Below are 72,089 nucleotides of genomic sequence, written 5' to 3'. Positions count from 1 at the left end.
AGGAGGGCAATGGCAGGATGAGACAGTTTCTGGGTCCCAAAGGAAAGGAGACAGTATAGCTTAGGGCGTGTATTCACTTCCTAGGGGGTGCCATAAAAAAGGGTCACCGACTGGGTAGCTTAAGATAACAGAAGTTTATTGTCCACTGTGAAATCACGGTGTCAGCAGGGCTGTCTCCCTTCCTTGCCTCTTCCTAGCTTATGGTAGCTAAGCAATCCTTGCTTATGGTAGCCATGGCAGCCAGACGCTCCTCGGCTTATAGAGGCATTATTCCAATTCTCTATCCTCACATGGCTTTCTTCCCTCTGCACATGCCTGTCTCTGTGTCCAAATTTCTTCTTTTTATACAAACATGAATCCTATTGGATTAGGGCTCATCCTAGTATACCTCATTTTATAACATATTTTATATAATAACCTCATTTTAACTTGATTACCTCTCTAAAGACCCCATTCCCAAATGAGATCACGTTCTAATACAGAGGGTTGTGATATTCATATACTTTTTTGAGGGGACGCAATTCAACCCATAACAGGGATGTCAATGTCTACCAAATAAAAATCCGAATTGCAAAAAAAAAGAGAGAGAGAGAGAGTGAGAGAGAGGAAGGAAGGGAGGAAGGAGGGAGAGAGGGAGGGAAGGAAGAAAAAAAAGGAAAGAAAAAAAAGAAAAGGAAAAAGAAAAAGAAATCAAAGTATAGCCACACTACAGCAATAAACACTACTAAGGGAAGAAAATAAAAGTAGAAAATGTCTCAATGAATATGGATGGCAAGATTAAAAACATGCAATACAGTTCTGAAAAGCTGCCGGTAGATTCATACAGTGTAGAATAGGGAAGGTGTGCTGCTAAAAAGGAAATAGGATAACAAGAAAAGGCAGTGGCAGAGGCAGACTGCCTGCTCACACATTTACGAAGGGCTCGATTGGGATGAATGTTTAGTATGTGTAGTGAAAAGTCAGGTTAAGTCGGGGTACCTGGGTGGCTCAGTCAGTTGCACATCTGACTCTTGATTTTGGTGTGGGTCATGATCTCACAGTTAGTGGGTTCGGGCCCCATGTCAGGCTCTGCACTGGCAGTGTGGAGCCTGCTTGGGATTCTCTCTCTCTCTCTCTCTCTCTCTCTCTCTCTCTCTCTCTCTCCCTCCCCTGCTTGTGCTCTCTCTCTCTCTCTCTCAAAATGAATAAATAAATAAACTTAAAAAAAAAAGAAAAGTCAGCTTAAGTTTACCCAAGTTGCTCAAACATCAAATTGTATTTGTACCCTGTGGTTTAGATTAATATTTCCTTTAAAAAGTAGGTTTTTGAAATACTGATATCTAACTGGAAATCATGGACTTAGTAAGCTTAACTATGAATCAGAAACACTGAACACAAATTTTAGTTTTATTATCTATAGTGAACCCCTAAAAAGGTATGTCCATATCTTAATTCCCAGAACCTATGAATATTGCCTTAATGGAATAATTCTTTACGGTTTTCATTAAATTTAGGGTTTTGAGACGAGGTGATTACCCTGGTTTATCCAGGTGGGCCCTAAATCCCAAAACAAATGTCCTTATAGCAGTAAGACACAGACACAGAGGAGAAGATGATGTGAAGACAGAGACAGACATTGGAGTCAAGGAATGCCAACAGACACGAGAAGCCGGAAGAAACAAAGAAGGCATCCTCCTACAGCCCCTGAGGAACATGGCCCTGTCAACACCTTGATTTGGGAATTCTAGTCTCCAAAACTGTGAGGAAATAAATTTTTGTTGTTTTAAGCCACCGAGTTTGTGGTAATTTGGCAGCCGTCGGAAGCTAATACTTAATTGTTTGTGTAGTTTTGAATAAAGCCACTACAATCGACTTTAGGAGCATCAATTCCGATGGTCCCAGGTTGGTTTGAAGACTTTCTCACAATGTAGCTTGTAATTCACACTATTAGACTTCTGTGCCTATGAGATACATCACCGGATACAAACAAAAATGAAAAGCAAGCAGAATAATACTCATTAATTTAAGAATATTTATGGAGAACCTACTAAGCGTTCAAGGTGCTGGGGAAAAGCCATAAAGTCCCAGCCCCGATCAAGTCGGGGCCCCCAGAAAGTGAGAAAATAGACAGATAAAAGTTAATATCTCAGGCAGGAATCTGTGCACTGAAATGCAGAAGTAGAATCGATTCATTGAAGTGGATGGGATGAGGATGCCGGGAGCTACTTTAAGTAGGATGGTCAGGAAAGGTCTCTTCGAGGACTCAGTATTAGAGCAGAGACCTGATAAAAGTGAGAGAGTGAGCCAGACACACATCTTGGGAAAACGGTTTCCAGGTAGAGAGGCCATCGAGTGGTCCAGCCGAGGCAGATATGAATTGTCTTGTTTGTGTAACACCAGGTAGGTCAGAGAGGCCCTAACTAGAAAGAGGGGTCAGAGGTGACAGGGATATGGACTTTTAGGCACAGTAGGGGCTTGGAATCCATTCTCAGTGTGGTGGGGTAGGGACCAGCCTCCGTCTCCAGCAGGAAAGTCATTTGCAGGTAATTCTTCCTCTTTACCCAGCAGCTCACCTCATCCCAACTGTGGAGCCGCCAGTCAGTTACCACTCCCAGTTCCAAAACCTGCTGCACGCAGACCAGACGTGGTGTCCCTAGATCCCATGCCTCAGAACCCTTCCAATGGCCTGATTTCTTTCCAGTAGGGGTCTGAAGAAGCCTGATTACTAAGTGAAACGTCCCTTTTACCAACTGATTGGAGGGTTATTTAGCAGCCGGGAGCCAGAACAAAAAGAAAAAAAATGGTGAGTCAGGCTTTGAATCCATTTTTCTCAGAGCCTAAAATGCTCTGCTGAATGAATTACAGAATTTAGAGGAAAGTAAGATAAAGAGAGTTAGTTCTGGAACAGGAAGGTCTGATTTTTTTTTCCCACAATTTGAGCACCATTTGTTCTAGAGACTAGGCTTAGAAAATGCTATAACAGCCTTTAGTCCCTGGTACTGATCTCAAGGAAGGTAACCCAGACCCCTTCTGACAGGACAACCTGACCCAATCCGAAAGATCTATGGAAAAATTCCCATCTTCCATAATAACCACTTCATCAAATTGTGTCTACAAATAGGAAATGCATATGAGCACATTTATTCAGCATTCCATCAATATTTAGGAAGCACCTACAGATGCAAACACAAATCAATGAATTAGCCAGGCTTTTGTTGTCACTCCAGTTGTGCAAAAAAACAAAAACAAAAACAAAAACAAAAACAACAAAACTACTCAAGGGGATGATTTATATCTCATCTAGATTGAAGATCCAAGCCAACAGATGTCACAGCACCAAGTAAGGCAGGAAACCGCTGTGCAAGGTTTGAGTAAAGGATTTGTGAAAATACAGTGTTTTGAACCCAAACTGATCTCCCACCTTCAGCCTAGAGATTGGAGAGGCCAGGAAGGGTTGGAAACAGAAAATTTGAGGATTTTGTGGTTAATGTGCTGTATGACCCACCCCTAAAGAAGGAAAACTGGGGAGTTTGACAAATGTCCCCTGCACACGGAGTGTCGCTCAAGATCTGGTGTATCAGTGAATGCAAAGGGAAGAAGTGGGCTGGCCAGCTGCTCTGATACTGGAGCCAAGAGGTCAGTGCACTGGAAGTTAGCTGTGTTCTCAAATATTTTCTGGGAAATGGTTACACGAGTGCGTCCTTGCATGCAGGCCATGAGAGGGAGCCTGTCCAAAGTGACCCTAGCAGGGACACAGACCACCATACTCCCCGAGGCTAAAGAAGAAACCACAGGTGAGCAGCTGGCAGAGATAAAATGTCCCACAACAGACACTGTGGTAGAGATGTCCCCAGTGATGGGGGAAGATCGTCCTGGGAGAGATACAGCTTCAAATACCTCCCAAGCTCAGGGAAAGTTCATGTTAAGTAAGGCTTTTCCTCCCCCTTTCTCCCTTTTTTTCTACACAACTCTGATCTGGGAGGGGTCAGAAATGGAGGCAGCAAGTTGGGGATGAGTAGAAGGCCAGCCAGGGGAGAGTGGAACAGCCACCCTCCTACTGTTCGCAGCCAGCCTGCAGGAACCCTGATGTGGGAAAAGAGAGAAGCTGCTACTGGGGTTCAAGCACCACATATCTCTATCACGGAATTGAGATTGTCGTTGTTACCCGAATATGATTAGAGAAGCCTGTGACTTTCTTTAAGGTAAGACTTACCCTAAATTTCTGTCAGACAGGGGAAGATGCAAATCCATGGAATTTAATAATAAAGTTACTTTTAACTAAACCCATGGTTATATTACTGGTCAGCTATAAAAAAACTTTTAAATTTTTCTGATTGTCCATTTCCAACAGGAAAAAAAGAGCTAATATCTTATTAATCTATATGATTTGCATACACTTCTCATTATTAGTAGGGACCCACTTTATTTCAGTATTGCCAGAGTATGGTCATTTGGAGGAGAGTATGTGATCATCTAAATCAGCAAAGTATTTTGTAACACAGTAGAACTTAAAAAAAAAAAGACTCTTCATAAAATGTAGCTGTTTCTGTTTAAGGACTTGAATTCAAATTCTGTATTAATGACTAATAACAATAGCTATTATTTAGTCTATGTTTTCTAAGTCATTTAGATATATCATCTAATTTGATTCTCAGAACCACCCTATGAAGTAATAATTATTAGGTTATGTCTATCATGCACTTAATTGTATGTTCATGTGGGTACACACATCTTCTCAATGGACAGTACATAATGTTGGGTACACACTAAAATGTTATTTCTCAATGACCTTCCTTATTCATTGTGCAGTCTGTTTATTTTTCTTCTCTAATGACTCACCTTTATTGAGGAAGTGTTCAAACTTTTCACAGAAACCTTTCTTTTTTTGCACTCCAATGTCATTAGTTTATATAATACTTAACCAAATCTTGAATTATTAAAGGAACAAGTACAATCGGTTTAGTTTCAGGTTTCATAGCAAACACAACTGACTTGTAATCACACACTCTAATGAAGGGAAGACATGTTAAGCTTACTAGCAGAGGGTTCAACATTCTGTGGGCATCCATCAGGAGAGCTAATGGAGGGAGTGGTGTATGTCAGTTAATTCAACAAGTCAGATCAGAGGAAGTCATTTAAGACTCTAACATTGAAAATATTAGTATCTATTTTTTTCTTGGCTTTTACCCTGCATGAAGGAGTTCAGCTTTATGAAATACTCCATCTGAAGGAGTTCAGCTTTATGAAATACTCCATCTCTCCAAAAATTTCAGCTTCTCTGTGAGGGTATTTCATATGTCTTAATGAATGAGTCTCGTCAGTTAATGCACATACATAACAGAATATAAATCACACATATGCCACTTGAAAGATTATGAAATGAGCACATTCATTTAACTGGATAAAAGAAGAGAATATAACTTAAATCCCAGAAGACCGCCTGTACTCCACATCTCTACCTCCTTTCGATTCTCCAGAGGTAGGCACTATCCCCTTCAACTTGTCTAAAACACTATCAAATCTCCATACTGAGCCCTTTATTTCAGTTATTAAAATTTTCAATTTCACAGTTTACTTTTGATGTTTTTATTTATTTATTTTGAGAGTGACAGAGACAGCGTGAGCAAGGGAGGGGCAGAGAGAGGGGGAGAGAGAGAGAACCCCACACAGACTCTACACTGTCAGTGCAGAGCCCGATGTGGGGTTTGAACTCACAAAACTGTGAGATCATGACCTGAGCCAGAACCAAGAATTAGACTCTTAACCGACTGAGCCACCCAGGCATCCCTGCCTTTGATTTTTTTAACATAGCCTCCTGGTCCTCTCCTGAAACTCTCCATTACATCATGTCATTCCTTGAACTTATTAATCACAGATATTTAAAATTCTGCATCTGAAGACTCCAAAAATACAGATCTTTTATGGGTCAGTTTGTATTTTCTGTTTTTTCTCTTGGCACTTAGTCATTTCATGTTATTTCCTATTATTCCTGATAATTTTCTTTAACTGAATGTCAGATATTGGATATGAAAAAATCTAAATAAAATTTAAGGTTTGTAATGGTGATTTTCCTTCTGTCAAACGATTAGAGTAAGGACAGCTCACCTTAATTGGGGCTTCTCCGTCACCAGCTTCTCCTGTTCCCAACATATAGCATTTTCTGGGTCCCAGCTGAAAGCTAGGGGCTGTCCGCATTGGTAGATTTGGAATTCATATTTTTTACTTCCAGTATCATAAGACTGTTAGAAGTTCCCAATTTTCAGGTTCTCAGGGATGCTCATAAATTGGTAAATGCTGTAAAATGTAAAGCTGGGCGAATGTTGGCCTCATATTATTGTGCCTTTCTTCTCTCTGAGAGTTTGGCCTCCTAAGCCACAGCCACCTTGGTAGGTCTCTCACCCTTTCAGGTAGATATTTTATAATATTTTATCCAGCATTTCTAGTTGTTCTTGACAGGAGTGTTCGTGAGCAAAAAGCTAACGGAATAAAAAAATATGCCTGCTGTTATTTGTGATTTCTCATCATTTTTCTCAAAATACAAGTTTTCTAGTGTTTAAAAACACTTTTTCTGCAGTGAGTTGTACTTACATTGAATCCCGATTCATCATCTCATGGTTCTGTTCTCATTGGAGTTGAGGGGGGAAAAAAAGTAAAAATCCTATTCTTAACAGCACAAACACTTATTTGGGAATTTCTGTTTATTTCTCAAGGTGGAATTCATTTCCAAATGTCTTGCTCCAGTGCATTGCCTGCAAAGTGATTAGGTTTAAGTGTCAAAAAAAAATAGCAGACTTAAGGATCCAGTCAGTCTCCTGACAGGCAGGTGAAGCCCAGTCATTCCTCGTGTTTCTGCCATTCTTGATTAGTGGGTTTACTAGTACACTCTCTGGTGGGAGCCTTCAAGCATTTTATTAGCTATGCCAGAACTTTTAAACCAAGCATTAGGAATGGCCTTGAATTTATCAAGTTCAAAGCAAGAAATAGTACCTCATTCGAAACTAACAAAGTGCCAAAAAAGCGCCTCACTGATACTTTCCTGTGCTTTGCTGTTTTCCTTTTCTGTGCTTTTTATCTCTGTCAACCAACTTTCTTTTAATTATTTGTTCCCACAAAAGTGACAGAATTGGGTCATTCCAAATTCTATGCAGCAGATAAAACAGCTCTTGTGCAAGCCAGAGAAGGAAAAGCCTTTGAATCCCAGGTGCTTTCAATAGAACAAAATTAACATTCAAGGCCGCACTTGGCTAGATAGTGTGCCTCTTTCAGTGAGCAGAAAAATTAGGGTGTTTATTTATAGCTCTTTGAAAAGAGCAGTGTCCATTTTTGATCCAAAAAAAAAAAAAAGGTTCTCTTTCCAGCTTGACATATTTTTCTTTTAGACCCGTACTCTTTCCTAAATTAGTATTGATTGCCAATTACAGCACAGGTGTAAACTCAAATGTCTAGTGATATGACAACCTTATTTAATATAGCAATAAAGCATAAGGATAATCTATTTTATTTAATTCAGCATACTTTTGTGGAGTCCTTATAATGTTCAAAGTCACTTTTCTAGAAGGTTTTGAAGGATGAAAAGGTAATAAAACAATTCTTCATCTTAAAGAACTTACAATAATAAGAGGCTTAATGTAATTGAAATAACATGTAGAAACAAAGGGCTATAATACAGAGCGGAAGGTGATTATTTTTGTTTGGTAACAGAAATGAAGGATGTAGGAAGCAAAATTTCAGCTGGATCTTAAAAAGGTAGGTAGGATTTCGCCAAACTCATCCTCACGGTCACTTTTCCATGAAGCATTTCTTGATACTTCCCTGAAGTACCATGTACCTCCCCTACCACACACACACACGCATACTCATGCACACACACACGCATACTCATGCACACATGTATGCAAGCACACACACACACACACACACACACACACACACACACACTTCTTTTATAACCTACTCATCCCCTACATCTACCCTAGGACCTATAACTTACGTGTTTAAGGGTATACCTCATCTAACTAAACTGTAAGTGCCTTAAGGGGCCCTCAGAAACTGACATGGGCTAGGACTGTTCTGGCCCAGAATAAACATTTATAAAACATTAATCAATGGAAAGATTAAAAAGAAAAGAGACCAGGGACGCCTGGGTGGCTCAGTCGGTTAAGCGTCCGACTTCGGCTCAGGTCATGATTCATGATCCGTGGGTTTGAGCCCCGCGTCAGGCTCTGTGCTGACCGCTCAGAGCCTGGAGCCTGTTTCAGATTCTGTGTCTCCCTCTCTCTCTGCCCCTCCCCTCCCCTGTTCATGCTCTGACTCTCTCTGTCTCAAAAAATAAATAAACGTTAAAAAAAATTTTAAAAAGAAAAGAGACTGAAGAGTCCAATTTCATTGTTCCTATTATAGATTGGGATCCTTAGGATGTGGACTGATTGCACATTAAAATCACCTTGGACACTTTTGTAAAAAAAAACCTTTTTATTATGGAAAATTTCAAACATTTGCAAAAGTAGACTGAATAGTATAATGAACTCTTTTGTACTCACCACCCAATTTCAATAGTTATTAAGGTTAAACTTCTTGCATCTGTGCCTTCACACCACCCCACCCTCTCCTCCATATCATGTTAGCATTTTGAAGCAACTTGGAAAGCTTTTTATTTATTTATTTTTTTTATATGAAATTTATTGACAAATTGGTTTCCATACAACACCCAGTGCTCATCCCAAAAGGTGCCCTCCTCAATACCCATCACCCACCCTCTCCTCCCTCCCACCCCCCATCAACCCTCAGTTTGTTCTCAGTTTTTAAGAGTCTCTTATGCTTTGGCTCTCTCCCACTCTAACCTGTTTTTTTTTTTCCCTTCCCCTCCCCCATGGGTTCCTGTTAAGTTTCTCAGGATCCACTTAAGAGTGAAACCATATGGTATCTGTCTTTCTCTGTATGGCTTATTTCACTTAGCATCACACTCTCCAGTTCCATCCACGTTGCTACAAAAGGCCATATTTCATTTTTTCTCATTGCCACGTAATATTCCATTGTATATATAAACCACAATTTCTTTATCCATTCATCAGAGCCTAAACTGCACACCAAACCATTTAAGGTAGAGTCGCTAAGCATCGGTGTTTATTTAAAAAGCTTTCCGCTAAACACCGATGCTTAGCGACTCTACCTTAAATGGTTTGGTGTGCAGTTTAGGCTCCTTGGGTGATTCTATGTGCACCCAGGGTTGAGAATCTCTGGTCCAGAAGAGCATGAACAAGGGTAGGTAGAGTACCAGAGTTAAGAAATTTCAGGGTGAACTCAAGGGTTGGTGAATTTTCCTGTCGCAGAGCCTATTTTATGTCTGAGATAATAAGAGAAGTGGCAAAAAAAAGTCCAGGTGAGTGAGGGAGGAGGGGAAAGTGGTGTCATATGTTGTACAGATTTGGATTTTACACTAGAGCTTATCAGCATCATCTTCACCACCATCATCACCATCTTGAACTGATTGTTAATATCACAGATAGGAAAGCTAGATACTAAGTAATTGAATGACTTAGCTAAGCATGTGTATGGAATTAACACTGAGCGTCAAACAATTAACCTAAGACCTCCCATTTCCAGGAAATCTCAGATTTTTCATGGTTTTCACAATGATTTTTAGTAAAGGAATTATTTCACTAAAATAAGTTACAGGGTGTAAGTTTAGTATATATAAGTGGATAGGTATCATGGGCTTAAAAAGCAGAGGCTCGGAAAAGACCCAGCAACCAAAGGAAAATAGCAACTACCATACAGACATTGAACTCTTTTGGGCTCTTATCTTACCTCTTTTACCTACTAAGTTCTATTTAGTACTAGCACTTTATTTACTTTCTCCACTCAGAGTTCTTTTTTTTTTTTTTAATTTTTTTCAACGTTTTTTATTTATTTTTGGGACAGAGAGAGACAGAGCATGAACGGGGGAGGGGCAGAGAGAGAGGGAGACACAGAATCGGGAACAGGCTCCAGGCTCCGAGCCATCAGCCCAGAGCCTGACGCGGGGCTCGAACTCACGGACCGCGAGATCGTGACCTGGCTGAAGTCGGACGCTTAACCGACTGCGCCACCCAGGCGCCCCTCTCCACTCAGAGTTCTTAAGCAAATTTTTTTGTATTCTTCATACTTTTTTTACTTATTTCACAGTTAATATGGGCTATTATGTATGTATTCGATACTTCTTTGAAAAATGCATGACAACAAATTGGTGAATTAAAGTTAATTGTAAATTTGTAATCGTAACATTTCAGCCATGATAAAGTTCCGTGTTTAAGAAAATTTAGTCATAATAGACTTAAAACTTATAATCAGAATAGAAGGAATAAATTTATATACCACTAGATATTGTTAAATCGAGATATTTTTGAGGTACTGTTAATTTCAAAATAGCCAAAAAAGAGAATGTTTCCTTCACATCTGTTTCTATATGTAACCTCGTATCAAGAAACACGACAAAAAGAAATAAAACAAAAGTCTGTTCTTCAAAAGCAGTTTTACTCTTAGAATATAAATCAACAAATATTTATTGACCATGTATTATGTACGAATTTAAATTTTCTTGTTTCTTCTCAGTATTTTCAAAAGTCATTCAAGTTATGCGTTTTGCATGACCAATTAAGTGTTTGAGCGATATTATGGCTTTGCCATTTTGTCAGACTCAAGGATAAAATAATTCCGTTTTCATACTGTTACTTCATTCATGCTTTCAGACACCAAAAAGAAAAAAAGCAGGGCAACATGACAAGCCAAACAAAAACAGATTGCTTACAACTTGCAGTGGTGTCTTAGACTTGCATGAAGCTTTACTTCCTTCAGGTTTTAACCAGTAGGGTGTTCCCAGAAATGTCCTTTTACATGGCATATTTTATCAGCCTGGACGTCATTTGATAATCCGTGCTTTAAGTGTTTTGAAACCTTTGGATGAAAACAACGTGATGACAGATTTTTTGTTAATGTGCAAAGGAGTATTTTGTTGCAAGTGCCCTTGTTTTGAAATGCTCCCAACAGTACTATTACTGCTTCACGTGATGGTGGTTTTAGATCCAGATAAACAATTCAGAGAGCGGCAGATGCACTACCTTTATCTGCTTTTTCAAAGCTTAAAGCAGATGAAAATATCAATTAAAACTCATCCTCCTTTAGAATCTACCGTTAACTGGAGGAAATAATGATTGCAATAAGAATCGGCAATCTTTATGTCACCATCAGCTATAGAGTAGGATTCTATATAAAGGAGTCTGTCTGGGATCACATCTTATAAGCTTAGTGCAGTATTTCCTCTGTGCATTAGAAGAAATGAGATTGTGTGAGTGCAGAGGCAGATTCACCTGGAGGTTAATGAAGCTTAAGATATAGCATTCTTCATGTCCACTAGCCCTTTCTAAGGTTCCCGGAAGGCCTTAGCAATGTATTCAATTAATTCTATGTTTTGTAACATTTGTAAAATTAAGCTATTGTAACTACAATTGCTTAAGATTACACTCTCTTCCCATTTGACATCCCTTTCCCTTTTGAAACGCTCCAATAGTACTATTCAGGTATCATTTACAAGTTCAAGGGACTAGGACTTGATATCTTTAGATGGCCATTATTCAACCTACCATGTTTTTTCACCTGGATAAAATGCTTTGAGAATCAACATCCATTATTTGAGGTGTCAGTGAGACCTAAAGAGGCTGAAAAGGGAAATGAATTAAAATACATAAGGCATGGACGTGTCGTCATTGTTGAAGAATATTGTGTACCTGTGTAACGTAGTTGCGTCCTATCCTGACTCGGTGACTGACTCCTTCCAGGATGCAGATTTGTCTCTGTCCTCTGACTTCCATTTAGTGGCCCTGGAAACATTTTGCCCAATATGAAGTTCAAGATCTTCTCAGAAGTAACGGTCTTTAATTGCTATGACACCACATTGTTATAACACCACTCAAAAGAATGCAGATTCCAAGTCATGTGTTATTCTCTTTGGTCATAATTGTAGGATTTCATTATCAGTATCAAATATAAAACAAACAAATGTACACATGTGTTATTTATTGTATGTTTCTGATAGAGCATTTGTTTATAAAGCCGTGGCTCAGTGTTCACTGAAAGAAGGGTACAGTTTACAAAACCTTTCAGCAGCCAAAATGGTATATTGTAAATTTATAATAGGTTGAGAGATCATATCAACAGATGGATAACACAATATTACAGTTATATTTAAGTCTCTCTTGGAAAAAAATGTTAGGAATTGCCTGTTTATATGACATTATCACAATTTAAAATCATATAAGCATTTCAGAAGTGTCTTGTGAGTGTCAGTATATAGTCACTATTGAGTATTTACTTTGTGTAGTTCATGAAGAGAATGTTTAAAACTCTGCCAATTTCTTTTGGCACAGAATTTTATTCAATCATTTCCACCAAGAGATAAAGATGCTAAGGATAATTTTGGTATTAGCCTAAGAAAGTATAATTTAGTTGTAAATAATTTAGATGCAAATACATCACAAAATAGTCTTTCAGTGCTTTAAAGTTCAACATAACTCATTTGAAAGCAATAAACTGATACTCATGCAACATTTCCCAAAATGTCTCTTGAAAAACTAATTTTATGGTTGGTAATAAGTAGAATGTAAAAACAGTTCTTTATTACAGCATTACTCATAATAGCCAAGATATAGAAGCAACCTAAATGTCCATTGATAAATGGATAAAGCAGATGTGGTATCTATCTATATCTATATCTATCTATATCTATATATCTGGTATATATATATGTGGTATATATATGTATGTATATATAGATAGATACATATATATATACATATATATATATACCACATATATATACATATATATACACATATATATGTATGTGTATATATAATGGGTTATTACTCATCCATAAAAAAGAATGAGATCTTGCCATTTGCAACAACACGGATGGACCTAGAGGGTACTCTGCAAAATGAAATAAGTAAGACAGAAAAAGACAAATACCATATGATTTCACTTGTTTGTGGAATGTAAAAACTAAGGCAAACAAGTCCAAAGAAGCAGAAACAGACCCATGAATACAGAGAACCAACTGATTGCCAGTAGGTTGCCAGAAGGGATGGGGTTTCAGGGATGGGCAAAATGCGTAAAGGGAAGTGGGAGATCCAGGCTTCCAGTTATGGAATGAATAAGCCAAGGGGATGAAAGGTACAGCATAGGGAATACAGTCAATGGTATTTTAGTAGCACTGAATGGTAATAGGCGGGAGCTACACTTGTGGTGAGCATAGCATATGGCATAGAGATGCCAAATCACTGCTACAGACCTGGTAACATTGTGGGTCAACTATACATCAATGAAAAAATAATAATAATTTATTTATTTTATTTTTTTTTAATTTTTTTTCAACGTTTTTTATTTATTTTTGGGACAGAGAGAGACAGAGCATGAACGGGGGAGGGGCAGAGAGAGAGGGAGACACAGAATCGGAAACAGGCTCCAGGCTCCGAGCCATCAGCCCAGAGCCTGATGCGGGGCTCGAACTCACGGACCGCGAGATCGTGACCTGGCTGAAGTCGGACGCTTAACCGACTGCGCAACCCAGGCGCCCCAAAATAATAATAATGAAAAAAAACAGTTCTGTGACCAAGAACAACGGAAAACACTAAAACAAATGTCTTAGTGACAGCGTCCTCTGAAACTTTAAAATAAAAATATATGTTTTGAGTCTCAAGAAAGCGATGGGAAAAAATGTGGTATTTCTTGAAACTGTATAAGAACGAGCACCTCACTGAATTACTGTTCTACAATACACACTGGGAAATGCTGGCAAAAGGAAGAGCATTTTTACCAATTGATCAAGATTCACCCATGGAGGCAGGAGACGGTTCACTTCCTGAGCTTGCGGTCCTGTGCTCCGCTAGCAAGGTGGAAGCGAGGGAACAGCCTGCTGTGGCCACCCTCTGAGACATAGACCCCAATTTCCGTTTTGCAGATAGCGAACTGAAGCTTTATACAAGTATATTCAGCTCCTAAATGAAGAGTCCATTCCACGTACACCAGCTGGCTTTTTTTTAAATTCTTTTTTAATGTTTTATTTATTTTTGAGAGAGCGAGAGAGACAGAGGCGAGTGGGGGAGGGGCAGAGAGAGAGGGAGACAGAGTCCGAGGCAGGCTCCAGGCTCTGAGCTGTCAGCACAGGGCCAGATGCGGGGCTCGAACTCACAAACTGTGAGATAATGACCTGAGCCTAAGTCGGACACTTAACCGACTGCGCCACCCAGTAGCCTTTGAAACTCTTAATTATCCTATAGTGAACTGCTTTTTGGTATGGTAACGATGGTACCATTAGTCTTTGCTGTCCTGAAAGACTGTGCTAGGTTTTTTTTGTTTGTTTTTGTTTGTTTGGTTTTTTTTAGAGGGGAATTTTAAGTGAGTTCTTCAACCTGGAGACTGAAGAAGGAGGTTTTGCCATTCTAATGGATTTTGATTGCTTTAATAGAGAACACTTTTTCTTAATATTCAAAGAAGTTGGGGCTCCTGGGTGGCTCAGTTGGCTAAGCGACTGAGTCTCATTTTTGGCTCAGGTCACGATCTCACAGTTGGGTTCGTGGTTTTGAGCCGCACATCAGGCTCTGCACTGACACTGCGGAGCCTGCTTGGGATTCTCTCTCTCTCTCTCTCTCTCTCTCTCTCTCTCTCTCTCTCTCTGTGTCTCTCCTGCGTGCGCGTGTGCACGTGCGCACACATACACGCGCTCTCTCTCGCTCTCTCAAAATAAATAAATAGACTTAAGAAAACAAAGAAAGAAACTATTTCCTTTTTTATTAACATTTAGAAATAAATGAATTTTTTAAATCAATCTCATTTTCTTTCCTTCCCTTTCTGTAAGTTACATTAGTGTTGGTCTTAAGCTTCAACCACTTGTGGTGACCGAGCCAGATGCTACAGCACAAATGGCAGAGTAGGGGGGAACAGGATATTTGAATGAAGTAGACCTGTTCCTAGCAAGAATAATAATAAAAATAAAGATATAGTGTTAAACACACAACTATAACCACTAAAGAGCTGAGAAAATCCAAATGGTGATCATTCAGATTGACCAGCATAGTGGGTACGAATCTCATAGGCTACAAACTGAGGTTATTAAGAAATGTAGCTATCTGTAATTTTCTGCAGTTGGAGTTAACTCATATCTTGGCCACCATTTCCACTAGATAGTGGAAAACAACCTGGTCACTTTGACAATAGTCGGTATCCAGAATTTCATAATGATGTGATGTTTTCCCCTTTCCTTTGTTTTTATAGCAAATGGATAGGACCCTGGCTAAATGCATTCAAACTCAACTTTTAAAAAAGCTCCATGCTGGCCAAATGTGACCCATCTTGGTTTTCATTCGGCCTCTTGGCAAGTTTGCCATCCTGGTCATCATTTCTGAGACAAGAAACAGACATATGGCTTCCACTATAGTCACACACACACAAATCAAAAACCAACAGAGGTGTATCTGACTCCAGATTCCAAGCCCTTTTCTATGACACTTTGCAAGTCTTATCAACTACATCTCTTCTATTCCTTTTTCTCCCATCAAAATGTACCTGTCTATGCCTAGTTTCTTCCTTAGATTTCTGTGCATTGTCGCAGACATAGTAGACTGGTTTCTTTGTTTCAAGTAAAATGTGTGAATCCACAAGAAACAAGCTTATTCTGAGTCCCTCGTGTACTTAACTAAGTTCTATGGGAATTTGTGTAAGATGTGGTTCTTGCTTTAGATAGAACAGCCTATGTGAAAAGTCTTTACAAATTGTAAAGCAGCCAAAAACACTTTTTGTCTTCACTGAGTCTTGGCCATATTTTTCAAGGAATGAATAGTCTATTCCAATATGTGTCAGAATTAAATTATATGCAGCCAGTTTCTTCCAGACATGCGTCTCACTCTTCAGTCAGGGGAAAGGCAGTCTCACCCTCTGTTAGCATCCCAGCTCTGACCCCCTGCTGCCTCCTCCTAATGTGGATTTCTTCCACTCTCCTGCATTAATCTTGCTGAATTCTTTGATCTGCTGTAAACATCCCCTTCCTTTTTTGGCAGGAGTGGGGGTACCATTTCACTCACTTCACTTTCTTGCCTTAAGTGAACCCTCACCACCTTCATCCATCAATCTTTTCACTCGCCCTAGGTTAGTTTGTCCATTCCCTTTAATAACTTTTCTAGATCTTTGCCACTCTCTTTAAGCTCCTTGTTCAACTCTGCCCCAGTTTACTCTCAACATATGATCATTGAGGCTATTAGGCATGAACTGTGTCAACGTCCTGCCCTCTTTACCTACAATCTTATCTACATCCATTCCCATCCTACCTTTTTTTCTCAGAGGATGAGATACCTTTTCTCAAGATCAATCCCTCTGTTAGGGTTGTGGTTTTTTTCAAGATCAACTCCTTTGTTAGGGGTTGAATGGTGTTCTCCAAAAAGATAGGTTGGTGTCCTAACCTCTGGTACTTGTGAATGTGACCTTGCTGGAAATAGGGTCTTTGTGAATGGAATCAAGCGCAAATGAGGTCATTAAGAAGGAAATTTGGACACACACGCACACACACACACACACAGTGACAGGTGAAGACCAATGGCCACCATCAGAAGCTAGGAAGAGGCAAGGAAAGTTTCTACCCAGAGTCTGAGAGAGCATGATCCACCTTGACTTCAGGCTTCTAGACTCCAGAACTGTAAGATACTACATTTCTGTTGTTTTAGGCCATTCAGTTGTGGCATTTGCTTCAGTGGCCTTAGGAAACTGATATATTCTCCATCTTTTCTTTTGAGTCCATCCTTTCCTGCTACTTCATGGTCCTTATTCAGTCATCCCCTCTTCTCTCTGTCCAGTAGCTCTTTCTCCACAGCCTATAAACACATCAAGTATTGTTCATCATAAAAATATCCTCCTCTGACCCAGTGTTTTGCTTGGATTACCATTAGTCTGCCCCTTCCCCTTCCTCCCCGAACATCTCAAAAGAGCAGAATAGACTCTAGCTTAGCTCACATCTCCTGTTCAATGCATGCTTTATTGGTACTCGGGCTTTTTCTTCCATCAGTCTGCTGGAACCACTTTAGTTAAGGTCACAAATAATCACTTCATTATCAAACCCAGTGGACATTTCTCAATTTTTTTCATATTGAATTAGCATGCTATTTTGGCAATATTGATTGCTCTCTCTACTTTGAAACTCTCTACTTTCTTGGCTTTCATTACATTTGACTTTCCTGGTTCTTTTCTTTCTCATATTTAGTTCCTTCCCTGTTTCCTCTTTGGCCTTATCTTCTTCTGCCTACCCTTTAAATAGTAGATTTCCTCAGATCCCATCCTTGCTCACTGAATTATTCTACACAATAATTTTGAAAGGCTGACCTCATCTACTTTCATGATTCCAAATGGTACCAGGGTGCTAACAACTTCCAAACCTTTACCTGTACTGAAGTTTCTTCTCTCGATCTTCTCCTAGGTGTAAGCCTCACTACTCACAGGTATCACCCTATTATCACAAACTCACCCAGTCCCAGACTGAAAAGATCAACCTTGTCCCAAACCTTCCTGTGTTCTCTTAGTGCTGCTATCATTCATGAAGTTATCCTAGCTAGCATTTGGAGACTCGACTTTGGTTATTCCATCACCTTTACGTTTGCTCACTTACAAATCCTGCCAATTTTACGAATCTGTCCCCATCGCTGTCCCCTGAGTCCAGACTCTCATTATCTCTCCCAACTGGCCACTCTGCCTTCTGTTTACTCCTTCAAGTCCATTCTTCATACAGCAGCCAGATTAATACATCTAAAAGCAATATGACATCATCACTCTTAACATAAATAAAAGTTCCTTTCTCTCTCACCTCTCCAACCACATTTTCTATCTTTGCCTTTAGAAGATAGAAATGACCATAGTTCTACACCCTGAGATGGCTAAGGGCTCTGTAACATTTTAATGTGAATCCATCTCTTTGGGACAGTGTCACCTGACTTGTAACCTAATTAACTTTTAATCAATCCTCCTTTGCATTTAAGGACTTCTGGGAAGAATTCCCTGGACCTCCAAACTTCCTTGAGCATTCCCTTCTATTTCTATATTCCCCGGTATAGACTTCTATTATCACTTCACTGCGTTGTGTTATAATTAACAGTTTACCTGTCTGATTCTCGCACTAGTCAGAGAGCTCCAGAAGGGCAGGAATGTGTCTGTTTCATCTTGTATTCCATTCCCTGGCACATTGCTGGAGGATGAACAGAGAAGTAACTGGAATGTTGGGAATCTCTTATTCTAAGTTTTTCTGGTACCTTTCAAGTTACACTACACAACCTAATTTGTGACCTTTCCTACTAAGCACAGAAAATGCAAAATCCAATTACATTTCAGGTTATCTCAGCCACACAATGGGAATGATAAACTTCTGCTTTGTGATGAACACCCTCTTTCCTAGGAGAACATGGAAAACAAAACACCTCTCTCCCTTCTGAATTGTAATATGCAGCTGTTTTTAGAAATGCTGTTCTTTTAATACAGCAACTTCATTACCAGAGCCATCAGTTTCACAAGGTCATCTGTAGCCCAGTGGACGGTTCAAAGCATAATGCATAGTAGGGCAGCCTGTCTTGTGCCTGCAGATTTAGGGGAGTGGAGATTATACAGACACAGCTTATACAGTTTGTATTAAGTACATACACACATACACAGTTTTAATATTCAAAAGAGGTCAAAAATAAAATCAAGTAAAATGTTTATGTTCCAGGCATGCTAAATAAGTATCCTGAAATACTTCACACTGTAACATTCTTAAGGAAGAAAAACAGTGCCAAGAAGATGAATTGCCTTGCCCGAGCACATACCTTATTTTTGACAATCTTCTTGGAAATAAATGTTATTAGGCTATTATGGAGTCTGAAAGGGTGGCCCCAAACTCTTCTTTCAGCCAGCACGGTATGCTGATTAGTTTAACTCTTAAAAGTTGTGAGATATAATGTAAAAATCATAACGATGCCTAGCACCTGAATATATAGCTTAAAAAATAAAACACATTTAATACCTCTGAAACCATCCCCCAAGTCAAGAAATAGAATATCAGCACCTGTTAAGAGCTGAATTGTGTTGAAGCCCTAACCCCCAACACCTCAGAATGTGACTGTATTTGGAGGCAGCGTTTTTAAAGGGATTACTAAGGTTAAATGAGGTTGTTAAGGTGGGCCCTGATCCAGTATGACTGGTGTCCTTATACGAGGAGAAAATTTGAATGCACAGAGATACCACACATGTGCCTGCACAGAGGAAAGACCATGTGAGGACACAGTGAGAAGACAGCCAGAAGAAATCAAACTTGCCAACAACCTTCATCTTGGATTTCCAGCCTCCGGAAATGTCAGAAAGGAAATTTCTGTTGTTTAAGCCACCCAGTCTGTGGCATTTTGTTATGGCAGTCCTGGCACGCTATTACAGCACCCCAGAAGGACCCTCCCACCTCAGACACAGTCGCTTGACTTACAGTCATTGATAAATACATCATCGCTTTTTACTGCAGCTTAACTTGCATCCAAAAGATGACACCTGTTCTTGCATCCAGAAGATTACAGCTTAGTTGTGCTAGTTTTGCAAGATTTAAAAAAAAAAACTAATTTGAATTTGAATGCCCTTAGGCAAAGCATCCATTCTCTAATTCACAATATTCAATATGTTCTATTGTCTTCGCCTGCCTCGTCCTTGAGCATGTGTGTTTGCCACTCCTTGGCCCCATGCCCAGCCTCCTGGAATGTACCTCTTTTAATGGCCAATTATCAACTCAAGAATGACTGAGCCAGTGACTTTAACGATCACACTCCTTCACTCCCACCTGTTACAAGGTGCTAAATGTCAAGTTTTTGGTTCAAATTACAATTGAAACTGTTTTGAGAATTCCATGACACCTATTGAAATAAACAGCGTCACCAGAACTGTCACAACCAAAGATAAAAATTGCTAGTTTAGCCAGGGTGAGCTTTATTTAAAGAAGTAGCAATATCAAAACCATTTTCTCGCCTGTATAATTCAAGGTCCCAACAGAAAATAGATGGACAGTCAAGTTAAACTAACTCAGGAAGAATTTATTTACAAAGGAACTCATTACAAAAGTGGAAGAACCATAAGGAATTGTGCAGGAACCTGGGTCTAGTAATAGAATGGGAGATACTAAAAGCCAGAAACAGAGAGAATCGTCTAGAAAAGAACTCCCTGAGAGTGACTTAAAAAAATGTTTTTTTAATGTTTACTTATTTTTGAAAGAGAGAGAGAGAGAGAGATAGCATGAGCAGGGGAGGGGCAGAGAGAGAGAGACACACACAGAATGGGAAGCAGGCTCCAGGCTCCAAGCTGTCAGCACAGAGCTCGAAACAGGGCTTGAACTAACGAGCTGTGATATCATGACCTGATCATAAGTTGGGTGCTCAACAGACTGAGCCACCCAGGTGCCCTGGAGAGTGACTTTTGATGAAGGTACTAGCCAGCCTGAGGCAAACTGCCTAAGTAGGGAGCTGACAAGTGCCCTCACTCTTCTCTCTCTGATGTCCATGATGACTCCCCCTTTTCCTCCTTGACCTAACCTAATCAGAAGCCAGAAGTTTGGGAACCTACAGACAGTAGGAACCTACATAGCGTACAGAGGTTGAGAACAGGCAGAGAACAGGAGGAAGGTAAATCGGGAGGGAGAAATGGAAGATTTCTGACACTTTGCCTTTGGAATGGCCGTGTGAGAGAATGTGGATGCGGATTTCTTCCAGGCAATTCAGTGTTTGAAATGTCACAATTCTCCAGAGAAGCCAGTGCATGAGAAACATGAAGCTTACCAGTATCCTTCCTAAAAGCTCACAAAACCAGGATGACCAGATAGTAATAACCAAGAAAATAAAGAGCAGGTATCTTCAGTATTTAGATATGGCATGCTTCTTAGACATCCAGTTAAGATTGTATGGCATTTGAGTTTACTAAATTCAACGCTTGAGACATTCCACTGCCAAATGCCCGTAACAATTAAGGGTAAAATAGAGAGCTACCATCTGGAAGGATCAGTATGCTTTTTAAGAAAGTGGGTATATATGACCTGTACTTCCATTTGGAACCAAGGTTAGGTCATCTTAAAGCATAAATCTTTCCAAATAATTGAGCAATTAATTCAATTGATTAATTAATTAAATATATGTATTGGATCAAAGTGGGAATTTTTTTCCACATTTTTCACCCAAAAGAATGACATAACAATATCTCATTACATATGATATAAAAGTCACCTTTATTTCTAGGCTACTTTTATTATAATGTAATATAATAAAATTATATACTATATAACAGCATATAATTATAAAATATATTAATTATATTAAATATGTAATTATTTAATATAATAGTATAATTTATGATATATTAAATATATATCATATATTTATATGATATAATTACATATCATATATTTATGATATAATTACATAGTATATAATAATACATATAATTACACAATATATATCACTGTAATCTTATTTGTAAATTTTGAATTAAGCATGAGGAAGGTCCATCTTGACATCCAGCCAAAAGATTCTAGCTATTCAAACACCAGAGTAATTACTCAAAGTGTAATATACAAGCATAGATGTGAAGGCAAGTGATTAACTAATCTCTTTATCTGTCCTCAGAAATGGTTGACATTGGTAATTCAATAGAAGAAAGAGAAAAAAAACAGCATATCATAGAATAAGGCATGCCACGAGCGAGCATTAGGTTTAACAATAAACCACATCCTTTAGAAGAGTTGGGATTGAAAATCAGGTTCCAAATTTACCTCCACCTCTAAATTAGAACCCCAATAAAATGCTGATAAAATAAGAAATGGTGCAGCCACTGTGGGAAACAGTGTGGCAGCTCCACAAAAAGTTAAGCATAGAATTACCATCTGATTCCCTCAAGCCCACTCATCGAAATATATCCAAAAGAATTGAAAACAGGGATTCAAACAGATGCGTGTACACCAATGCTCAGAGAAGCATTTTTCACAATAGCCAAAAGGTGGAAACAACCCATGTGTCTGTCAACAGATGAATGGATAAAATGAAGTATATACATACAATGGAATATTATTTAACACTAAAAAGGAATGAAGCAGTGACGAACCTTGAGAACATAATGCTGCGTGAAATAAGCCAGGCATAAACAGGCAATTAAAATAGGCAAATGCACAGAGACAGCAGGTAGATTCGAGGTTACCACGGGTTAAGAGGGAAGGAGAGATGAAAGGTCTTGCTACATGGGGACAGAGTTTCTGTTTGGGATGCTAAAAGAGTTTTGGAGGGGCACCTGGCTGACTCAGTCAGTTAAGCATCTAACTTGATTTCGGCTCATGTCGTGAGCTCCCCGTTCATGGGATCAAGCCCTGAGTCAGGCTCTGCACTGCCAATGTGAAGCCTGCTTGGGATTCTGTCTCTCCCTCTCTCTCTGCCCCTCCCCTGCTTGCTCTCACTCTCTCAAAATAAATAATAGAAAAATAAACTTAAAAAAAAATTTTGGAAACACATAGCTGTGATGGTTACCCAACAGTGTGATGGCAATTAGTGACACTAAATTATACACTTAAAAAATGATTTAAGTGGAAAATTTTATGTCCTATATATCCTAGCACAATTTTTGAAATTTTTCCTTTAACCTCTTCCTCCACATAGCATTTCATTTCAACTGAGGATCTCAAAAGACCCTCAGAAACACTGCACAGTGCCAGAAGATGGACTTGAATAAAGCCACACAATGAGTGAGACTGACAAGAGAACTTCTAGAAATGTTCATTTCTGGTGTGTGTTCAAAAGAGTAGAATGACATCTCTTAGGCCTTAGTCATCAGACGGGATGTTACTAAATCTTTAGAACATTAAGGGAAGTTGAAGAACCTGACTGTACCTCAGTATTCCTAAATTAAAGACTTGCTAAGTCCCTAACATAAACCGTGCTCCCCAAAAGTCAAGACAAAACCATAGCTTCCAGATTACTAGAGGCCAAAAAGGAAAGAGGCCAAATTAGCTGGCCAGAGCTGATGGAGATTACTACTTCCACCATTTTATTGGAAGAAGCACCACTTCTTTCTCCCCACTATGGCCACGCTCTGAACTTGTCATTTCAGTCTCACACACCGCCATGTAAATATCAAGGCACATAGATTTCATTTTGTTAATAAGCAGAACTTTTGTCAAAGATTTTGCAATAGGAATTATGATGTATTTATTTAAAACATAGCATGCTTATATTATAATGATTTTAGAGAAAAAAGAAAACAGAGAAGCTCAAGGAAGGAAAAACAAATTGCCCATAATTTTACCATCCAAATATAATTATGATTAGTATTGTGATGTGTTTGTGTGAGACTCATGTGATTAATTTTAGTCAACTTGGTGTCTAACTTTTCCACATTACGACAGAAATAGTTTTTCATTGAGAAATATGTGGAAAAGTATAACATACATAGAACAATCCTATCACATGAAGACAGTCCCCATTACCATGTTGATGTTTTCTAGCCCAATTAGCCAAGAGCATCAGCAGACAAAGCTACGGTTTGAAAAATCACGCTTGTTGACTTTTTTGTAATAAGACCACAAACCTGAGGAACCATGGGCTGTCTCATGGAAGAAAGAAAGAATGGGGGTTATTGCAGGATTTAAGAGAAGCAGTCTTTGACAGGCTCAGGGCAAAGCAGGACTGGGGATAAAAGAGTCAACATGAAGTCTGGACTGCGAAAGGGACCCAGAATCCTTTTTCCTGGGAAACCACAAAGTTGAGCTAGATGTGAAATGATGTGTCCAGAAGTCCCTTGCCTGAATTTCTGTACATGGGTTGGAAATCAAGGCTGCTTCTCTGTGCCAAAGGACTGGAAATCCTCCCAACCAAAAGGGTGGTGTACTTCACTCTTATTCTTATGATTCCAAAGAGCAAACTTTTGACAGTCTAGATATTAGAAAACAAGATTTCTCAGTGAGTAAGAGACAGAGTCCCTTAAATAAGGAGATGTTTATGACACTTTATATAGCCATAGCATGGCCTTGGGAGAAATATCATTTCCTGTTAACTTAGCAGCTGGCTTGATCTTGATCTGTGCCTGTTAGCCCAGCCTGATAACTGGCAGGGCACATATTTCACCTTCTCAGTGCTAGCTTATTTTGTTTTAACATGTTTTCTTCCATTGTTTTTTCTATGCCTAACTTTTTATGCCTTTTGATCTAAATTGTAGCAATTTTATCTATCCAGACGTAGATATAATTTTTTCACTTTATATTACTTTAGTATTATGTTTAATTAATTACCTAGTTTTCAATAGGTATCATTTTAATGGCTACATAGACCATTCTAGGGGCCAAGATCAGGCTGCCCCAAAGTGTGCCACTTTGGCATATTGATTTTTTTTTAATTGTAGCCTGTGCAAGAAGGACACTCAGACAGACCCTCCTTTGTCCCCTTGAAAGCAGGAAATAACTCTTCCATGTGAAAGTTGCTCTTGTACCAGGAGGCAAAGAGACATTCTTATCACCAGAGATGGGAAATTGAGGGCAAAGGAGGCTGTATAAACAGCCCTTGTTACTTTCTACTAATTCACTACCTCAGCCCAAATTCTGTTTAGAATTCCTTATTAATTAAAGCTCCCAAAGTTAAGTTTTCTTTGTCCTGTCAATTTCCTCATAGATTTATTGTCATTTTGTCTCAAAAGATATAAAAACTGACTGCCTTGGTCATTTCTTCAGGTCTGTTTCATTATTGGTCCTCCATGTGCACATAATAAAACTTTGAGTTTGTTTTCTCCTATTAATCTGTTTCATGTAAATTTAATTCCCAGTCTAGCTGGAAGAATCTTGAAGAGTAGAGAAAGAATTTTTCCTTCCCTTCACCATATTATTAGTGTGCCAAAGATTATTTAACAAATCCAAATTGTTTATTACCAATTTTTAATTATATGAATTCTTAATTTTTACCATATGGGGAGTTATATTATGATAAACATCTACACAAATATGGCTTAATGCAAATTAATTACTGGGCCCAAAGTTATGAGTATTTTTGAGGCTCTAAATATTTATTTGCAAAATTGCTATCCCAAAGTTTCGAGTAAACTAGGAAAATGGTAATTTTGTGGCACCCACCTAAACACAGAGAATTATCTTTTAACCTTTTTTTTAAGTTGGTTTATTTACTTTTGAAAGAGAGAAAGTTAAACTGGGGGAGAGGGAGGGAAAGAGAGAGAATCCCAAGCAGGTTCCACATTGTCAGTGTGGAGCTAGATATGGGGCTCGAAGGCACTAACTGTGAGATCATGACCTGAGCCAAAGTCAAACATTTAACTGACTGAGCCACCTGGACGTCTCTCTTTTAACTCTTTTTTTAAATTGTTAATTTCAAGGCTGTAAATGGGGTAGCTCCTTGTTATTTTCATTGCAGTTTTTGAACTATTAACAAGGTTAAAGTTTTCCCATACTGTTTACTAATTCTAGTTCATCCTATGTCCTCTCACAAATGTTTTCCAGATCATGTGTTAAGAAGCTTAGTGTGTTTCTCATCAAACCATCTTAGTTCTTTACCTGATTTTTAAAATTATTTTAGTAGCTACATTTTCTTTCTAGAATGTAGTTGCAAACAAGTCTTTGTAAGATGATTCTTACTCTTTTGAAATTTCCCTTACTTGCTTCAAAACCTGAGGCTGGCAATCAGAAATCTAAAGCAAGTTTTACTAATCTCTTATTGATGGAAACTGGCTTTTAATGATCAGTTCTGATGTGTGACACCAGTAATGGGTTACAAGTTATAAACTACCAGCTTTGGACAATGATTTCTTTCAGAAACAAATTCTAAAAAATTCTAACAAATTCAAGTTATCCAATAATATTGTAGCACACATTCCAGTTTTCATTCCTAAGAGCAATGAGCATAATTGCAACTGGTATGCTACAGATGCAATTAATAAAATTCAAACCATTGATACCAATGTGAATGGCAACTGTGAAATAGCATTTTTACATATGAAATTCATTTTTTGTGAGTATCTCAGACAAATAAGGGGAAAATGCTGAGTTGAATCATAATGTACCCCAAGACTGAATCAATGAGTAACTCAAAAAACGAAGGCTTAATGCAGAAACCATTACTACAATTATGAATATTTATTCTGATTATTATTATTTTTTAATCTCTTATCTGTTTCTTTATAGGTCAAGGATATTTCTTTCCAAAATGTCCCTTTGGGCCACAGCTAATTTGGATCATTAGTTCAGTGATTTCTGGGAAGTCTGGAAGCCTGCATCATTTTACTTGTCATGGTGACTTTAGTTTGTTTTCTCCCCAGACTCCTCCAGTCCCTTAATATCACTCCTAACTGAAAATAGAAAGCTCAAGAACTTAAAATGCCTCAAAATATCTCACCTTACTCTTTTTTAGTGCTCTTTCCTTGATCTATTTAATTTTTTCAATATAATTTATTGTCAAGTTGGCTAACATACAGTGTATACAGTGTGCTCTTGGTTTAGGGGTAGAGTCCCGTGATTCATCACATACATACAACACCCAGTGCTCATCCCAACAAGTGTCCTTCTCAATGTCCATCACCCATTTTCCCCTCTCCCCTGCCCCCCCCCCATCAACCCTGATTTTGTTCTCTGTGTTTAAGAGTCTCTTATGGTTTGCCTCCCTTCCTCTCTGTTTCTAACTATTTTTCCCCCTTCCCTTCCCCCATGGTCTTCTGTTAATTTTCTCAAATTCCACATATGAATGAAAACATATGATATCTATCTTTCCCTGACTGACTTATTTCACTTAGCATAATAACCTCCAGTTCCATCCACATTGCTGCATGCAAGCATTCCCAGGCAAGTGCAAGAGGTTTCCTATTTCTCCACATCCTCACCAGCATCTGTTGTTTCCTGAGTTTTAATTTTAGCCACTGTGACTGGTGTGAGGTGGTTTCTCAATGTGGCTTTGATTTGTATTTCCCTGATAATGCGTGATGTTGAGCACCTTCTCATGTGTCTCTTGGCCACCTGGATGTCTGCTTTGGAGAAGTGTCTATTCATGTCTTCTGCCCATTTCTTCACTGGATTATTTGTTTTTTGGGTGTTGACCTTGATAAGTTCTTTATAGATTTTGGATACTAACCCTTTATCTGATATGTCATTTGCAAATATCTTCTCCCATTCCGTCAGTTGCTTTTTAGTTTTTTTGATTGTTTCCTTTGCAGTGCAAAAGTTTTTATCTTGATGAGGTCCCAGTAGTTCACTTTTGCTTTTAATTCCCTTGCCTTTGGAAACGTGTCAAGCAAGAAATTGCTGCAGCTAAGGTCAAAGAGGTTGTTGCCTGTTTTCTTCTCTAGGGTTTTGATGGTTTGCTGACTCACATTTAGGTCTTTCATCCATTTTGAGTTTATTTTTGTGTATGGTGTAAGAAAGTGGTCCAGTTTCATTTTTCTGCATGTTGCTGTCCAGTTCTCCCAGCACCATTTGCTAAAGAGACTGTCTTTTTTCCATTGGATACTCTTTCCTCCTTTGTCAAAGATTAGTTGGCCATACACTCATGGGTCCAATTCTGGGTTCTCTATTATATTCCATTGGTCTATGTGTCTGTTTTTGTGCTAATACCATACTGTCTTGATGATTATAGCTTGGCAGTAGAAGCTAAAGTCTGGGATTGCGATGCCTCACGCTTTGGTTTTCTTTTTCAACATTACTTTGGCTATTCAGGGTCTTTTGTGGTTCCGTACAAATTTTAGGATTGTTTGTTCTAGCTTTGAGAAGAATGCTTGTGTAATTTTGGTTGGGATTGCATTGAATGTTCTTCATTCCAATCCACAAGAATGGATTTGTTCTTCCAATCCATGAGAATGGAATGTTTTTCCATTTCTTTGTGTCTTCAATTTCTTTCATAAGTTTTCTACAGTTTTCAGCATACAGACCTTTCACATTTTTGGTTAGGTTTATTCTTAGGTATTTTATGGTTCTTGGTGCAATTGTAAATGGGATCAATTTCTTGATTTCTCTTTCTGTCGCTTCATAATTGGTATATAGAAATGCAACCAATTTCCATGCACTGATTATGTATCCTGCAACTTTGCTGAATTCATGTATCAGTTCTATCAGTGTTTTGGTGGAGTCTTTCAGGTTTTAGATGTAGAGTATCATGTCATCTGTGAAAGGTGAATGTTTGACTTCTTTGCCATTTTGGGTGCCTTTGATTTCATTTTGTTGTCTGATTGCTAAGACTAGGACTTCCAACACTATGTTAAACAACAGTGGTCAGGGGGTGCCTGTGCATGGTATGATCTAGCTCAGTTGGTTAAGCATCTGACTTCAGCTCTGGTCATGATCTCAGGATTCATGAGTTCAAGCCCCGTGTCCGGCTCTGTGCTGACAACTTAGAGCCTGGAACATGCTTCAGATTTTGTGTCTCCCTCTCTCTGCCCCTCCTCCACTTGTGCCTTTGCTCACTCGCTCTCTCTCTCTTTTAAATAAATAAACATTTTTAAAAATTTAAACAATAGTGGTGAGGGTAGACATCCTTGTCATGTTCCTGATCTCAGGGGGAAAGCTCTCAGTTTTTCCCCATTGAGGATGATATTAGCTGTGGGATTTTCATATATGGCTTTTATAATATTAAGATATGTTCCTTCTAGTCAGAATTTCTTGAGGGTTTTTATTAAGAAAGCATGCTACATTTTGTCAAATTCTTTTTCTGCATGTATTGACAGTATCATATGGTTCTTATCCTTTCTTCTATTAATGTGATGTATCACACTGATTGATTTGCAAATATTGAACCTGCCCTGCAGCTCACGAATGAATCCCACTTGATTGTGGTGAGTAATTCTTTTGACATACTGTTGAAGTCAATTTGCTAGTATCTTGTTGAGAATTTTCACATCCATGTTCATCAAGGATATTGGTCTATGGTTCTCCTTTTTTGTGGGGTCTCTGTCTGGTTTGGGAATCAAGGTAGTGCTGCCTTCATAGAATGAGTCCAGAAGCTTTCCTTCCATTTCGATTTTTTGGAACTTGAGAAGGATAGGTATTAACTCTGCCTTGAATGTCTGATAGAATTCCCCTGGGAAGCCATCTGGCCCAGGACTCTTATTTGTTGGGAGATTTTTGATAACTGATTCAACTTTTTTGCTAGTTATGGGTCTGTTCAAATTTTCTACTTCTTTCCCTTTGAATTTTGGTAGTATGTAGGTGTGTAGGAATTTGTCCATTTCTTCCAGGTTGTCCAGTTTGCTGGCATATAATTTTTCATAGTATTCTCTGATAATTATTTGTATTTCTGTGGTGTTAGTTGTGATCTGTCCTCTTTCATTTGTGACTTTATCTATTGGGCCCTCTCTCTTTTCTTTTTGAGAAGTCTGGCTAGGAGTTTATCAATTTTGTTTATTTTTTCAAAAACCAGCTCTTAGATTCATTGATCTGTTCCACTGTTTTTTTTGGATTCTATATTATTTATTTCTGCTCTACTCTTTATTATTTCTCTTCTGCTTCTGGCCTTAAGGTTTCTTTACCATTCTTCTTCTAGTTCCTTTAGGTGTGCTATTAGATTTTGTATTTGGGATTTTTCTTGTTTCTTGAGATTGGCCTGGATTGCAATGTATTTTCCTCTTAGGACTGCATCCCACAGGGTTTGGACTGTCATGCTTTCATTTTCATTCACTTCCATATATTTTTTAATTTCTTCTTTAATTGCCTGGTTGACCCATTCATTCTTTAGTAGGATGTGCTTTAACCTCCATGCATTTGGAGGTTTCCTGTGGTTGATTTCAAGTTTCATAGCATTGTGATCTGAAAATGTGCATGGTATAATCTAAATTCTTTTAGATTTATTGAGGGTGTGATCTGTCTTGGAGAATGTTCTATGTGCACTCAAGAAGAATGTGTATTCTGCTGCTTTTGGATGGAAAGTTCTGAATATATCTGTCAAGTCCATCGGGTCCATGTATCATTCAGGGCAATTGTTTCTTTATTGACTTTATGCCTAGATGATCTGTCCATTGCTATAAGTGGAGTATTAAAGTCATCTGGAATTACTATATTCTTATCAACAAGATTGTGTATGTTTGTGATTAACTGATGTATGTATCTAGGTTCTTTCAAATTGGAGGCATAAACATTTACAATTGTTAGCTCTTCTTGATGGATAGACCCTATAATTATGACATAATGCCCTTCTTCATCTCTTGTTACAGCCTTTAGTTTAAAATCTAATTTTCTGATAGAAGTATGGCTACTCTAGCTTTCTTTTGACTTCCAGTAGCATGATAGATGGTTCTCAATCCCTGTACTTTCAATCTGAAGGTGTCCTCAGGTCTAAAAATGGGTGTCTTATAGACAGCATAACGTTGGATCTTGGTTTTTTATCCAGTCTGATATGCTATGTCTTTTGATTAGAGCACTTAGTCCATTTAAATTCAGCATTATTATTGAAAGATATGGATTTAGTGTCATTGTGTTATCTGTATATTTCATGCTTGTGGTGATGTCTCTGGTCCTTTGTAGTCTTTGCAGCATTCCACTCACAGAGTCCCCCTTAGGCTCTCTTGCAGGGCTGGTTTAGTGGTCATGAACTCTTTCAGTTTCTGTTTTTCTGTGAAAGCCTTTATCTCTCCTTCTATTCTGAATGACAGCCTTGCTGGATAAAGGAGTCTTGGCTGCATATTTTTCCTATTCAGCACATTGAATATCTACTGCCACTCCCTTCTGGCCTGCCAAGTGCCAGTGGACAGGTCTGCTACTACCCTTATGTGTTTACCCTTGTAGGTTAAGGCCTGTTTGTCTCTAGCTGCTTTCAGAATTCTCTGTCTTTGTATTTTTCCAGTTTCACTATGATATGCCGTGGAGAAGACTCATTCCTGTCACGTCTCAAGGTAGTTCTCTGTGCCTTCTTGGATTTGGATGTCTGCTTCCTTCCCCAGATTAGGGAAGTTTTCAGTTACAATTTATTCAAGTAAGCCTTCTGCCCCTTTCTCTCTCTTCTTCTTCTGGAACACCTATGATACAGATATTATTATTTTCATTGAATCACTTAGTTCTCTAATTCTCCCCTCCTAGGCTAGTATTTTTTTTATCTCTCTTTTTCTAGGCTTCATCATTTTCCATAATTTTATCTTCTGTTTCACTTATTCTTCCCTCTGCCTCTTCCATCCTCACTGTCACCACATCTAGTTTATTTTGCACCTCATTTACATTTCTTAATTCGTCACTATTTTTTAGTTCTTTGACCTCTGCAGTAATAGATTCTTTGCTGTCTTCTATGGTTTTTTTCAAGCCCAGCAATTAATCTTATGACTATTATACTAAATTCTTGATCAGATATATTTTTATATCTATTTTGAGCAATTCTTTAGCTGTCATTTCTTCCTGGAAATTCTTTTGAGGAGAATTCTTTCATTTCATCATTTTGGCTAGTTTTCTGTCCCTTATGTGTTTTAAAAGCTTGTTATGTGTCCTGCACCTGTGAGCAATACTATATTAAAAAGAGGTCATAGACTGTCCCAGGCCTGGCCCTTCAGGAGTTGTTTTTGGAGTGTGTAACATGCTCTCTGTTGTTTTGTCTCTGGTGGCTTTGTCTCCCTACTCATAGTGGTAGTTTGGACCCTCCATCAGGTGTACTTTGATTTATTTGTTGAAGCAACCCTGGGGGGAAAAAAAATTAAAGGCGGGGAGGTGGTGGTGGTGGTGTAAGAAGCCTTATCCCATACAAAGAGAGAAATAACAGGGGCAGGGAAAAACAAAAGAAAAGAATATTGACCTGTCAGAGATACCATGTGGCTTAATCCAGAGAGAGAGAAAGAGAGAGAGGAAAATAAAGAAGAAGGAGATACAGAACAGGGGTAAAGAGAATAGATTAAATATGTTTGCTTAAACAAACCAACAACCAGAATAACCAGACTAGAGAAGGGAAGAAATAAGAGGAAAAAGAGCATATATATTATATTTGCATATATATATTATATTTGCATATATATATTATATTTGCATATATATATTATATTTGCATATATATATTATATTTGCATATATATATATATATATATATATATGCAAAGCCTTGGAACCGGTGGCTGCTCTGAGCTGCAGGAGGGGCTGTATGGTTGGTCAGTGTCAATCTAGTTCCTGTAGATACACAATTACCAGGCTCAGAAGGGCTTGGTTTGGTGTAGGCGCGTCCTACCTCCACTGCGGGCCCCTTGTCCTTTCCCTGAAATCCACCTTGTTGGTGATTGGGAGAAAAATGGTGACACCTCAGTCTCTCCTCCCCAGACGGGGTGTCCCAACCCACTCTGTTCAGGCTGTCCTCACAGTGCTGCACAGGAGCGAGCAGGCTTTTTTTTTTTTTTTTTCTCTCTCTCATTCCAGTCTCCCATGTTTCCCAGGCACTCAGCTGGGATTCAAACCCCTGTGTCTTATAGGGTCCCTCTCCGTGCGCCCTGGTTCTGGGGAAGTGCTGCTCTGCCCCACGATAAAGGGCCTCTGGCTGGCGGGTGCAAGCAGGGTCCTTTGTCCTTGGAAGGGCCATATGCCTTCATCCCACAGCACTCAAGGGAGGGGGTTGCTTTTTCCCACTGCGGACTGCACCTCTGAACTAATTACGGAGCCCGGGGCTGGTTCCCCTCCTTCCCAGGCACACGAACAGGGCTGCCTGCCCCAATCCAGAGAAAGCCCCGCAGTTAGAAATTGGATCTTTCTCCTTACTTTCCGATCCCCCGTCCGTGGTTTTTCTCTTCTCCAAATTCAATGCTACACTCTACAGCCTCTCTTTCTCTTCCTTTCATCTCTCTGCAGAAGGGCATCCCTCCTCTCTGTGCCTACGCCACCCGTTTTATCTCTCCCAGCTCGCAATCACGCACCCATGGCCTGCCAAGTCGTCTCCGTGGGCCCCAGGACACGTCTCTGTCACTCTGCAGCCCAGACTCTTGGAATTCCAAGGCCTCTGTCCTCAACACTGCTGTTTGAGGGACGAGGAAACTTCAGGTCCACCTACTCCTCTGGAATGTTGATCTCTCTCCTTTCCTTGATCTACTTAATAATTGATGGACTAAAAGACAGCTTTGACCATGGGTGCCTCGTGGCTCAGTCAGTTAAGCATCTGACTCTTGACTTCGGCTCAGGTTATGATCTCACAGTTAAGCATTTGACTCTTAATTTCAGCTCACAGGTCAGGGTCTCATGGTTCCTGAGGTGGAGCTCTGCATCAGGCTCTGCCCCTGCCCTGCTTGTACTCTCTCTCAAAATAAATAAATAAACATGTTTTTAAAAAGACAGCTCTGGTTGAAAATTCACTTTGGAAAGCCCCATGGCCTAATAAAGGTGATGACTGACCTATTGAAATTGCTGTTTTTCTTTTATGCTTAGCCTCAATATTTCTCTCATTTAATAACAAATCCTTGAGTGATGCCATTCAAACTCTGCAGAATGGCTGACAAATATGTAAACTAGGGAGTACTGCAAGCTTATTTCGTAAGAAAATAAATATGAGGTTTGTTTAGAGGGGTGGCAGAGTAGATGGTTTTTCAGTCTATATCCAGTGATGTGTGGGGTGCAAAGCCAATCTGGGCCCCCCCCAACTCAGCATCTTTATCCAGATAAGGTCACTTTAATGTGATCATCCAAAGTGGTCTTGAAAGAGAAAGGAGCGCTAAAAGACATCACAAAGGAATAGAATGAGCAGTTTTAAGTCTGTAAAAGAAGCATGGGGGGAGGTTGGGCCTGTGCTCTTTGTGACGTCATCGTGGGGAACGGCCAGCGCCCCCACCTGTTCCTGTGCCTTCCTTCTTGTTTCTCCTTCCTGAAAATCTGCCAGTGGGAAGCCTGTGAGATTGAATTTATGTTGCTTCTATAAATTAATTACATAAATGCGGGGTTCATTTGAATTATTTTTCTTTGATTTCATAAATCTGTTCGAAGTCATAATAATGACTACTAAGTATGAGTCAAGAATAATGATAATCTTTATTTTAAGAAAATTAAAAATGTGGCCAAGTACAGAATTGGGAACTGTTAACATATGCTCGTGTTTGCTTTTCTTTCTTATCAAAGGAAGAAAACATTATAATATACTTGAAATCTGCTTTATCCCCATTTCCAGTCTCTTTACCCTCTTTCTCCCCAGAGCCAACCAGTACCATTATCGTTTCATTTGTATATATGTATTCTCAGTCCGTTTTTCAGCTGTGTGTGTGTATCTGTGTGTACATGTATATATGTTTTAGTTTATACACATATATGTATATATATATATATCCATTAATAGTATAAATAATATATAGTATTGTTTTGTAAGAAATAGTATTTCTAACTTACGTAAATAGTACTTTATGCCTATAGTTGGACAATAACTCTAGGTTTTTAAAATTTATCCGTGTTGGGGGCACCTGGGTGGCTCGGTTGTGTAAGTATCCGACTTCGGCTCAGGTCATGATCTCGCAGTTTGTGGGTTCAAGCCCCACTTTGGGCTCTGGGCTGAAAGTGCAGATCCTGCTTGGGATTCTTTCTCCTTCCCTCTTTCTGCTCCCACTTGTGCTTTCTCTCTCTCTCAAAACTACATTTTAAAAAATACTTAAAAAAATTTATCCATGTCAAAGTACATTATTTTATAGATACTGTATATAATCGCATTCATTCCTTCTACCTGCTGTGTAGTATTTAGTTATATGAATATTTATCTCTCCTCCTTTCCATATATTTGGAGTTTCCAATTTTTGTTATTATGAGAAGTATTCAAATGAATATCCTCATACAGGTTTCTTTGTATTTGTACATAAAAGATATTTCTAGAATACACATGAAGTAGAATTTTTAGGTTGTAAGAGGATACATTTTTTAATTTCCTAAATATAAACAAATTTATTCCCATGGGAATCATGTCAATGAAACTCTATAACAGTGACTATGAATTCCTATCTCCTCATTTATTGACCAGTATTCAATATAGTCATACTTCAAAATCTTTGCAATTGGAATCATACCTTGTTGTTTTACTGTGTATTTCCATACTTATTAGTGCAGTTGGTTATTGTCCGACATGTTCATTCACCATTCAGGTGATCGGGGGGGGTTGAGGGGGTTGTTTTATTGTGTTTTTGTTTGTTTTTGTTTTGTTTTGTTTTCTGTCTATTCCCTTGCAACGATCTTCCCAGGAAGAGCAGGGTTACTGTTTGCACTTCGGAACTAGAGCTCAGGGAGGCCATGTGACTTGCTCTAGCTCAAAGCACTGGTGAGAACCCTGGAAGGAGGTTGTCCTCCATATCCCAATTCAAATCTTCTCCCTTTCCCAACTCATGCTTCTCAGGACACTGATCAACTGATTTTAAACCTTTTCATCTCACCATACTCGACTTCCTGATCAGGGAAGATTATTTAAGAAACTCATAAAGCATGGGTGCCTGGGTGGCTCAGTCGGTTGAGCGCCGGACTTTGGCTCAGGTCATGATCTCACAGTTCATGGGTTTGAGCCCTGTGTCTGGCTCTGTGCTTACAGCTCAGAGCCTGGAGCCTGCTTCAGATTCTGTGTCTCCCTCTGTCTCTGCCCCTTCTCAGCTCTCTCTCTCTCTCAAAAATAAATAAACATTATAAAAGTTAAAAAAAAAAAAAAAACATAGAGCAAGCAAAGTGAGGAACTCCTACAAGGTCTGGTTTGGGGATTCTAGCAAGAAACCCTGCCCGAACAGTCCTGGGACCATTGGTGTCTGGAGTCCCTCTGGGATTTTAAAGGCTTTTCTATTTCTGTTCAAACCTTCACATCAACCTTTGCCATACACACTATTATAATCATCGTTTTACACTTGAGGGGTTAAATAACTCCCTTAATGCGACAGGACTGGGAAGAAAAACTGAGAAAAGCATTTAAAGTTCTTCCAAGTTAGATGAAGGTTGACCAGATTCATTCAGAAAAAAAAAAAAGAACTGTGGAGAAGATGAAAGTGAGAATTGAAAGACGATTTTCTCCTTTCTCCCACTTTCCCCCAGATTCAGCCTTTGTAGGATCACAAAGCAATGTAGCTATAAAGATCTTTCAGAGCATATTTTTGAATCTTTTGTCTCTCTTCAGTGAGGAAGCTGAGGTCATTATCTAATCTACAGGAGTCAAGTAATTGCAACAAAACACTGGCAGAAAGCCTAGCCAAGACTGATGTGAAGCGGTCTCAGAAGAAGAAATGCACATTTCAAAGCACTGAGAAGCTTCACCTTATGCTATTTTTATTGAATTTCTTATAACAAAGACTCTAGTTAACAAGGAGCACAGCCATATTTCAAATCTAAATAAAGCAGAGCTAGTGATCTAAAGGGTCTTGGAGTGTGTGTGTGTGTGTGTGTGTGTGTGTCTTTACAGATCTACAATAATCTTCTGGATACTGTTGTGTATCCTGGTAACTCAGTCTTTTGGTTCTCCAGCAATAAGAACTCATTTCATTCATTCTTATATATATCTTTTGATCCTGATACTTCCTTTATCAGGAGACTGATTTCTCCTTCACCTCAGGTCCCATCAGCTCCCATAGTCCCAGGGAAGGGAAGAGGTTGATTAGGACCAGTAGAAGGCATAGTATATGATATAAAAGGATGTTGGAAAGAAGGAAGGGCAGATAGCCCACGCTTTCTGATTCTGGTAACTTGTGAGAAGAAGAAGAAAGGAAAAGGAAAGCAAGTCCGTGGTGAGACATACTGTTATGCTTCCTCCATGGCCAAAGTCTTAGGAGGAGGAGCCAGGAGAGAGGACTCGAGGGCAGGGACCATTGCCCACTTTCCATTTGGGAGTATAGGAGAGGTCATCTCACAGGTGACCCCCATCACCTACTGAGATAAGTAGAGTGGGCCTGCATTTGGCTCTCTCAAGCCATCCTCAGTTTCTATGTGGTATAGAATGGGATCCCACAATTTCTCCCGAATGCACCCAAAGGCTATTCAGAAATGAGCCAGCAGTTGGTTAGATGTTTGGTGGAAGACATCACCATCTTTAGAAAAAGAGACCCTGAAACTGAGGAATGTACCACTAGAATAGGAGACACAAATATCAGAGGACCACAGCAAGAACAAAGCTGAAGAAGATATGGATTGGTAGGTAGGGCTTACCAGGTTAACTAAACCAGACAGAACAGACGGAGCTAAATTAGCTTCATGTTTCAGCAGTGGATGCCAGCAGGACCCTGAATTGCCATAAGCCCTCTAAATTCTCAGACAGCATTTTGGAGAAAACAGTGAGTGGGAGCTAATCCAAAATATAAAATACTAAGTCATCCATAGTTTATGAGTTATCTGCAGAGACTCTTTAAATCATTTTGAAAGAGGACTTCGGCTGCCTCCATTTTGACCTCAAACTTTTTAGTTGGGTTCTTCTTTTCTGCCGTCACTTCCCTCAGGCAGAAGACTCTGAGGGCAAAGCATCCCCTGATGGGAACAGAAACTGCCCCCTTAGGCAATAAGGACTGCCCAGAGCCAGCAAGACCCTGCCCATGATTTACTCCAAGACAATGATGGAGTAAACGTTCACTGTCTACCTGCACGCACCCACCCACCTTCGTCCCACATTTTCCTTATACGAACCTGGTAGTATTTTTGGCACTTTGGAGAAAGTCTGAGACACTAGTCCGCTGTCATCCTGGTGTTGGCCTCACTGAAATAAACTTTTTCCTTGTGTTACCACCACTCATCTGTCTGCCTTTGGACTTTGTCAGATGCGAGTGGCCCAACCTGGTCTGTTTGGGACACCTGGAGCCAGGTGTTCTTGCACCCCTGTGCGCCAGCTATAATTGGATTACACTGCATTTACTGGGTATGCCTAAAATACAGTTTTCCCAATACCCAACGGAGCTTATAAGGAATATGAGGTCTATTTTCAAGATGAAATGTATACATTTTCTTTACTTATCTAATTGTATGTAATGTGAGTAATTTTTCAAGGCAAAGACATCAGCCTAAATGGAAATCTAAAGAACTGAAGTGGTACCAGTAAGGGCCCAGATACAGCACCTGAACCTATGAGGAATCCAGGCTTCTACTAGTGTCTTTGTCTCTGTCTCTGTCTCTCTCTTATTCTCTCTCTCTACCTCCATGTGCACATTGCTACATTTGTGACCAGCAGAGAAGAGTATTTTTCTATCTCAACCCTAATCCTAAATTCAATGGATAATAATGAGTCATAGCCACAGAAAATAAATATAGCTGCTCAGCTCAGGTGGGAGGGGGGCATGGTTATTACAGAATTGAGATCATTATCATTGTTGTCTGGTAGTCCTTATCTTTTCTTCTTAACTGAACATTTTCCATATTATTATTTCATGAAAACATTTTGTATGCCTACCTAATAGTCCATTCTTCTCTTGATGGTTATTTTGGTTTTATCCCAAAGTTTGTGGGGTTTTTTTTAGTAATATATAAATAATACTATGTTGAACATGCTTATACTTAATTTTTTTGTTCCCATATTTGATTTTCTCCTTAGGACAGTTTCATACAAAAGTAAATGCTGATTGGTAAGGATCTGAAATTTCTAACTGTGTAATAGTAAAAATCCATATACCTGTCCTATTTGTAAAATGTCACTTGTAAATTATTCTAGTAATTCTTGAGACAAAAATATCTGTTCACTTTCTCGCACATACAGTGAAATTATTACATCAGTTTAGATTTGTAATTTGGTACAAATTGATCTGTTTTAATGTAATATTTTGGATTTGTGGTTGTCTCTTGGTCATATAGTGTTAAGCATTGCAACTATCAAAAGCTGATGCTTTTTTAATTCCTAGAATAAATTCTTTTCATTTCTAGACTTTGCTATAAATATCTGTAAATATGATGCCACATTAGTCAGGTCTGAGAAGATGATTAGTTTTGGAGAAAGCATTTTCTGGAGTAAAGCATCACCTTGCTTAAACATGAAGAGGTTTATAGCATCTCAGAGAGTAAGAGGTGCACACACTTGAAAATGTAAACACCAAGATCTATCACAAGGCGTATATGAACCCCAAATGAACACTAAGCATGTTTAGGAAGGAGAAAGCACTGCACCACCAATAGATTGTGTTTAAATGTACCACTTACCTTACTAGGTATGTAGTATCTCCCAAGTACACAGGCATCCTGCCTTGTTTATCTATTGATCCTTCACTGAGAGTGGGAATCCAATGTGCTGAATTGTTTGGTAGACAAACGGCTAGAAAAACAAAGGAATGGTAATGACCGATGAGGATCTAAATAGAGCTGCGTAAGGAGCTGGGTGTTAACTGCTCATGGTCAGACATACATGGGAAATCTGGAAGAAAAAAAAAAAAAGAATGTGTCAATTCTTCCAAACCACTCCTTTGACCTTTGATCTCCTTCAAAGGAGTCAACTATGCTTCCACAGGACTGATAAAAGATAAATTTCTCCACGTCTCCCATATATCTATCATCTTGCTCAGATGTACATTTTACATTTGTTCATTGATAGAATTGGTGAAAATGCCAGGCTCTGGATTCAGGAGTGAAATATTCAAATTCTAAGGCTCTCAACTTTAAAGTAAGGCTAACAATAGCCCTGACCACACAGTGATTTGAGGATTGAATGACAAAAGTGTGCAAGGTGTTCAGCCTGGTGCCGGCCCTGTGGACAGTAAGTGCCAGCCTTCATGATGTTGAGAATAAACATGGCCCTTGCTGCCACTTGTCATACATCCAAAGCTTATAAAATATTTTCAGCTCTTTTTCAGGTCAAAATTCCAGGCTGACTCAACTGAGGGAGGTTGAATTCAAATGGAAATGATATTTGATGAGTCTGTTTATTGTCTAACAGTCATGAAATGCTGAAAAATGTTTTTAAATATCTAAGGTTTCCTTCTGACTAAATTCAGAAATTCTCCCAAGTTGGTAGGGCAACCTCTAGAAAAATTAAGTGCCCAGGAAGCATTTTCTGCCTCCAGACCTTTTTAAGAACATACATCTAAGGGCACCTGGATGGCTCAATCAGTTAAGCGTCCAACTCTTGGTTTTGGCTCAGGTCATGATCTCAGGATTCCTTAGATCAAACCCCATGTCAGGCTCTGCACTGTCAGATTTGTTGCTTGGGATTTTCTCTCTCCCTCTCTTTCTGCCCCTTCCCCACTCACTCATGCTTGCGTTCTCTCTCTCTCTCAAAATGAATAAATAAACATTCTTTAAAAAAGAACATAATCTACTCTCTAACAATACCATTATTTGCTTGGACATAGTACAATCTAGGCTGCTTTAAAAAAATAAGTAAACCTCTACGCCCCCATATTTTAACTTAATTTTAATTTAATTTTAATTAAATTTTAATTTAATAGCACATTGGGCATTCAAGGTAAAGTTTGCATCAATTTCCTTCTTAATAAATTGTACATCTGGGCTTAAACTAATAGCTGTGGCTATTCTGTTAGGAGCACCTCATAGAAACTCTGCTAAAGGAGCAAGTTTGTTCATTTTTGCTGATCTTTACTCAGCCTTTGATGCCATGGCCTGGTATTAAGTACTGTTATGAACTAAGCTCTTTGAATTCAAATATAACCCTAGTTATTGATTTTAATAGAGAACTAGCTCCTTATCAGTATGGGACCTGTGGGAACATTCTTCACCTGTGTCTGATAACAATGTTTACTGGGATTATAAGGAGTGTTCCTTGGCCCCCTGAACCCAAAGCACTTGAAATCACTTTCTGATGAGCTGAATGCATAAAGAGCAAAACAATAAGCATTCTTCCATGTGCAGGCAACATGATTCATTGTCACACAACAGTAATTATCTTAACAGAGCCTGGCCCTGCTATTTATAGAACTATTAGAAATAAGAGCTAAAGCTCAATGTTTCCAAAGTAAAAGCTATAATGTTTGGAAAATGACTTTTATTGTTTTGAGAATACAACTCTTTCAGTTAACTAAGGGTACATTTTACAAGTACCAAAAATATCTAACAAAAAGGTACATTAATTAAATTTTAGCCTCTGAGAGTAATTTGTTGGGGATTTCTTTAGTGACATGAGACAGACCTGCTAATATTGATTTTGAATTTTTCTTTCTTTCTTTTTTAAAGTTTATCTATTTATTTTGAGAAAGAGAGTACAAGTGGGGGAGGGGCAGAAAGACAGAGAGAGAGAGAGAGAGAGAGAGAGAGAGAGAGAGAGAGAATCCCAAGCAGGCTCTGCACGGCCAATGCCAGCACAGAGCCCAATGCAGGGTTTGATGTAGGGCTCAGTGTGGTGTTACATGCAGGGCTCGAACCCAAGAACTGTGAGATCGTGACCTGAGCCAAAATCAAGAGTTGGACACCAACCAACTGAATCACCCAGATGCCCTCTTCTCTTCACTTTTTAATTGGATTTTTGTTTTCTTTTTATCGAGTTTTAAGAATTCCTTGTATATTATCAGATATGTTTTGTAAAGACTTTCTTCTAGTCTGAAGCTTTTCATTCCATTCTCTTAGCTAGCCTTTCACAGAACAGAACCTTTTAATCTTAATAAAATCTGACTTATTAATTTTTTCTTTCATGGATTATGCTTTTTGGTGGTGTATCTAAAACATTATTGCCAAGCCCAAGATCACCTAGATTATCTCCTATGTTGCCTCTTAGAAGTTTTATAGTTTTGCATTTTACATTTCAATCTATAATTCATTTCAGTTAATTGCTTTTTTTAGAACAATTCAGAAAAATAAAATTCTAGTTTATCGTTGGACAACACTGTTTCACACATATATGAAACAGGCCGGAAAAATAAATAAATAAACAGCAACTTCACTGACAAAAAAAGGAAAAAAAAAACACCTTTATCTTTGGCCTTTGTAACCATCTCATACAAAGCAACTACTTAAAGTATAGCTAAGTACACACAAAAAAAGTTACCAAAATGCTCAGAGTAAGATTGGTTTCTTGTTGTCATTTTTGCTTTTTTTTTTTTTTACAAAGTTTTATTTCTCCTTTGAGATTATAATGAACATGGACACACCACAAGTAGAGTCAGAAGGAGGACAGAGAATGTTCCAAAGGCTGGTTTGGTCATCAGAGGTCATTAAAAATGACCCCTAAAAACATGTGGGAGGGGTAGAGAGAGAGGGAGAGAATTCCAAGCAAGTTCTGCACTGTCAGCACAGAGCCTGACTTGGGGTTTGATTTCATGAACCACGAGATCATGACCTGAGCTGAAATCAAGAGTCAGATGCTTAATCAACTGAGCCACCCACACGCCCCCCCCACACACACACCTTTTCTTTTTCCTTTTTTTAATTCCTGAGAACTACGAATTCCTTGCAAGTGCATCTTGTTTCTGCAGATTATTTTCCAAACATGTACAAAATGGAACCAAAATGGAGAATCCCTTAAGAACCCGAAGAGGTGAAACATTTAAAGCTACATTATCTGGTAGCAAGTGTTCCAGCCTTCAGTTGCCAGCCACTTCCTCATCCTGTTCCCAAGAGTTAGCTGGATGAAAACATCTTCCCAGTGATTGTTTTCACTTCTTTTTTCTTGGCACCTGGGCATGCATGATTTAGCACCTTGAGGAATGTGTTTGCCTGCATACTTGTGTGAATATGGGCCTGAAAGTCCTTGATGTGGTAGTGCAAATAGTCCCAGAACGTGGGAATCACCCAGAACATGGTGTTGTCTTAAGACTGGCATTGGTGTAGTGAGGGAACAGCATGAAGCTAAGATAGCCAGTGTTGTCACCCATGATAGCATCTGTCTTTCAGCTCGAGAGGAGGTTCCCTGTGGCTAAAGAGGACCTGTAGGGCTGTATGGCTGGCTCTGCCTCCTTCTTCGAAGTTCTGCATGAACACTTTTCCAATGGCCACATCATCAACATCCTTAAGCACTATGCTGAAGACGACTGTGACTCTGTCTTTTTAAGACTCGGCATACATGGTCTCATCATCCCTACATGGATAACTGCCCTGTTCTCTCCTTCTTTATCCTCTTCTTGGAACTGCAAGTATTTCTCAAAGACAGAGGCAAAACAATTTCATTTCAACATGCCAACCTGATGCACAGTGGAATCTTGGATGCCGGCAGATTTCCAAAGTCACAATAGCAAAAAAGATATTGTATCCTGACTCAGGATTTACCAAGAAGCTCCCATACACTCTCTTTAATAACTCATCAGCACTATGTGCCTCGATTCCTTGCTGAATTTCAAAGAAATACTGACCATCACTTTTGTTTTGTCTCCATTAGGATTTGAAATACGATAGCGGACTCCATCGAAATCTGCACATGTGACTGCTGCTTCTGGTCTGCTGTGAGGGGCTGCATTCTCGAAATTGAGTGCCAGCATCTCCTCAATGATGCACTTGTTTGCCTCCAGCAGAATCCTGGCAGCAGTTGGCCCCAACGCCTGAACCCACCTGCCCAGCCACCTAGCCACCACCACTGCCACCTCACCCACCTATGCTGAGTGATTTATTGTTGTTGTTGCTTTTAAGCGCTTTTGAGTTTACCCTGATGATGTTTTCAGAACATTTTTCATCTTTTGGGCTTTCAGATTTAATCATTGTATGATTTCCTGAACCTGGAATGGCTTCTTTGTGGAGTTAGCCATTCTGTAGTATTTATTAATCATAGTATTCAGATTCTCTCAGTGGTATTTGCTTATTCCATCAAAAACTGTTAGTGATATCGTGTTTTCTGTCAAGCATCACGTAAGCAGCACACAGTTGAATTTTGATTTAAAAAATAATCTGAAAATCTTTGCTTTGCCCTTTTCCTTTTATGACATAGCTGTTCTATTTGATCTCACTCAATCGTTTTATTGCATGTTTCTTCTTCTTCTTCTTTTTTTAATGATTTGAAGTTTCGTTTGCTTTCTGCCTTGTACTGTTTGGACTATACTTTATCTGAACCTGTTTTCTGGTCTTGTTTTGCTTTATTTCTCATTACATTTTAGACTTCTGCTCACTTTCTCCTTGAAAGTCTTGCTTCCTGCAGCATCCATGAAGCCATGTATCTCCTGATTCTTCCGTCTTCCCTCTGGCACTTTCTTCTCAATTATGATGTTAGGCCCCTCCCTCTCTTCCCATTCCTCAAATGTTGATGCTCTTCAGAGCTCCCCTTTTCTTCCCCAACCCACTTTCTCCAGGCCATTTTGACCAGTTCCTTGGATTTAATTATCATCCATACGTTAACAATTCCCAATCCTTGAGATCTATCCTAGGTCCCTCACTTGTACTCAAGACCATAGACATATAACTAACTGCCAAATATCTCCATTTGGACACCCCACAGGCACTTTAAACACAATGTGATCAAAATGACTCTTGTTTCTTTCCCAGTGAACCTGATTCTCTGCCAGAATTTTCCCTCCAGGATTTGATAGCACTATCCACTTCAATCCTAAAGCCAGAAAATCTGGGAAGATATTTAACCCTCTGGTTTCCCTCAGCCCTCATAGCTCTCACCACACCTTTCAGTATTCTTGATTCTGGATTCTACATAACAATGGAATTCATCTTCCTCTCCCTGTCCCCAGAGCTTCTGCTATGGAGTTAAGTGACTACCAGCTCTTACTTACTTAGATCCTACAAAAGCTGCCTAATTGGTCTTTTTCAATCTATCCTCCCTCCTGCAAACAGAAGAATCTTCTAAAATGCAGATCTGTGTTGCTCCCACACTTAAAACTCTTCAATGGATTTCCATTACTTTTAAATAAATCTTGGAAGGCCCTTCTTGATCTTGACCTCACTTATCTCTGCCATCTCTTCTTTTTTTTTTTTTTTCCTGCCACCTCTCCTTGAGCCACCCTCTCTATCTCACTATATTCTCCAGCCATAGCTATACTACGTTTATGTTAGCTCCTTGGACATGCCATGAACCCTATGGCAGCCACTGTAAATTGCCACCAGTATCCACCCATTTTCTTCTTTTTAAAGAATTGATCTCACTCCAGATTTAGTAGGGTGCATAACTGCTGGTTACTACCTTTACCAGCCACCCCTGCTGTTAGGTGTGGCTCTGTGACCAGGCTTTCATGAATGGAATGTGTGGAAGAGTGATATGTGCAACTTTAATGTCACTTCCTTAAAAATAAGTTGATTGTCTTTCATTCCTTTCGTGGGGCTGGAGTGTGAATGTGGAGCTGGTGAACAACTTTTGACCATGAGAATGAGGAAACACACAAGGAGGTTGGGAAGGCTATAAAATGGAAGGAACCTGTGACCATGAAGGACTATGTGGCATACAGATTTTTGAGTTCTTAATTATAGCAGTTTAGCCTATGTATCAGTCAGGATCACTTGGGTAATGCTGCAGTAACAAACAACCCTTAAAGTTAGGTGGCTTAACACAACAAAGGTTTATTTTTCACTCATGCTACAAGTACAGCACGGATCAGTAAAGTGGCTTTGCTCACGTGGTCATTCAGGGACCCAGCCTAATAGATGGCTTCATCTAAATATATTCTTTAATGAGGACATAGGAAAGAAGGACACTTGGCAAACTGTGTTCTGTCTCTCAAAGTTTCCAGCTGGGAGTCAGGCACACTACACTCAGGGTGCAAGTCATACTGTCTCACCTAATTCAAAGAGGATTGAGGACAGATAATCCTATCATGTTTCCAGAAGGAAGGGAAGACCAGAATATGTGTGACTAGTCCTGATGACTAGCTCAGCTTCTGCCTTAATGTGTCTTAACTGGTGTTCCCTCCAAAGAGGTAACCTCTGTTTCTCTTGCTTAAGTGTTTGTAGGATGTTTTCTTTATGTTTCCAAATATATATTTCAAAGATCTCACAAGACTATATCTTCTTCTTAATCCTTCCTGCAATAATTACCCTTGGGAATCCTAAAGTAACTGTTCCCTTTGCATAATATTTTCCTAAATATTTATCTCAATATCTGAACTCTCTCCAAAGCTCCAGTCCTAGATTTCCAACTACCAATACCTGTCAAACTTGGCAAGCTTAAAACAATTGACTGCAGTACTTAAATCTGATTCTTCTGAGTTTATATTCTTATTTTGTTTTATCTCTGTATCTCCAGGCCTTAGAATTAGGGCCTGGCATGAGAAGGGGCACTGCATACTTAATGAATGAATGAATGAATATTATAAAGATGTTTATTTATTTTGAGAGAGAGCATGAACAGGGGGAGGGGCACAGAGAGGAGGAGAGAGAATCCCAAGCAGGGTCTGTGCTATCCGCATGGAGCCTGACACAGGGCTCAGTCTCATGAGCTGGGAGATCATGACCTGAGCCAAAATCAAGAGTCAGGCGCTCAACTGATGGAGCCACCCAGGTGCCCCTGTAAAGATCTGACAATGGCTTGCAAACCAGGAATCTTCTCTGATTCCAATTTCCTCCTTACGAGCCTGCGCACAGTCCTTCTCCTCGCCACAATTGGCTAGTCCAGTGCTCTTGGCCTAGCAACTAAATGATTACAATAGTTTTCTCACAGTTATCCCCATCAACATATTTTTTTCATTCTTCAACCTACTTTATGCAATGTTCCCATATTAATTTCCTCGGAGCATGTGGCATTCTACAGCCCTGTAAGGAGTGCAATCACACGCAAGCAGTATGGTATGTTCTGAAGGTAAGCACAAATAAGGCACAGTCTCCACGCTTGAGCAGCTTACAGTCCAGTGGGAGACAGACTTGTGTCTAGAGACACAGAACCGGGAAAGCAGAGCCAAAAACAGAGGAGCACAAAGGTGGAGTGACAGATGTGACAGATGTTGAATCAGCCAAGGAGTCAGAGAAACGGAGTCACTTACTTCATGTCCTAACAGACAATTAGACATTCTCCAGAATCAGCATTAGATGGAAATAGGAATGATTCCTGTTTTGAGTCAGGAGGGGGAAGAACTGGGCACCAACTGGGGTTAGTTTGGGAGTGGGCAGGGATTGACGGCAATTTTATCTGAGGACCTCTGTTTTCTCTCTGATGCGTGAGAAGGACAAAGGATGAGTCACTGTGCTGTGTAGTCCTCCAGGGAGGCCTGGATGTGCTGCCAGCTGGTGAGGATGGCTTGGTTCCCTATACCTGCTGGAAACCTCTAGCTACGTCCACAGCATTCGATTTAATTCTACAAACAGGTACTGATGTACTGGGACCAGTGTTTGGCTACAGTAGGTAGCTGCTCTTCCTTGTCCTTCCTTGCACATCTCCAGAATTCAAGCTGTGTTTTGGCTTTCACAAGAATACTCAGATATACACTGCTTTCCAGGGGAGGGAGCCTGAAGTCAAATGAATTGCTGCATGGATTTTGTAAATTCAGAGCAGACCAAATTGCTTAGAAGCAAAGCCTTGGCAATGTTTTATTTACACAAGCCAGGCTTTTTTCAGAAAGAAAATAAGAGGGTTTGGGTTGGGGAAGGGGGCCGGGAGGAGTATTATTTTTGGAAATCCAAGGGCTGAATATGAATATAGAGCCAAAGCCTGGAAAATTAAAAGCATAGATTATGGGAAGGGAAAGATCATCCTGTCCCCTGACTGCACCCTGCCCCCACCCCGCCACCACATGCACCCCATCAAAAGGAATATAGTCTGACCAGCAGCCAGGAAGATGTGGAATTTTGTAGTTTACTTTAAGTGTGCCTTTTGTGCAAGGCCCTTGGAGAATAAAACAGATCATGTGATCTGATGAAGGTGATGGACAAATCCTCTTAACAGAAGCACACGAGGAGTGTTCTTTGTCTTCCTACTGACCTAGACTTCATTACAATTCCTGGCTCTTATGCTTGGGATTCCAGAAGCATACAGTTTTTTACAAGATACTCTAGAAATGTTCATGGACCTTTCCCTGATGAATTTCCAAAAGGACTAGAAATGCCACTTTAGAAAATACACAGGATGCTGAGGTCACGTACATGAGCTGCCAAACACCAGCAGAGACAGGGCATTGGATTAAGCAGAATTGTACCCCCCCCCACCCCACTCATTCGATGAACCCATAAAAAAGAGAACCGGAGGCTTTCTGAAAGAGAAAATCTAAGCTTCTGTCCTCCAAGGCACACCCTAGAAAAGACTTAATAGCTAACTAATAATTATCAGGGAAATCAAATTACCTTTATAATAAGAAGCACACTACTCTTACTTTACACGAAGAACTGCTGAGGATTACCTTGAAATCTCCTTGAAATTGGTCTAGAATTGCTTTATGGTAAAGAACCTAAAAGACACGTTTTCTTTCATTCTCTCTTTCAGGCAGATTTGTAAGAAAAAAATTAATGCTATGAAGCCAGCCATTTCTTTTCAAAAGATAGATCCTCCCCTGCCACACCTATTTTTTTTTTCAATATAGAACTTTAGTATTGCTCAAAAGGATATGAGCATGTCAGGTGGCCTTTAAAAAAATCCTTTTAAAAGAAAGAAAGAAAAAATAATCCAGACAGACAGGAAATCACCAGAATTCCTTTAACTCTTTATAATTTCTGGAAACGAGGACACCTAGGGGCGCCTGGGTGGCTCAGTAAGCATCTGACTTCAGCTCAGGGTATGATCTCACAGTTCATGAGTTCTGGCCCCACATCGGGCTCTCTGCTGTCAGCACAGAGTCTGCTTCAGATCCGCTGTCCCCCACCCCCTCGTCCCCTCCTCAACTTGTTCTAAATAAATAAATAAACTTAAAAAAAATAATTTCTGGAACTGAGAGAAGAGCTTGGAGTGTGGTTAATTTCTCCCCAAGGAAATGTCAAACTCTCGTCAGTGGAGAAGCCTCTTGTCAACATTTAGGACTCCAAAGTGTGTAGGAACATGAGGAATCTTATAAGCTATTCCAGTCACCTGAACTTTTGTCAAGGCAAACCAGACCGATTCTGAACGGGTGGGTCATGGGTGCAGCCAGTGCCCCCCTGGATCCTGTCATCTGGCTGAGGCGACCATGCCCCCAGCTGGTGTGAGTGTTGGCCTCTGATGGTTCACACCTTCCCCTGTCACAAAGGCTGAGCCTTCAGCTGTGTGAGAGTCTCCTGCCTGGGAGGTCATGCCCTGCCCCAGGGATGGACGGTAGAACAGTTGGCACCCAGTGACTGCCCACAGAGGTTCAAAAGGCTGGCTTCTCCTCGGGGCATGACAAACTCTGTGGGACAGCTGTGGTCAGCGTGTCCCCTGTGGGGCCTGGCTGAAGCCAGGCCATAGCTCGTCTTGACTTACCTTTCCTTTTTGTCAGATATCTTGCTCTTGCAACTTTCTCTCTCTGGAGAGGATTCCATCAACAAACGTCTTCCGCAAGAATCCTGTCTGAGGCTCTGCTTCTCAGAAAGCCAACCTGAGACAATGCAACAGAATAAAATCTGAGACTCTCTTATGTTATTTCTACAATCCCTCTTTTCTCCTTTTTCCTCTCTATGCCAGTCAATATTCTCGCTTTTCATATTTTCTTTCTTTCCTTTTTTTTTTAATCAAAATCTTCCCTCAGGAAAAGATCTGACAGCTTCAGCCTCATACACATTAATGATATATTAGGTTTAAGGGTCTCTCTCCCAGGGCATTGGCATCTTAACGTGATACAAAGAACAGGACTGGAATTAAGGGATGCATTATTGGTGGCTCCAGAATTCTGAAGGGATGAGTTAACTTTTCAGCAACTAAACCATCACATCACAGGTCATTATGTGCTCTACCTAAACATATTTCACCTTAATTAGAAAGGGCTGATGTCATTTGCTTGTGCAAAATTAGAACTCCTGACGTTGTCACAAGGACTCCCAGGGGCCCTTCCAGCTTCCCCGTTCTTGTGAGGTCATGAAGGGGACTCTGGAAGCAGAAGCCAAGTGTCTCTGTCCCCACCGCTGTATCTCATGGCCTCATTCTTTCCCAGGAATTATGGAAAATTAGACCTGCTAGTTCAGCATTTCTCAAAGAATTCTGTGTTCAAGCACCTTTGGAAAACATAATTTATTATCCCCTTTTCAGGAGGATGTATAGTATTGTTAATATATTAAGTCTAAGAAATAAGATTCAATGTATTAAATAAATTTAAATATATTAAATAAAGAATCCTATTGAATTTACTAAGCCCAGGCTTTTCTAAACTTATCCATATTCAAATCCAGTTTTTATGGTTCATCATTTAGGAAATACCCATCTGTTCCAATCTCCTCATTTTACACATAAGATCCGGAGGCCCCGGAGTTCAGCTTCTCTGATTTTTCCAACTCCCTGGGTGACAAGCCACTTCAGTGATGTGACACGTCCTAGAGGCAGTGCTGTCCCGTATCCACACTGACAATGTGCTGTGTGCCATCACTGGACGCTGTACCACTTTGCTAGCTGACGTGGGCTGACGGCACAGCCACCTTCACAGGGTCACTTCATGTGGTTAATTCAGTGTTGGCCATGTAAGCTTCAGACCTCCTATCGTATCTGTATAAATAGCCAAAACTGTCCCGGACCCAAGTTGACTAAACAAGTGACCTGTTTGTGTTTATTGGGTGTGTTTTGGTGAAGCTGAAACATGTCTTGGAGACCCCAGGATGTCACCTGTTTTAATTCACAGACATCCTGTGTTCCAGCAGATCTCAATGACTTTGATGATACCAATTCTCCGGTTTTTTATCAGCGATTTTTTTTTTTTAACAAAGTGATTCACATATATTAACATTTAGCAATTCTAGATTCTTTTGCTTTCTGGTTTAAATTATCTACATTCCCTATTTAATAAGAGTTTGGCTTTTTTTAAAAAAAAAATATGTTTTATTTATTTTTGAGAGCAAAAGAGACCATGAGCAAGGGAAGGGCAGAAAGAGAGGAAGACACAGAATCTGAAACAGGCTCTGGGCTCTGAGCTATCAGCCCAGAGCCTGATGTGGGGCTTGAACTCACAGGCTGCGAGATCATGACCTGAGCCAAAGTCAGAGGCTTAACTGACTGAGCCACCGAGGTGCCCCATAATAGTTTGGCTTTTTGATCAATGAAGTCAAATTGAAAGGCTCTTATTCTGTGAAAAACCAAAGGGTTTACACTCAGACTTGTCTTTCAGCTCCAAGCCTGAGGACTCGAGTGTCTTCAGAGATATGTCACAAAGCTTGCGTATGTATAAATAAATTAGTGCCGTGAGTGCGTGTGTGCATTCCAAAATAAATCCTCAGGCTTCCTGCTCCCTTTTCAGCTCAGCTGAGGAAACTGTAGCAAAGAGCTGCTCTAGCTGGAAAGAAAATCAGCCATTTTATACCCTGTTCAGTATGCAGGCTTTCATCTGGGTCTAAACGTGCGTATAAAGAAACCATTAGGACAGCTTACTTCTTGGCCACTCCATCTGCCACCTCAGCAGGAGCGGACACGCCACAGAGAACCTGACCAGGCCAGTCTGGCGCGGCCACGCCCCCCATCACTAAGGAAAGCCTCCTGTGCAAGTTCAAGGATGCGCAAGTTCAAGGAGGGCAGCCACGTGTGCACTGCCCTCACTGCCCTACAGCCTTGTAGCTCAGGCCTTGCAGCCGGCAGATTGGCTTGGGGCATCAGGGCCCCTCTCCCTTCCCAACCATACCAGTGAGAGTGTCTCCTGGTTCCTGACCTGCCATCCATCCTCCTGGTTGGTTCTCACTGTGTACCAGTGAGGAAGAGAGCAAAGCAAAACAAATATTCCCATAGTTACATGCAGAAACATAATATTTCGAAGTTAACAAGGGCCTTGAACATCACTTCCGTGCGTTGAGTTTCACAGGGAAAAAATCTGCTATTCCAGGAAGGCATGCCATCATCATTTCTCTCCCTGTGCTTTTGGAGCAGGTGTGTTTTGGAGCCTTTAGCAATACAGCCTTTCCCTTTGCAAAACCTCGATAGTGATGTAAGCCTCCATGTGCACGTGCACGCACATGCTGATTAGGGGGTTGGGAGTGGAAAACACCATGAAATGGAAGGGAGAATAAAGGGTGGCAATGAATTGAGTTCAGAGCAGTGAACAACACTTTGGATCCCGTGAAAGATTCCAGAAGCCCCATGTCATGGGCTTAGGAGGCCACTGGCCAAGACCGAGGCCCAGAAGGCTTCAGCTAGAGCAATCCCTCTCCCCAGTGTTCTGGGGCGGGGGGGGGTCCTTCCTGCTCTCCCCCCACACCCCACCCCTTTAATTAAACATATTTAAAGTAGTGCACACGGGTCTGCAAGAAAATTGTTAAACAACTTGAAGAACAGATGTTATCGTCTGAAAAGGAAGTATTCGTTTTCATAAAGTAAATTTGTGCGTATGTGTGGCCAGAGCTAATTCTCAGCAGATTTTGTTTCCTGCTTCTCCGGGAAAATATTTGTTTTCTCTGAGCGGAATCATTGCTCATTCCTGGGGCGATTCAATTGTTCACTTGTATTTCTTTGCTAGGGCTGCTATAGCAGGGTATCGCAGACTGGGTGGTTTCAACAACAGAAATTTATTTTCTCACAATTCTGAAGGCCAAACATTCGAGATCACCGGACAGTAGTCCCCCCTTGCCCATGGTTTCGCTTTCTGTGGTTTTGGTTACCGGAGACGAACCTCAGAAGCAGATGACCCTCTACTGTCAGGTTCGTGGTCGCCCTAAACTACAAGGGTGCCTACATCATTCACCTCACCCCATCTCACCAGCCAGAGGAGGCATTTTATCATCTCACACCCTCACAAAAAGAAGAAAGGTGAGTATGGCACAAGAAGATGTTTTGAGAGAGAGACCATATTCATTTTTTATTGCAGCATGTTGTTATAATTATTCTATTTTGTTATTAGTTATTGTTAATCTCTTACCATGCCTAGATTATAAATTGAAATCTATCATAGGTATGTCTGTATAGGAAAAAACAGTACGTATAAGGTTCAGTACTATCCATTGTTACAGGCATCCAATAGGGGTCTTGGAACGTATTGCCCGCAGAGAAGGAAGGACCACTGTATTGGCCGGCCTGGCTTCTTCCGAGGCCTCTCTTGTTGGCTTACGGATGGCCATTTTCTCCCTCTGTTTTCATATCGTCTTTCCTCTCTGTGTGTCTGTGTCCTAATTCCCTCTTCTTATAGAGACACAAGTCATATTGGAATTAATTTTAAATTATTTTCATGACTTCATTTTAAATTAATTACCTCTCCAAAAACTGTCTCCAAATCCGGTCACATTCTAAGGTACTGGGGGTTAGGGTTTCCAAGACATGAATTTTGGGGAGACACAGTTCAGCTCATCACCTGATATACGTAGGTAGAAAAAAAAACACGAAACAAATTGGACTACAGTCATGGCATCTCTAGCTAAACAATGATCCTATCCTATAAATGGTGATGTTATTCATGACCAAACGTACCGATGTTAGATCGTTGTATTCTGAAGCAGTTCGGTTGAGCAAGTGGATGTTGCTATGGGCAAAGGATGGGGAGTCACCTGAAGGTACACAACGTTCTCACTGTAGGTCATCTGCAGATGTGCTTTTTGCAGAACAGGAAATGAAACGCAGGAAAGCAAACCATAGACCAGGAGAGTCTCAGGAGAAATGGGTCTGAAGTCTGAGACACAGACACAGATTTCCCACATTCTCAGCACGGGTTAAGTCAGCTGCTGTTACAAGGATGAAGTCATGTAGCATCTTTGCTGGTCAAGCCACTGTTTAAAAGGCCTTGCAGCGGCTTCAGTTTCACCAGTGGGGTTAATTTCACCACCCACATTTGGCCGGCTGCCAGCATGGGGTGGGCAGGGGTGAGGGTTCCTGGATCACAGGAACACCAAGCCCTCTGCTGGATTTTCATCCACTTTCTGAGGCAACAGCTTTATCTTTAATTTGTGTGTGTGTGTTTAACTGTGGTAAAATCATAGAACATAAAATTCACTATTGTTGCATAGGCTCGGCGGGTTGAGCGTCCGAATTGGGCTCAGGTCATGATCTCGTGGTTTGTGAGTTCGAGCCCCTCATCGGGCTCTGTGCTGACAGCTCAGAGCCTGGAGCCTGCTTCAGATTCTGTGTCTCCCGCTCCTTCTGCCCCTGCCCTGCTCACACTCTCTGTCTCTCAAAAAAGTGAATAAACATTTAAAAAAAAATTTACTATTGTAACCATTTTTAAGGGCACAATTCGGTAGTATTAAGTATATTCACGTTGTTGAGCAGCCAATCTGCAGAATCTTTTAATCTTGCAAAACTGAAACTCTGTCCTCATTAAGCAACTTCCCATTCCCCTCTCCCCTCAGCCCCTGGCAACCACCATTCTACTTTCTGTTTATAGGAATATGACTCTAGGTACCTCGTATGAAGGGATATGTACGGTATTTGTCTTTTTGCAACGGTCTTATTTCACTTAGCATAATATCCTCAAGGTAGTTGTAGCATGCGTCAGAATTTCCTTCCTTGAAGACTAAAAGAGTATTCTATTGTATGGATGCCACATTTTGTTTGTCTGTCCATCCACCGATGGGCATTTAGGTGGCTTCCACCTCTTGACTCCTGTGAATATCGCTGCTATGAACATGGATGTAAAAAACATGTCTTTGCGACTCTGGTCTCCATTATTTTAGCTATATATCCCAAAATAGAATTGCTGGACCATATGGTAATTCTATTTTTAATTTTTTAAGGATCTCTATTTTTAAACCAGATAATATATTCGCTTGGTCCAAAAATGGAGATGATATCAAATGCTTTACACTGGGAAGTCTTAATAATCCATGCCTTTTCATCATCCCAACCACCAACTGTAGGAAACCACGTATAACTTTTTTTGTATCCCTCAAGTGTTCCTTTATGCAAATATGCGTGTATGGCCTCATTTCCTTTTTCTTTTTTTTTTAAAGTTTGTTTGTTTATTTTGACAGAGAGTGTGTGAGCAGAGGAGGGGCAGACAGAGAGAGAGAGAGAGGTAGAGAGAGAGAATCCCGCACTGTCAGTGCAGAGCTCAATGAGGGGCTCAAACCCATGAACCACGAGATCATGACCTGAGCTGAAATCAAGAGTCAGATGCTCAACCAACTGAGCCACCCAGGCCCCCCTAGATGTCCTCACTTCCCAAGGTAGCCGTGGCAAGCAGGATTTGGGCTCCCATGATCTTTACCCTCTGGTGTCATTATCTGTGAATGTGTTTCGTTACATAGCAAAATGGACATGGCAGATGGAATTAAGGTTATGGGGCCTAAAATAAGGAGATTAGGTTGGATTACGGAAGTAAGGACCAAGCTAATCACTTGAACAGCAGAAAAGACAGGAGAGGTAAAGTGGGAGTGGATGTCAGAGAAGCCAAGCACGGGAAGGACTCGGTGCACTGTAGCTGACTCTGAAGACAGAGAAAATGGGCCACGAGCCAAGGAGTTGAGGCAGCTCTAGAAACTGAGAACTGTTTGGGGTTTTGTTTCGTTTTATCTCAGAGTTTTTACATTCTGGTGATGAGCTAAGGGACACAGAGACAATCAATAAGGAAACTAGTACATGGATAGCCTGTTACGGAGAAAAATAAATCAGGGTATGAAAGTGCCAGGTGGGAAGAGGACGGGTATAATTCTACATAAGGTGGCATTTGAGCCGACACCCAAAAATAGTATTTGGATATTTGGAGGGAGATACAGTTCATTTCAAAGTTCTGCTCCAATTCACTTCTTAATGATTCCTCAAATGTTTATTAAGGACCCTCTATGTACCCAGCACCAAACTAAGTAGTGACAATGCAAAAAGGAATGTGACAAAGCCCATTAGGTCTCCTCTGCCTTTGAGCAGTTTATAGACTAGAAGGGAAAGATTGGCAAGGAAACAATTATCTGAAGAGTTCAATGTGTTGGGGCAGAGGTCCGTGGGAGAGGGGGGATACAGAGTAAATCTGATCACACCTCTCAGAAAGCTTCAGAGAAAATGTCATTGGAGCTGAGTCTCAAAGGAGAGCAATTGTTTACCAGGATCTGGGAAAGGGCATTCAGGGCTCCGGGGAGCAATCTGCTGGAGGGCCAGGGGAGCTGTATGTAGGTCATTCAGCAAGGATGGGGCGGGAGTTCCAGAGGGGATTGGCAGAGAGAGGGGGGTTGGATAGGAAGTTACAGCCCCATGTGGAAGCCTTTACATGCGGTACTAAAAGTTCACACCGTGTTCTGAATTTGATGGGGAGCTTCCAAAGGATTTTAAGTGGGGTAATAGGATAGTAGAAGTTACTGAGGCAACAAGAATAAAGAAAGATTGGAGGGAGTCAGGAAACAGAACCCAAGCAGAAACTTACCTTGACTTATCTCTAGGTTAGTAACATGGATGGAACCAAAATTTGGGAGATAAATATTTAATAGCAATGTTGAGAAATGGCTATTGAAATTCGGTTTTACAGCTTCTCTTTTTTACACAAATCTGACCAAAAGATACATTTAAATTTACAATTTCCAAACGGTCTGTGTCATTACAATTACCATGTCATTTACAGTTACCAAATTGGAGTTCCTGGGCCTCACGTTCTCTGGTCTACTTGGCGGATAGTTTCCTCAACTTCGGATTCTTCGGTGAGAGATGAAAGTTGAACTCACTGGCATCCATAGAGAGTTATCTTTCTAAGTGCTTTTTCATATTCCAAATGTGTCTCGTCAGGAGCAACTTGCTTTGTGTCTACAAAGGTATTAAGCAGAAATGCAGTTCACACTTGATAATTGGTTTTCTCTTGGGCTGACCTTCAATCTGCTACTTAGCAGAGTATATCCACACTTTCGACTGAAAGATGACGTTAGGGACACAGTTCTGTTGGGGGTGGCTGTTAAGCTAATAATCCTTTCCATTAATCAACACACCAAAACTCTCTGCTACTTAGCAGAGTATATCCACACTTTCGACTGAAAGATGACGTTAGGGACACAGTTCTGTTGGGGGTGGCTGTTAAGCTAATAATCCTTTCCATTAATCAACACACCAAAACTCTGTGGGCAGAGATCACACTTTGCAACTTTAACTCTTAGATTCGGTTGTGCTTTATTGTGTATTGTTCAGAGAGTAACTGATACTTTTTAAAAACCTTTTTGGCAGCTCAGATGGCGTAAATTTTAAAATTTTGTGCTGGTATTTTGTTACAAAAAATATGTATCTCTTTTTTGTTATTTTATCCTGAAAATGGTACATAGTTGTACAGGAAATAAAACTACAGCCCTAAAGCATTTGTTTTCATTTGTACCATCCACTTGGGCCTTATCGTATCCTTTGTCATGTCAAACCAGTTGTACACAGTCACATCCTGGAGCGGTGAGATAAGACTGGGAATGGGGTACTTTTTAAAGCAGTATTGGATTTTAATCAGGAATCTACTTGGTGGATTTGTTTTTACCCAGAAATAAGAGTTACCCCCCAACTTGTAAATTTAGTCAGTTGATTTTTTTTAAAAAGATGAACCAAAAGATTAAGGACTGTTACCATGTCATTTCTTATACTTTTTATGAGTAATTCTCTTATAATGAGTGCAGTGTCTGATTGTACCTGCTTGCAGGGTATCTGCCATCTGTAAAATAAAACAGAGCAGGAAAACACAAAAGGAGAGAACTGGTTCAGAAATCCAGGGAGTAAATGAATTACGTGCTGCAAAAGAGAGTATGATGTTTATTGAAGAAAGCTTTCAAAGTTTTATATTGAGATATAAAACCACAACAAAGCAAAATAACTTACAAGCGTATTAGAAATGTTGCTTCCTGGGGCGCCTGGGTGGCGCAGACGGTTAAGCGTCCGACTTCAGCCAGGTCACGATCTCGCAGTCCGGGAGTTCGAGCCCCGCATCAGGCTCTGGGCTGATGGCTCAGAGCCTGGAGCCTGTTTTCCGATTCTGTGTCTTCCTCTCTCTCTTCCCCTCCCCCGTTCATGCTCTGTCTCTCTCTGTCCCAAAAATAAAAATAAACGTTGGAAAAAAAAAAAAAAAAGAAATGTTGCTTCCTTTGTAAGTGCCATTTAATTTGTAAAGAGAGTTTGAACCAAAGTATAGCAAAATATTGCTTCAAGTTTTAATTTTAAATGTGCTAATTTAAGAGTATGGGGGTATGTTTTGGTGTGTTTCTGTTGATTTTTTTTTTGAGGGGAGTCTAAAGTGATAAAAGAGAAATGAAAAGTGCCAGTCACTATGTAGTATCTAGGAAAATCATGATATGGTTGGTTTTTGTTTTCTCCCCATGAAATAAAATCATTAATTATAGAATCAGTAATCAGTAATAATGGAATTAACCGTAAAAAATAGAGATCCTTTAAGAAGCCACAGTTGGGTAAAGAAAGGTGAGAAATGCACACTGTGTGATACATTTGGGTGTTATTGACTCTTCCGACCCTTGCGGAAGAGAAGGTACTAAAACTCATGAAGGCACTTGCCACAGCCTCTTCCAAGGCCCTGTGCCTAATTTTGTGTTTGTGCTTTCGGATCCTTGAAGAAGGTCTCCCAATTGTTCAAATGCAGACACTATAAAACGTGGACTGTTGGGGCGCCTGGGTGGCTCAGTCGGTTAAGTGGCCGACTTCGGCTCAGGTCATGATCTCGCGGTCCGTGAGTTCGAGCCCTGCGTCGGGCTCTGTGCTGACAGCTCGGAGCCTGGAGCCTGTTTCAGATTCTGTGTCTCCCTCTCTCTGACCCTCCCCGTTCATGCTCTGTCTCTCTCTGTCTCAAAAATAAATAAACGTTAAAAAAAAAAAAAATCAACAAAACGTGGACTGTTAAGCCTGTATAGAGATCAGGCCACACCAGCCCGCGAGTGAGGTCAGACGATAAAAAGAGTTTTTCTGATTCTATGGCTGCTTGTTCTGCGGTCATTCCAGTCCTCCTGAAATTCCTTCCAAATATTGCCAGAAACTTCCAGGAGGATCTCATTTATTTCCCAAGCCAAATTCCCTTAGCAATGACTGTTGTCAATTTCCTCCTGCTTGTCCCACTTGGCAATAGAGAGGGATCGTGTCACTGTTGATAGGAGACGTTGGAACTCGGCTGATACCAGCTCAGTCTGCTTGGTACCCACCGTTCCCCAGTCAAAGCCATCAGGGCCAGCCCAGCAGGGAGACTCCTGCCTTGAGGGCGTGCGGCTCCTTAACTTGTTACCATCTCCTGAGACTGGTGCTTTCCCTCTCACAACCCTTTTCCCTGCTCACCCTAGGTTTCAGCCTCATTGCCACCCTGGGGGGCTGGCCTGGAAAATAAGTCAGAGAGAGACATCAGGCTGTCCTCGAACCAGTTTGGCTCTTCCTTCCCCTAGTGGGTGTTCTTTTCCAAGAGGACCTGCGGTCCCCCTGGTCAAATACACTCCCAAAGATCCCACTGCACTAGGCTTACATAGACGTTCCCAAGGATGGAATGGAGGGGACAAAGGAAAGCCATGGGACAGTGGCATGCCACCCACAGCAGTGATAGTGACGCAGCATGTGCCATGAGTGCGGGCTCCAGAATTGGCTGGCTGAACTCTGATCCTGAGGCGCCACTTAACAGCTCTGCAGCAAGTTATGTGATCTTTCTATGCCTCAGTTTCCTCATCTGTAAAGCCAGCAAAACAATAACACCTACCGTACAGGGTTGCTGCAAGAGCCAAATGACTTGAGGGGCGCCTGGGTGGCTCAGTCGGTTACGCGTCTGACTCGGGATTTCGGTTCAGGTCATGACCTCACAGTTCATGAGATGGAGCAAAAACAATTGTAAAGGAAAATTTTAAACATCCAAAAAGATACAGAGCGAAGAGAACCATCCATTTTCCCTAGTCTCCGGCCAGGGAGATCTCCCCAGATGCCGCGTCACCGGTTGCCGGTGCACCCTCCGGGCTACACTGTGTGAATACATGCATCTGTGAGATTATGCGGTGCAGGTTTCACTTGTTAGCAGATTCCAGCTTTAGAAAGGTGACGGCCAGGACGGTGACCAGCTCTGCTACAACCAGCCCTGAGGGAACTGGCCATCTGGGGGACGAGCAGATTAACAACAAAACGCAAGGGAAGAACACTACTCTGGGGAACCCAGAGAAAGTGAAGTGGAGGGAAGAAGGAATTCTGCCTGGGTGAAACAGCTAGCGGGCATTACGGCAGAGGCTCAAAGAGCAATTTGGAGCCTCTTATCTGTGCATCTGTACTTCTGATGACTCTAATTCTAAAGGTGTAAACTTTGCAAAGACACTTTAGGTAACCAGGATGATTCTGCTCTATAATGTTGGATACGTGCCAATCGCATTATTTTCTTTTTCTAAACTAAATTAAATTGAGCTTTGAGCCTGGAGGATGATGCCTGAGATCTGTCATTGTCACAAGACCCTTCTTCACAGAATGCTTGACAATACTCGACAAAGACTTTCTGGTCTTCAGGCTGTCATGGCCCCATGGGGCTGCTCTCCGTCCTAGCCCATTAGTCCATGTACCTAGGGCAACCCTGCTCCTTCCAGGTCCTGGCCATAAGGATCTTGTTCAAGTACATAGAGTGACTGAGGACTTAGTGCTCAGGACCCAAGCCTTCCCATCCGGGGTTCTCCCTGCACACAGAACCTGAGTCCCCCCACCTACACACACACTAAAACCTTCTGTCCCTTCCAGTGAAGGGTTGCATCTCCAGTGTTGGCTCCTTGCAACTGTTCTCCCCACAGGAGCCAGAATGAGCCTTCCCATTTTTGTTCGTCGTTTGTTTGCTCTTTACCAACATATATATATATATATATATATAACCATGCTTTCAGAAAAACATCCATGTTGGTTAATGCAATGCAATTTATTTTAACTTACCCTTTGCAAATTTGAACCAAAAGTTGTCCATAACTTAAGTTTAAAATAAATAAACAAGGGGCATCTGGTGGCCCAGTCAGTTAAACGTCAGACTTCACTTCAGGTCATGATCTCTCGGTTGGAGGGTCCAAGGGTTCAAGCCCCACATGGGGCTCTGTGCTGACAGCTCAGAACCTGGAGCCTGCTTCACATTCTGTGCCTCCCTCTCTCTCTGCCCCTCCCCTGCTCATGCTCTGTCTCTCTCTCCAAAACAAATAAAAATTAAATTTTTTTTAAATAAAATAAAATAAATAAACAAGATTTATTTTGCTTTTAAAAATCCATTACAATAGATTAAAATCTAAGTATTATTTTATGCTGCTAAAGCAGGCAGCAAAAACCATGAGCATTTAGGGGCGCCTGGGTGGCGCAGTCGGTTAAGCGTCCGACTTCAGCCAGGTCACGATCTCGCGGTCTGTGAGTTTGAGCCCCGCGTCGGGCTCTGGGCTGATGGCTCAGAGCCTGGAGCCTGTTTCCGATTCTGTGTCTCCCTCTCTCTCTGCCCCTCCCCCGTTCATGCTCTGTCTCTCTCTGTCCCAAAAATAAATAAACGTTGAAAAAAAAAATTTTTTTTTAAACCATGAGCATTTACTGTTGGTTTACCTTTTTGAAAAATGGGAAAAGAAAACCAAGTGCAAAACTTGGTGCAACAAAGCACTTTTGTAATGTGTCAGCGCCAGCTGGAAATTTTTCAGGAACCACAGTATAATTTGGGAGGGTAGGAAGCCTGTTTGCACCCATGTATTAGTTTCCTAGGGCTGTCATAACAAATTACCACAAAATGGGTGGTTTAAAACAGCAGAAATGTATTCTCTCACAATTCTGGAGGCCAAGTGTCCAAGATCAAGGTGTTGGCAGGGCTTCTGCCCCCCGAAAGGCTCTAGAGGAGGCTCTTTCCTTACCTCCTTCAGCTTCTGGAACCTTCTGGCATTTCTTGGCTTATGGCAACCTGACGTCTGCCTCTGTCTTTGCATGCCCTTCTTTTTTCTGTGTCTCTGTAGCTGAATCTCCCTTTCCTTTCTCCCTCTCTCTCTTTTTTTTTTTTTCCAAGTTTATTTATTTTGAGAGAGAGAGAGAGAGCGTGTACGCAAGCATGAGCACAAGAACAGGGGAGGAACAGAGAGAAAGGGAGAGACAGAATCCTAAGCAGGCTCTGCCCTGCCAGCCCAGAGCCCTCCTGGTGCAGAGCCCAGTGCAGGGCTTGAACCCACCAACCATGAGATCATGACCTGAGCCAAGATCAAGAGTTGCACACTTAACCCGCTGAGCCACCTAGCCACCCCATCCCTTTACTCTCTGTTAAAAGACACCAATCCCTGGATTTAAGTCTCCCTTAAACCCAGGATGATTTAGTCTGGAGATCCTTAAATATATCTGCAAAGATTCTATTTCCATTAAGGTAACATTCTGAGGTTCTGGGTAGACATGAATGCTGGGAGGACACTGCTCAACCCACTACAACCCATGAAACACCTTCATTAGTTTGTGTATTTAGTTATTATGGCCTGTAGAGTATAAACATACACAAACCGAGATCCAAGTAATTTTCTGAATCTGAGTTAACAGCTTCATTCATCTGCTGAGATTAACAAGAGAACTCGACTTATTGGCTGATTTTTATTTTTAAAAGGACATTTGTACCATAGTTTTCCCAAGTCCAGGGAGGTAAATTAACTATAGCTCTAATAAGAACGCCAGAATGCATTCTGCATTCAAGCATGAGTCAGATAGCATGCTGCGAAATCTACCTGGGTTTCAGTTCATAAGCACGAAGTGATCAAAAACAAATCTGATTTTATCACATACTTAGTAAACCCATCGGTAATACGCTCATTACTCATAGACAAAGACCTAACACTAAATGCAAACTTCTGTTGTCTAACCCCTGTTGTGGCCAAATACCCAACAAGGCCCTCCTGCAGTTCCATGACCCCCCCCTCCTTTTATGGCCCCCTCACCCCTTACACCTATTTTAATGATTATCTAAATAATGCCAGTGAGCCCAATGTAGGTGGATATGAAGTCTATTTGCCATTGTGTCTCCAGCATCCAACACAGAATACGGCATGGAATCGATATTCAGTATATGTATTTGTTAAACGAGTTACCAAATGAAATTATGACCTTGACCATCTGTACATTCTCATCCTTCTTTGTTGGGTGGTATAAATATATACAATCCCGGCAGACCCGAATTAAAGTCAGAGCAAAAATCCCTCGGTAATCAGCAGCCTCGTTCCCTTTGAGAAAATGATAAAGCTGAACAAAAGCTAAGGCTGGAGGAGCGAGAACAAACACTGCTTTCACACAGTCAACAGAGATTTTCACAGCATGCTATCACTTTTTCCCCTTTGGAAAATTAGCCATCTACTATTGCCTGAGCAGGAGGTGTGCAGTGGAGAGAATCGACCGGGAACTGGGCAGGGGACCCTGCGGAGTAGCAGCGTATGATATCAGTTGACAATTGGGGAGCCCATCCTCGGGGTCCCCCTGCCAGGTTGTATTTGAGGTCGTCACATCTTCCCCAAGAGCAGGTGCCCCCTCCTGTGGGAGAAGCTGACAGCCTGGTGCTCTACACCTGCCTGCCAACTCCCGCCAGAGGCTTTGTTGGCCGAAGCACCAGGGAGTTTGGTCTCTTAAAGGCAAGCGACCCACTGTTTACATTTATGTTGGCCTTCACCTGCCACAAAGAAAATCTGCTGAAAAGTTTATGTCAAGTTGAAATGAAAAGGAAACATCTTAAATGAATCCAGCTGTTTGTTTCAGGAATCCTTTTTAACCAGTGGAGCCAACCACACTGATTTTCAAGGGGGAAAAGGGCTGCAGATGTGTACCAGCCCAGGGTATTGATTTGCACAGGAGGGGGATTCAGTCAAATAACCCAAACGGCATTTCTGGGTAAGAGTCTCCATCTTTTTGGATTTTAATTGGGAAACAATGAAACCCTCCTCCTGACTGAGGAGGAAATGGCAAATGATTTTCCTCCTTCTCATGAGCAAGTGGTGGTCCATTAGAAACTGGATGGAGAGAAACCCCCAAGGGAAACATGTTTTCAAGGACATCCTTCTGTATAGCTGTCACAAAGCTTCCCCAAACTTGTTTATGTCATGGCACACATTAACAATGATTGCCATTGTACAACACACTGTAATAAACAGAAGGGGTCATTTTCTTTTTTTTTTTTAATTTTTTAAAAAATGTTTATTTATTTTTGAGAGACAGAGAGACAGAGCATGAGTGGGGGAGGGGCAGAGAGAGAGGGGAACACAGAATCTGAGGCAGGCTCCAGGTTCTGAGCTGTCAGCACAGAGCCCGATGCGGGACTCGAACTCACGAACCACGAAATCATGACCTGAGTCATGATGTTTAACCAACTGAGCCACCCAGGCACCCCGAAAGGGGTCATTTTCTGAGGGTTAACTGAAGTAAAAAGAAAAAGAAAGTTCCTGATGATCACAGTAAATTTTACTAATAATTAACTGAATTCTCCAGAGAATGAAGCAAATATGGACTTTGCTAGAGACTAGGGAGCTACCCACTTTCCCACCTACTCCCTCAAAGGCATCTACACCCACAACCACCACCTGCCAAGTTCTCCAAAATTACTGGATGATTCTTCACTAGGGCAGGGTGGACTGGGGGTGGATCCCCCAGCAGAGGTGATAGCCAATGAACTATATGTAGACCTAAAGCCCCTTCAAATCACTGTACATCATGATTCTCAACCAGAAGTGATTTTGTTCCTCCACCCCCAACCCAGGCCAGGGGACATTTGGCAATGTCTGGAGACATTTTGACCATTACCAGTAATTTAGTAAAGACCAAAGTTGCTATTAAACATCCTACCGTGTACAGACCAGCACCCCACAAGTAAAAATTATCTGGTACAAATGGCCATCATAAAAGGTTGAGAAACTCTGCCTTCCCTAAACATGGAGGAGAGAGATGTCCAAAAGAATGGTCTGTTTCTGTGAATGACCATGTCTGGCCAAAGAGACCATGCTTTGTTAAGAAGTCTGCAAAGCAGTACACATGCACCCATACTTACATAGTGGGTCAAGTTTAATGCTGCTGTTAATTGTTTGGACCTCTATGTGGGTGATTCTGACGATCTAACTGCAGACCATCCCCACCAGGACCTGGGAACATGAGCCCTTAGCACACAACGCAGAACCACAGAAGCAAGAGGTAGTAGTGGAATGACTGGGTTTTGTTTTTTTGTTTTTTGAAACAGCAGCATTTTGCCTTTCATAGGAAATAAGCACTAAAACTGGTTGGACAAAAAATGTATTATTTTTTCCCGTTTTATTGAGATACAATTGTATAATTGACATATTGTGTTAGTTGAAGGTGTAGAACATAATGATTTGACACACGTATACACTGCAGAGTGGTCACCACAATGTCTAGTTAACGTCCATCACCACATTATAGTTAACACATTTTTTTTTACCTTGTGATGAGACCTTCTAAAATCTACCCCCTAAACAACTTTCAAATGTGCAATGCAGTATTGTTAACCCTCGTCTCCATGGTGTACATTACACCGTCAGGATTTACTTATCTCACAACTGGAAGTTGGTACGTTTTGACCACCTCCACCCATTTTACCCACCCCCATTCATCCCATCTGCCCCCCACCTCTGGCAACCACCAATCTGTTCTCTGTTTCTATGGGTTTGTTTTTCTAGATTCCATGTATAATTGAGGTGATACAGTATTTGTCTTAAGGATGTGTGTTCCTTACACCGGCTTAACACCTAAAAATTTTTCCATGCTAGTTGATGCTTCTGAAGGACATTATGAAATTCCTTACTTTCAGAGTGAAGAGATAATGTCCTCAAAATAAATTGGTAAAAGAAGACCCTAGTTGCTAACTAAATTCACTAACAAAAAGAGAAAGGTATTTTGGGGCTCCTGGGTGGCTCAGCTGGTTGAGCATTCAACTCTTGATTTTGGCTCAGGTCATGATTCTAAGATCATGGGATTGAGCCCCATGTTGGGCTCTACACTGAGCTTGGAGCCTGCTTGGGATTCTCTCTTTCTCTCCCTCTGTCTCTCCCTCTCATACTATCTCTCTTTCTCTCTCTCAAATAAAAAATAAAAAAGAAACCAGAAATGTATTTTCACAAGGGAAAGCAAAAGCATTCAGTTACACTTACAATTTCCAAATCTACATCTCCACCTCTGACCCCCTGTGTATCTTCTGGGTCCTTCTGTCCCTCTGGAGTCCTCAATTTTGGGGACAGTAGCAAATTCCCAGCCAGGCCTCTCTCCCTTGGCAACTCAAGGCACTCAGGGTTGTTAAACGAGGTCCCTCCCTCTGCCTAACCATGCCCTGCACCCAGGTTTTGATAGGACTACTCAGGACGGGGCTGGGCCAGCTCAGGGGACACTGCCTTCCAGTCTGAACACAAAGGAGGCAGAAGACCCTCTGTTGTTGAATTTATGCCTGAGAAGGTGAAAGAAGAAAACTAAAACTCTGCATCTGCTTTTTTCCTCCACTTTCATTCCCTGTTATTACCCTTCACACCAGGAGTTTCCAGCTGCACTTTTCCTTCCCAGTTCAATGGATAGGTTCCTCCTCTATCAGGCTCACAGTCCCAAGGATAGGCTGTGGCCCTTCCTTCTTCTTCCCCACCCCAGCCTGAAGGCTAAACTAAAAGAGGTCTGGAGAGAGAGAGAGGGAACCCATAAGAGAACATAAGAAGAGAGGCGATATTAGCATTATTCCATTACATTAGATACGATTATTGCTTCTTTACATCTGAGAAAATGAGGGTCAAAAAGACATGGCTACAGAGTTAGTGGGCGGTAGAGTTAAGATTCAAACTCAGTTCTCTCTCAGAGAACATGTGCTCCTCTGGTAATATCTATAACAAAACATAGTGAGCCCATCTCTAGTAAGCTTTGTGATCTCTTTGTGCCTCAGTTTTCTTATCCAATAAAAATGTTGGTGATTACAATAACACCTGCTTTCTGGGAATGTGATAAAGATCAACTGAGAACTGAGTTAATATATGACAGCATAAAGCATGAGGCAGGTGTCAGAAGGAGTTATTGTTGTGATTAATGCCTCACCCACCATGATGGTGATAAGAGAGTTGGCTCTCAAAAACAGGTAACACTGGTGTTCTGCTCCTCCATTGTTTGCAGAAATTAGGTTGCATAATTAACCTCTCCATTCACTGTATGAGTGATTAGTCTCTGAAGTCATTATCTAAAGAGATGCTGCTACTAGAGCTCTACCTTTTAGACTCCAGACTAAGTGACCGTTCAGAAGCATAATCTCATTCCTAAGAGCTGCAAGTTGGGCTGGTCTAGTCACTGAAATTACTCCTAAAAGCATACGTCATAAAAATTTATTTGTCTCTGTGAGTATAGTGTGAGTTTTCTTAAAAGGAGATTTGCTTTCCAATTAGATCTGGTTTAGTCTATTATTAACAGAATTGTATATTACCCCAGCATGTGTCATCCCCTGTCTTCTCGGGGAAACTTGTACTAGGAGCCCCATTATTATTCCTTTCTCTTCTTCTGTATTTATCATCTATATTACATGGTTAATACCCAGGTCACTGGCACTACCTCCCACAGTGGTCACGTGATGAGCATCCTCCCTCCCCCTTCTGCCAATACTTCAACCATTAACGGGACACCTCTTCACTAAGAGTGAAGCACTAAGGGTGCTTGTCACGTGGTCGGGATGGTATTGAACCTCCGACAAGCCAGATTCCCTTACAACAGTGACTGGCTCAGGGACAGGCACACGGTAGAGCCTGGACAATCAGGGTCTTCCCAGGGTCTTTTCTGCTGGAGATTTCCAAGGAAACACCTCCAGGGGGTTCCTAAACAGTAGGTGTGGGCCTTGATTTCTGGCAGCCATTTTGCCACTTATCTGGGGAACACCTGCCCAAGGAATGAATCCAAGCAGGGACAAAGGGAAAAATAGACTGAATAAGCCTTGAAAATATCTGAGTTCTTAGAACCTGGCCAATCTTAAAGCCTGCTACACCCCAGTTATGTTTCACTAAATTCCTCCTCGGGGCACCTGGGTGGCTCAGTCGGTTAAGGGTCCCATTTCAGCTCAGGTCAGGATCTTGCAGTTCGTGAGTTCGAGTCCCATGTTGGGCTCTGTGCTGACAGCTCAGAGCCTGGAGACTGCTTAGGATTCTGTGTCCTTCTCTCTCTCTCTCTCTCTCTCTGCCCTACTCCCACTTGTGCTCTGTCTCTGTCTCTCTCTCTCAAAAATAAACAAAGAGTAAATAAAAATTTTAATAAAAATAAATAAATAAATTCCTCCTCTATTTCTACTTTATTTATTTTGTTGTGATTTGAGTTGGGTGCCTGTCAGCTGCAATTGAAAGCATCCTAATTCTCAGCCCAACTGACCAATCATCATAAGGTCAGCAGTAGCCTAACATTGCACCGTAGCACCTACATCATTGCACCCTTTCATCTCATCATGTAGGCATTCATGATACTAGAAAAATCACTTCTCATTTAGCTTCTTTTCCTTCATGTGTCAAATCAGAGTGATGGACTAATCTCAGAACATCACTATTACTCTTATGAAATCGCTATGACTCTTATGTCTTGCTTGTTCCCTACATTTGTCTCATTCTCCCACAGAAATCATAAGCTCTTTCTGTACAGAAATAACACTTGCAACTTCTTTTGTGTCCTCAGCATGTGTGGTTTATATCATTCAGAATATTTTGGTTGGCCAGATGGAAATTTTTTGAAATAAAATTACTCCTTTGTTGGTTTTTTTTTTTAATTAACAAAGCAAATGAAAATAGAGTAGTGAGAAAGTAGAGTGGTCTTTCAGTACTCTGAGAAAAGGGGGATGAGGACCTCAGAAGCTTCATTATTAGAGTAAAATCTCCCAGATTGACCAATAGTTGGAGCAGAGACTCTGCCAAAAATATAAAAGCATAAACTGCAGAATGATAATCAAAGATAATAACTTCTCAGCACAAGATCACTTAATATAAATCTTATTACAACAGTTTTTCCTCATTACAGAGTTAAGTTCTGGAAATTTATTTCAGAAAGAAAACTTTTTTTGTAATAATTTCATCCATAAAATAATATAATATTACAACTTGATCTATTCTTTTTGGTCTTTTGGGGAGGGACTATTTTTTTTTCCAGCCCCAAATAGGGAGCAAATGGCATGCCCTGCAATTTTTTTCACTTAATATTATGAACACTTTTTCATATCATTTGTTTTGAAGTCATTTTTAATGGTTACAAAATATTCCGCCCTGTGGTCAGACCATAGTTTGGTTTTCCCCACCATTGAGAGACATTCAGAGTCATTTCTGGTTTTTTCTTGTGAAAAATAATACCTCAATGAGCATTCTAGAGTGTAAATCTTCATAAATATCTCTTATTTCCTTAGTTGGTATTAATTAATTAATTAATTAACTCATAATGTAATGCCCGTGATCATCATGGATGATAATGAACGAATTGATTTATTCATATGGAAAAAAAATGAGATATTTAGGTTCTTAAAAAGGGTTTCCCAGCAAATGCAGAAGCAGTTTTTATGCTGCTTCTTGTAGGGACCCTACAATTTAAAGCTGAGTGTAGAACATTCACATGCAATGTGGCTCAGGCAATTTTGAGAGAGGCATCAGTGATGAATCCCTTGTCATATACCTGCAGAATCTGGCAGAAATATCCTCAAGATTAAATCTCAGGATGCCCCTGATGCTCAGAAGTGTGCTGCCCACCCAATATCCACCCTCACCAGAGTTTCATCATCTGGTGTTATTATCATGTGACATTAATAATATTTCACATCTACATTTTGCTGCACAATTTACCAGGCACTTTCACAGACACCATTTGATTCCTACAATACATGTTATATCAGGAATATTTCACCTTGTTCCTAGGTGAAGAAAAAGAGGATCAGCATTCTCTCTTACAAAAACAAATCTATGTCAAGCTCCATTTCTCTCTTTTTGAAAGTCTCTGTGATGGGACGTTGTATTACATATATTTTTACTTTCATGGTAGAATCCTCCATGGTAGAAGTGCTTCTCGATGTGTGGCCTAAGACTCTTCCACGCTGACCCCAGCCTCCCTCTCCACCCTCTCTTCCCACCTCATCTTCTCTCCTGACCCACTATGGTCTCTGCACACCTCCCCATGGACGCTTCCCCATCCTTTGAAGCCTCTCCCTCCATTGTCCTATAAACCACTCTCATCCTCATAGACCATTTCAAATGGTACTTTTTCAAGAAATTCTTTTGAACTCTTGAAGATACAAGTTTTTTATTTAGAGCCCAGAGTCCTGTATTAGAGCACTTATTGTCTCATCTTTGTATTGTGTCTGATTACATGTGCTTTTCTCCAATAAATGAAACCCCTTTGCAAAAAATAATTTCTTATTTACCTCTGTAATTCCAGTACCTGGCATCCTGCCCAGCACACACTGGGTGCCTTGTTGAATAAATGAGTTTGGGGACTGGACCTCGGATGCTCAGTGTGCACTGATGTGGTCTAGGAATCCCACAGAGGCTCCCAAACCACCACAAGAACAAAAATGTTTGGAAAAGCAGTGATGTACAAATACAAGCATCTGAGTTCTGTTGGTATGTTCCTGCCCTCCATCAAAAGTTTTATAATTTGGAGCAAAACTGAATTTTTATAAAGCGAATTCTTAACGGAATAAAGGAAAAAGCTAAAAGTATTGAGGAATAATTTCATGTGGCATGTGATAGAAAGAGTCCTGGGCAGGAAGCCATGATGCTTGGTTTTTGTCTTGATCTGGCCACTGTCTAGCGATTAATGAATTAATTGGCAAGCACAGTACTTTTCTAGGCTCAGTTTCATCATCTAAGAACAAAGAGACCAGATTAGGTGACGCTCCCAAGTCTATTAACTAACTGTGAAAACACTCTGATGTGTTCCACGTAAAATTGATTAGTTTATATTATTTTATGATTTGGTTTTCTAATAATTTTTTGTCACTGTCAATTTTCACTGAAATTACCTAATCTATGTTTGTTAAAGGTTTTTCTATATCTGAGAGGAAAACATAAAGTATTGTTTCTCAGTGTCTCCTTCTGAATTCTCTAAAGCATTTCCTTCTGCCCAGGCCAGGAGTTTAGATGTGTATGAAATGGATCAGATAAGGCTGGAGTTCAGAGACCCTCCTCCTCAGAGAAAGCACAGACCATCTTTCAGGCAAGAATCACCTTTCCCTGTATTTTAGCCAGACTTGCCAACCTAATATATTGTAACAAAGTCCAGTTGCTGGCCATGGGGACGCTGCCCAGGACACTGATCTATAAATGACATTAAATCATTGCAAAATCGCTTTCAATATGCATTGCCAATCACCTCAGCCTCCACACATGCCTCCATGAATACCTGAAGAAATGAACATTGGCTCCATCAGAACTGAAGCGGACGGTGCATTTATGTGAGGACAAAGAAAATCGCACATCGGGTATCTTTGCACTGTGTCTGAGAGACAAGCTGTGGCCCCACCATCACACTAAGCCAACGAGTCAACACTTAAGTGATGTCAGCAGAGCTAGATGGCTGAACTTCTCAAAGATAATACCACATGATGTAGTACTGTTTGTGGAAATGAATCACGTATTTTAATATTCCAACTTTGGACAATTTACCATGCCCCCAAGAAGTTGCCTGGTTTAGAAGAATTGCTTAGAAACCCTGCCTGAGTTTCCAGCCTGCAGATTTTAGACTCGAGACTGCAATCCCAACTCTTTGAATTTCCAACCTACCGGCTTGCTTTACAGATTTCAGACTTGCCAGCTCCCACATTAGCCCGAGCCAATTACTGAAAATAAATCTTTCTCTCCTTCATATAAATGTGTGTGTGTGTGTATACACACACATATATAAAAAGTGTTTTTATATATAATGTATATATAATGTGTGTATGTATATGTGAAGTACTGTGAAATTTATATACAGATATAGATAGGTATAGATATGTAGATACAGATATATAGATATAGATGATATAGATATAGATATAGATAAATATATATATATATATACACAGTGTATGTATATTGTATTATATGCACTGTATTATATACAATAGTGCATCCTACTGGTTCTGTTTCTCTGGAGAAACCTAAATACACTATACCACTACCAAATTCAATTTGAACTAATATTCAAAGAGTGCCTGCCTTCCAGGACATTAAGGAAGGCCCTGTACCACTGGAAGAGTGTGGGGTGCAAGGTGGCGAAGGCAAGATTTGAAGGCAGCAACTATACTAGAGGATCAGGGACCAAGGTGAATTTTCTTGAGAAGAGGTAGCTCCTAGGTACAGCCCCAGCAACAAGGTAATCTGTACATCTGTGTCCAACAAATAACTACAGTCCCTGCTGAGCGCTTTTCCAAGGCCAGGCACAGTTCTAAGCTCTTTACATATAATAAATCATTCATCAGGACAGCACCCCTAATGGAGGTAGGCAATTGTGTTATCTTAAGAC

General features: G+C 40.5%; 2 long non-coding RNA genes and 1 pseudogene across 2 annotated transcripts; 1 reads left to right on the top strand and 2 right to left on the bottom strand.

The window, feature by feature from the left end:
• Window positions 1–14,859: 14,859 nt before the first annotated feature.
• On the bottom strand, window positions 14,860–33,094 carry LOC109500213. Its single transcript, XR_002157859.3, has 4 exons — window positions 32,881–33,094; window positions 18,151–18,235; window positions 17,663–17,799; window positions 14,860–16,874 (listed from the first exon to the last, which is right to left on the bottom strand). It is a non-coding gene; the product is annotated as an uncharacterized LOC109500213 (long non-coding RNA).
• A 9,339-nt stretch (window positions 33,095–42,433) lies between these two features.
• Window positions 42,434–51,274, bottom strand: LOC101093360 (annotated as a pseudogene).
• Window positions 51,275–52,044: 770 nt separating this feature from the next.
• LOC123385719 lies at window positions 52,045–56,992 on the top strand. Its single transcript, XR_006598682.1, has 2 exons — window positions 52,045–52,550; window positions 56,278–56,992. It is a non-coding gene; the product is annotated as an uncharacterized LOC123385719 (long non-coding RNA).
• The last annotated feature ends 15,097 nt before the right edge of the window (window positions 56,993–72,089 follow it).

This window comes from Felis catus, chromosome B2 (assembly GCF_018350175.1).
Source record: "Felis catus isolate Fca126 chromosome B2, F.catus_Fca126_mat1.0, whole genome shotgun sequence".
Taxonomy (NCBI): Eukaryota; Metazoa; Chordata; class Mammalia; order Carnivora; family Felidae; genus Felis; species Felis catus.
Note: the sequence above shows the minus strand (reverse complement) of the source record. Positions and strands in the feature narration are given on the sequence as shown.